At 39.2% G+C, this 69643-nt stretch overlaps 2 protein-coding genes across 8 annotated transcripts in view; both read right to left on the bottom strand.

Moving 5' to 3' along the window:
- The window catches only part of LOC144022265 (14-3-3-like protein), a 15615-nt gene extending 10499 nt beyond the window's left edge, over nt 1–5116 (bottom strand). The window contains exons 1-5 of one of the 3 annotated variants that reach the window (XM_077526932.1): nt 4965–5116; nt 2756–3067; nt 1672–1795; nt 1258–1421; nt 953–1048 (exon numbers count right to left, since the gene is read on the bottom strand). In XM_077526932.1, coding sequence (XP_077383058.1) covers nt 953–1048; nt 1258–1421; nt 1672–1795; nt 2756–3061 — 690 coding nt within the window. In that variant the 5' untranslated portion in view covers nt 3062–3067; nt 4965–5116. Of the gene's footprint in view, nt 1–952; nt 1049–1257; nt 1422–1671; nt 1796–2755; nt 3068–4454; nt 4652–4755; nt 4939–4964 lie in introns of those variants that run through there. The other 2 variants (XM_077526933.1, XM_077526935.1) reach the window with 2 other exon arrangements.
- Nucleotides 5117–9850: 4734 nt separating this feature from the next.
- On the bottom strand, nt 9851–65306 carry ncalda (neurocalcin delta a). 5 transcript variants are annotated; one of them, XM_077527228.1, is made up of 6 exons: nt 65290–65306; nt 63529–63597; nt 23648–24057; nt 16997–17102; nt 11349–11468; nt 9851–11271 (listed from the first exon to the last, which is right to left on the bottom strand). In XM_077527228.1, the coding sequence occupies exons 3-5, from the start codon at nt 24023–24025 to the stop codon at nt 11371–11373; spliced, it is 582 nt and encodes a 193-aa protein (XP_077383354.1). In that variant the 5' UTR covers nt 24026–24057; nt 63529–63597; nt 65290–65306; the 3' UTR covers nt 9851–11271; nt 11349–11370. The 5 variants fall into 5 exon arrangements, with proteins under 5 accessions (XP_077383354.1, XP_077383353.1, XP_077383352.1 ...); XM_077527227.1 differs by lacking the exon at nt 65290–65306 and having other exon boundaries at nt 63529–63767; XM_077527226.1 differs by lacking the exons at nt 63529–63597; nt 65290–65306 and adding an exon at nt 47963–48077.
- Nucleotides 65307–69643: the final 4337 nt, after the last annotated feature.

Here is a 69643-nt window from a genome sequence, read left to right as displayed (position 1 = left end):
ACATACACATATATATACACACATACATATATACACATATATATATATACATATATACCCCCCCCCCCCCCCCCACACACACACACACACACACACACGTTTCAGATGGAAATTTACAGTCCACCCTTATGCTGCGTTCTCACCAAACTAGGTGAAGGCATTTCGGCGGCGCGTTTGCATTGTAGTCAATGGAGTTCGCGCTCAACGGAACAAAAGTGCATGGAGACGCGGAGGACGCGGTGCGCAGCAGCTAAAATCCGCACATTTGTGATGAAAATCCGCACAATCGCATATTCGCCAAAGTTAAAAAAAAATTGAACTTTTTTCGCTTTTCGCCTCGCGGCAGCCAAACATCTTCAAGTACAGGCTACGTCACACACAGCGTCCTCTCTTTTGTCACCCTGAGCGCAACAACACGGCCAGCCGGGACAGAATGGTGAGCAAAGAAGTAGCATTCAACTACTGGTAAGTCTGTTTACTTGAACTGTACCAAGGTAGCAGCAGTGTTTACCATCCATGCCAAAACTATTTTTAGCACAAATGCCAGCCGCCAGATAGCCACTAAAAAAGCCAGAGTGCTATCACGTACCTTAAAAAAGGAGAAAATAGTGCCACGGCTGTTTAGTTCCAGGAAAGAAGTGGAAGTAGTTGGCAGTGCTCACTTTTGGTTGACTCGCTAAAGTGCTCCACTTCCTTGCTCACCAAGGGACACGCCTCCTCCGCTCCGGGGTGCACGAAAGCGCGAATGAGTGGCAATCGCTCCAAAAAATAAAAAATAAAAAATAAAAAATAAAACTACGAGGTGAAACGCTCGCGAAGGAAGTTCGTCTTTCCGGATTTGGTGAGAGCCCAGCATTAGCATGTTGATTTAACATCCATCCATGTGTAAATAAGTGTATTAATTAAATAATATATGCATCTACGGTTCAGCACTGCAAATGGGGAAACTTACCGTCAAGTTGTCTCTCAGTAGCTGCATGATAAGTGTACTGTCTTTGTATGAATCGTCATTCAGTGTTTCCAGCTCTGCAATGGCGTCATCAAAAGCCTGCAAGGAAAACAAGCAGTTTGAAGGGTCCGCAGTTTAAACGCCGATATCTATGTTTGGGGCCAGCTTTTGGCTCATACATTCATTGCATAAGTTGAAATATAGAGAAACAGTCAGGTAAACAGAAATCCAAGGCATCTCAATAAAACATTGGTGGGACTGTTTGAGTCACATTATCAATAACAACAAAACACATCAGGAGTTCTTACTTTTTTTGCCAGTTGGCAGGCCTTTTCAGGAGAGTTTTGGATCTCATAGTAAAACACGGAGAAATTGAGCGCAAGACCAAGACGGATTGGGTTTGTGGGCGGCATGTGAGCTTTGCTGGTTTCAAAAGCCTCTTGGTAGGCTTGTTCGGACTCTTTGATGATGTCTGAAGTTGAATTAAAAAAAAAACAAAAAAAAAAAACACATACATTACAAATCATTGAAGAACCAAATATCAGTTTATCATCAACACATTCAACACCATTCAAACAGTAAGGGATAAATAGCATGAGAAGAGCTTAGTCTTTAATCTCTGTGGTCTTGCCAATGTCGACTTTTGCCTCAACAGCTGAAATATGAATTTTTAAATACAACCACATCCACAGATTATACAAACATGATAAATCCTCACATACCCTGCTTGTCATCCCCTGTCGCCACTTCGGCTTGGTAGCGGTGGTAGTCGCCTTTCATTTTCAAAAAGAAGACTTTGCTCTCTGGCAAAGAGGCTTTTGGAATGAGACAAACTTTCAACAGATCCTGTGCACAAAACAAAAAAAACAAAAAAAAAGGTTGAAAAACAGTACAATTTTTAAATGATCTATTAATAATCTACCGGTACTTCATTTCAGAGTTGAACAAATCTAATATTGGTTTGTACAAACTGAATGCTGTGGTGCTTTATCCCAAAAGGATCACATTACTTGCAGAACTAAATAAGCCAGCTACCTCAAATACTAGGGGTGTTAAAAAAAAATCGATTCGGCGATATATCGCGATACTACGTCGCGCGATTCTCGAATCGATTCAATAATCGGCAGAATCGATTTTTTTTTTTTATTTATTTATTTTTTTTTTTTTTTTTTAGGATTCACACCTTGAGCATGGAAGAATGTTATATGAACGGCACATTAAGCCTTAATATTTTTATTTTAATGCTGTTCAAATGTGAAACAGATTGCAAACTGTTTGTGTACAGTGGCTCACGGTTATAAGCCTCAAGTTTTAGATAAATATATTCATACAAATCTTACAGTGTACATGTACAAATTTACTGATAGTATTTTCTAAATTTGAATGGAAAAAAATCGCAACAATCGACTTATAAATTCGTATCGGGATTAATCGGTATCGAATCGTGACCATTCGTATCGGGATTAATCGGTATCGAATCGAATCGTGACCTGTGAATCGTGATACGAATCGAATCGTCAGGTACTAGGCAATTCACACCCCTATCAAATACTGTATATTGTTTTGTGTAGTGCCTTGCAAAGTAAATTAGCCTTTGCAAGTATTAGACACCTTGAACTTCCTGACCTTTTGCCACATTTCAGGCTTCAACAGATAAAAAATTTAATTATTTTATTCTCCCAGTCTTCCTAATCGATTTTGACAATTTATACTCTGATTTTTTTCCTGGTTTAAAAAGCGCACTGTGCTAGCCATTCATAAACCTCACACAAATGTAATGTATATGTTTTACACAATAAAGCTTACCAGAACATCCTCACAGATTCCCTTGAGCTCTGCCTCAATTTTCTCCTGGTAATCTTTGGCCAATTCCCTATTTCTGTCGCCTTCGGCCTTCGCTGCGATGCTGGCCACAACACGCCAAGAAGAACGACGGGCCCCAACTACATTCTTGTAGGCCACGGAAAGCAGGTTGCGCTCCTCATTGGTCAGTTCGGCGTCATTATTCTCCGTCGCAGACTTCATCGCCGCAGCCATGTCGTCATACCGCTCCGCTTGCTCGGCCAGTTTGGCCTTTTTGATTAAGCAATCCTTGGATTCCCCACTCATCATGGCTTACTGGAAAAAACAAATGTAAATGAAAAGGTTAAAAAAAAAAAAAACACTCTAGGGAATACTGAATCAGACTAACACCCATGAAATGAAATTCCTCACACCTATAGCGCAAACTCTCATAAAACATTTTCACACTTCATAGTCTTGATAAATTTGAGTAAATGGTGAGATTTATTCACCTGTGCCTCTCAAAGACGACTAGCCGAAGCAACGCACTTTCACATAGCAGTTAAAACTGTCACCATAGGCCACCACGCTGCTGCTCTTAAATGGTACAGCTTGCATGTTTGTTGCATCACTTGCAATTACGTCAATAACACTACATTTTAGAATAGTGTATGGCCACATCCGGCTAAGCGGCACCATCTCGACCGTCCCCCAAAGTCTTTATGAAGTCAAGATCAAATGTAAAGTGTGTGGCGCTTTTATGTTAAATATATATTCATTTTAATCTTTAGTGTTGCCAATTTATCAACACTGTATCTTAAGTGACTTCCCCAACCCCCTTTAATGACAAAAATAGCTGCTAGTGAAATACCAAAAGTGATTTTCAAGTATAACAATGTACAAGGCTAATATAATATTTTACTATTTTTTGTTTTTTCAAAAGGTATACAAGTCTTTAAATGCAAACATTTAAAACCAAAGTGAGGGAAATGTGCATATTGAAAGTTTTGAAAGCTATGAAACAACCGAAACAGACAGAAAAGAGTCAAGGTCGATTAATATATTGAAAAAGCTCAGTAAATCATAGGACCGGGATTTGCAAAATAGATTTAAAATAATTTAAAAGACTTTCTTGAGTTATTTAAAAGGTGAAGTCAAAAGTCAACACCCCCAAAAATCTTTACAATATGTTCTATGTAGCCCCACTAGTCTAAACACAGCATCCTGATTAACATTGTGTCTGTGGAATATGAATTAAGCAGCAAAAATCCACACATTTTTATTCATGGCCATTTTGCCACTTGCTGTCAACTGACAATGACATCACAGTTGTCCAGGTAACAACCAATCACAGCTCACCTGTTTTGTAAAGCTAAGCAAGGATGATTGGTTGTTACCTGAGCTATTATGAGGTCAGCAGAATATTGAATATGAAGGAAGGCTGCAAAACCGTGTCCTCTCCAGGTTCCGCATGAAGAGTTCACACATCAAGCATAATCCAAACTTTGATCCCGATACCATATTCGTTTACACTTAAAGGTCATAAATGCCTGTGAAGTATTGTATGAATATAACATGACAGTTTGGATTAATAGCTTACTGGCATGCATGTCATATACATCCACATGCTAGTTCTAGCCTTCCTTACAAACCTGCAGGGCGCAAACAGACCTTCCCCCCACTGTTCTCCCGCATACATACATCACCACACCCATTCCCATACCTGCGTCTCGCCAGTTCAAAGTTGATATCACCAATAGCGTAAAGTACGTGATAATATTAGCCCTCGTGATTAGTTTTCAGTTAGCATATTTGACAACGTTTGACATGGGGCATGAGGTTCCAAACATGGCTTTTATCTAACAAACTATTTCAACTACTGCCAAAGTAAGGTATTGATCAAAGCATAACAAAGGTTCTTCGAACATTTAACCGTCTGTCGGATGGCTCCAAACACAAAGTGAACTACTTTCCTGTTGAATCCAACAAGTTAAAGTTAGTTGGTAAAGGACACATTACATCACCGAGCTTCGACGTGACACGCCTTCCTCGGGTCCAATCTTGTAGTTGAAAGCAGCTAGTAGGCACATGTCATTGTAATGGAGCTAGCCATTGTTCCTGGTCTGGTGATTGTCGGCATTGTCAGCAAACCCAAGGTCAATTACAATTTGTCGCTATATTTGTTACACGACTAAAGTCAAGCTAACGCGACAGCGTTTCTGTCAATTCCTACCTGTGTAATGGTTGATTGCAGCGGCTTTAGCTTTCAACTTCCAGCTGATCCTCTCTACGGTGTTAACGTGAACGTGAAGAGTCGACGGGGTTTCCTACTGGTTAAAGGCGCTGCCAGTGCAAGGATGGATGACGTCACCATCACCTTGGCAACCACTGGCAGACGTCATGGGAGTTGTAGTTTCGAACTAAGGGCCACGTACAGGAAAGATGAGGGGAGCCACTTGCCACTTGACGTTGTTTATGAAACGTGATGAATAAATAAATAAATAAATAAAATATCCTAAATCTCAAGTTGGTGTTAGTGTGGCAGAAAGTGTTTTTAAAAGTTTTTTTTTTGTTTTTTTTTAAGAAATGAATGTGATAACTTGTTATTGAATAAAGAAAGTGTGATGCCCTTTTGCTTTCAAAAGTATTTACAATTATCAATATATATAAAAAAAAGGTGAATTTATTTCATTACATTGGACCCCAGCCTACTCAGCGTTTAGCACACATGGACCGGTTCACGGATTTTTTTTTATTTTTATTTTTTCAATATAATTTTGCTTTTCATGATGATGTGTATGGATTTTAGTCCAGCAATGGCCCATGGGACAGACTTCTGAAACACCTGTATTAGCTGTTAAAGTGTTCTTATTGTTACTACACCCCAATAAAAGAGCTTTTTAAATTCCTAATTTATTTTCAAAAATTCCTAGAATGGCTTGACCTTGATACTGACCTTCCATACAGATCACACAAAGCAAGAGACAGAAAAAAAACTCAACTCAACTTTATTGATAAATAGTGCTGTCAAAGTTAAAGTGTTAACTAATTAATTAATCAATCACAAAAAAATATTGCATTAATCATGTATTAAGGCAGATTAATCGCGCGATTAATTTTGACTACAAATGATCCTTTAGCTTGATAGCGGATGGCTATGTTAAAGGTAGCGCAGGTTGTGTTTGAACAATAAACATAACATGCATTAAAGTGAAGCATTTAATAAATGTGTGTGACATTCAGAATACTTGTTCATGTCAAACTATTGGGGTCATTTTTTTTTTCACTTTAAATTATGCAAGTTATTAACTGATTAGAAAAAGTGGAGGATGAGACGTCGTCTTAACATTAAATGCCGAAAAAATTAACACATAAGAGGTGCATTTTAAATTTTGCGGGCAAAAAATGTTGATAAAAGCCTTTTTAATTAAGCGATTAATCGTGATTAATCAAAATTTTAAGATGTGATTAATCTGATTAAAAAATTGGATCCTTAGACAGCTCTATTCATCCATCCATCCATCCATTTTCTTGACCGCTTATTCCTCACAAGGGTCGCGGGGGGTGCTGGCGCCTATCTCAGCTGGCTCTGGGCAGTAGGCGGGGGACACCCTGGACTGGTTGCCAGCCAATCGCAGGGCACACAGAGACGAAGAACCATCCACGCACTCAAGCACACCTAGGGACAATTCGGACCAGCTCTATTCATAAAGCACTTTAAAACAAGCATTGTTGTATACAAAGTGCTGTACATGAAACCGAAATCGGTCATTAAAGAGTAAAATATGTAAGGATTTTGATTCTGTATAGAGACAACATTGCAGTTGGATTGAGGACATCATAACAAATATTGCTCATCTAAAGATTTATGAAATGATTAGTTCGTAATGTGTCATAATAATAAAATGGAATCAGTTTCTGCAGTGTTTTGTTAGAAATGTTTTGGTATTTCTCTTTGACAATATGAATAATCCTCGTTTTTATAGTTACTGTTATAATGTATATATGATTGCATGAAGTAAGTTTGGCTAATGACAGGGTTTTTAGAATTTTGCCTGCTTACACTACCATGATGGATTGGTAAGACATTAGTATAGATTCTCTCTGCATAGTTTCTTGTAGTAAATTAAATTAATCTGTGGTCTTTGTTGTTAATTAATTTGTGTCCCGTATACGTCTCTGTTTTAGCATAAAAGTAAAGTAAGTTTTTGCTCAAATAAATTCTGGAAGCTTTCGAAAAGAGCACTCTTTTTAATGCATATCCAGGTTGGAAACTCAGAATGTCTATAAGGATTGTAATCTGAGTATTAAGTATTATGTTTTTATTTACAATTAATGGTGTATAAATGTACGTTTACTACTTACTGCACACTGAAAATGAACATCTTCTGCTTAAAGTGGCTGTAAAGCAAATACATAAAATCTCTGTCATCCTCCAAATACTGTCAAGTTACTGAACATGAATTATGTTGAGAAACCAACAAACTCAGTTTTTTTTGTTTTTTTTAGGATGGCATGGAAGAACCCCATCTGTGATTTGGGTTTTGAATTGAAATATTGATACTGAAGATGAAGAAAAAGCATTTTAGCATTATGCCCAACCTGTAAGGAGAATGTGAAGATAGTATTTGCCATATACCATATGTGCCACCCACCTCCCAGGCAAAGATTTAAATGCAGCATCTTAGGTGATGTTTAGTTTTCTTGTCAAGGTGTGGTTCCATTAGAAAGCGAAGGAATTTCAGATACCAGCAAAAGGGTTAAACTCAGGGAATGAGATGTCTAACCAGTTAAACCAGTTACAATTCAGTCCAATAACATAGAGAGACACATCATTTGTATTGCCCATTTTTATTATCAAGTTAAATATACTGATTAATGCATGCATTACATGTATGGATTTAGGAAAATCCGAGTTCGAAACGGTCACTGAAGCACAGCAAGAGAAAGAGAAGGGGTGACATGCAGCAAATAGGTAAAGTTTGAACATCTCAGCTCAACTTTATTTATAAAGCACTGTAGAACAACCATTGCTGCATATTGTTGTACATGGAGTAAAATGGAGTCTGTTGCATTAACAAAATTGTAATCAAAAGCTTCACTTTTTTTGTGTGTCTTTTTGGCCATAAACATTGAAGAAAATTGTCCAGGCCATACCCAATATAGTAAGTTAGTAACTGACACTTGGTAATTTTTTAGGTTATGGTAGTTGCTATACCTTACAGGCTTTAAAAATTCAGTCTGAATTGCACCACTTTTGAAGTTGTGTTTTTTATCCTGTGGTAAGAGGTGTGAGCAAGCAGTATTTGTCTTCAGGGTGAAACACAAAATTGTAGTTGTTCACAAAACCTGTTGGTCCACTTCAGCGATTACACTACCACAGTCACAAGATGAGCTCAAGTTTTTCCTTATCAGCTAAAAGTGTATGTTGGTATACAGAACGACGATGAATGGGGGTGTGATGGTGACAGCATCTGCTTTGTCACTGGTCGCAAACACGAAATGACATTGTTCTGTTGATAGCCCCTGTGTTCAATTACCATCACCGTACAGTCAACATATTTTCACAGGTCCCAAGGAGGATATTTGCAAAAGTATTCATACCCCTTGAGTTATTTAACATTTTGGTACAGTACAACCACAAACATTGATATATTTCATTGAAAGTATATGTGAAAGTTAAAGACAAATTAGTACACAATTGTAAAGTGAGACAAAGTAGATATCATTTCATCATTTTACAACTAAAAAACTAAAAAGTAGGGTGTGCAAAAGTATTCGGCCCCCTTTTCCTTCAGTAGCCACTTGTCTTCAGAAGTTGCCTGGTGATGTCTTAATTGATCACCTGTTCCTAATGTATAATCAAAACTGACAAGGAAGAAGGTACGAGCAGAAGGGAAGAATACAGGGTCGAATTTCATTTGAACATTTGCATTGTTGAAAAAGAACAATTATTTCTTTAAGTCTGGGAGAAAGACCACAAAGAGAATACAAAAATTCCACACAGGAAGGCCAGAGCCAAAATTTAAACTTTAAAAACTATTTCATCATGCTGTCAGCAGCCCTTTGTATAAGCTTGAATTTCAATTTAATTCAATTATCTCCCTTTTAAAGGTTTCTAACTTCACTCCATATTCTTCACTCTAAATTGACACTTCAAGTCAAGTGAATTCTTATGTAGGCTTTATGATGTTAAGTGGCTTATTTGTTAGGTCGACAAAAGGGCCTAACTATTGTCATGGTCTGATAACTTTTTCCCCAAAAGACCAAATTATCAAAAAAAAAGAAAGAAAAAAAAAAAAAGGCCATTACTTCAAGTATTTAGGGTTTGCACACATCTCAACCATTGTTATTTGACTTGTTTATTTTTTCAAATGGAATGTTACAGGTTATTAACATTTTTAAAGGTATGAATAAATTATCTATATCTTATTTTTGGGCTAACTCTCATTGAAATAGGTTGCTCAGTGGCAGGTGCAGTTACGATTGTGATGCTGTCCACCGCCCATCTAGAGGGCGCACTTGCTTTAGATTGCTAGCCTATGAAGCTGTGATGTATTGTCCATGGCTTTATTTGGCAGTATTCACATGTAACGTCAGAGGTAATTGTAATTGTCAGAGTTTTGGGGAGCAAAGATGGGTTTCAAAACAGTATGTGTATGTGTTTTGTTGAAACGAGTTCGAATAAATAAACTTTTTCTCTCTGGGCAACAAGTGAGACCAGCCTGAAATGGTTGTACAGTACATACATAACCAGATATTTTGCCATTCGATTTTCTGTTACCCAGCAACAAGCATTAAAGGGACCCTTCATTGGACTCGACATTGGCACTTATGTAATTGGTCTGTATGTAAAAAAAACGATGTAAGCACTAGAATCCCCTCCATGACAGCTTTCAGCATATCTGCTTGATTGACAGTACTTCAGCCAGTCGTCAGTGATGACGGCAGCATTTAACTAGTGTTTCCTTTCTTGCTTTGTTCGATTTTGAACATTTAAGAAAATATGCCTAATATGCCATACATGTTGCGTGCGTTGACTCAAATTTTGGGAAACAGTTACAAGTATTCCGAGATCAGTCTGTAAACAAAATGACAATAACACCAGACACAAGAGACTACATTAAATTGTAAATTTAATTTTTGACTTTTAAGGCTGACCAAAATCAGAATCCTGTATTTCTCTAACTTTATCCATTTAACACAGGATACCATACAAAACCTACAAAAAAAAATGCAACAACTACAACATTCCATTGAACAAATCACAAATGTACAGTATATGTTTATACAATACTGCTTTTGTTGCTTATTTGGCACTTGACCACTTTTTTTTTTTTTGCATTTTAAAGAAAAGTTACACCTGACGCAGCCCTGAAAAAATAAAATCTCACAAATACAATAAAAGTAACCCATTCGGGGTTATCATTGCAGTAGTTTATGGAGTGATTATGTTTTTATCTGCATGGTATGAAATAAAAACAGCAGTTCTTCAATATAGAACCCAAAGCCTAGCCTTATTAAAGCGGCTTTTCCATAATGAAGGGAGCAAGGGTCACATTTGTCCAAATTCTTTAAAAAAAAAGAAACAAAAAAAACAACAACAGTGGTTTTAATAATACTGACTAGTGGTAGTACTGATCCTGGCAATACAGTACTCGAGAACCGAAGAAAAGAACTGCATGTGTGACTGGCCATTCAGCCATTCATCTTCACACAACGGTCATATAGTAAATACACACAAGCATATAAGCTCCATGCATGTTTTGAGTAGTGATTCCATCTGACATGCGGCATTTAAAAGCATCTAAAATTAAGTCTTTTTTTTTTTTTTTTTTTTTAAACGCTGGAAATCGCACATAAGCAAGAATACAAAGTTGACGGATACTACAATCAGCATGGGCTGGATCTGCTTTACGAATTGCTCAGTTTTTATGTCCCTACGATGTAATCAAATAGTAGAGAGAGATCAGAAATACTCTGGCAATCTGTCTCGTTTGTGAGACCTCGCAACTGCTGGAAATGCAAATAGGAGCATATTGGTTTAGTTTTTTTGCAACCAAACACATTTGTGGAATTCACCATATACATCAATATACATTCTCACACAAAGTAGCAAAGAAGAAATCAAACAATACTTGTTCTCAAGTCTGCTCTGCAGATTAAATTCTCCTGCTTACACTAAGTCACTTTCATCTGCACGTCGTTGTGGTTCTCATTATTGTACACCCTTGTGCAGTCCACAAAGAGCCAAGCAAGGACACTGATACGGAAACACCAGTGTATATACAACCTAGTGGAAATCTTCTCGATGAGCCTGTTGATAGCAACCTCTTTCAAAACCAGTCGAAGTTCTGGCAGTCGGAGTTTGCCTGGAATTAGAACAAAACTGCAAGTGGGTCGAGAGTTGTGCGCAGCTTTTGACATCTTCAGTGCATACTGAAGGCCCGTCGTCTTCATCGTCACGTGCTTGACATTCTTCATCATCGGTCTTCTCCATACTGGAGGGTGAAGGGCATTATGGATCACCCAGAGAAGTTCTAAAAGAGACACAATGACCTGACAGTGTGAATATTTTTATCAAATGAAAATTGGATGGGACTAATGTGATCCTTACAAGTCAAGTGGATAATTCATCTTTAAAACTGTCCAGCACTGCTGGGGTCACATTGCAACAGGCGTACGATGGATGGGTCACTTTTTGCCCCCTTGATGAACTCCTCCAGGGACAGCTTTCCTAAAACACAGCAGGGATATTATAACAGTCAGTTTTAACTAGGAGTGGGAACCTCACGATACGATACGATATGTGATGCAAGGCTCACGATATGACGATACTGCAATTATTGATATATTGGTCAGATAATAGGTGGGTTTCATGTGATGTCATGACAAGCGCCCAACCTCAGATGGGGGACAGGACTTAATTTCCCCATAGCAAAGAGCTGAGAAAATGTTGAAGTTTTGTGCTGTTTAAGGCTGTACCAACAACCGGTATAATGGAGAAAAAAAATAAAAGCTACTTTCGCGCCCCGAAAGTAGTAACCCATAAAGGTGACTTAAAAACAAAAACAAAACAAAACAAAACAAAAAAAAACACGAAAGAAGATGGCAGACTTGTATTATAATCCTTTGTCTGAAATCCGGAGGAGCAAAGTTGGACAACGCTCGTATATGCAGTGATCACTTCGTGAAAGGTAAGGATACAGCAATGAAAGTACTTGCATAGTTGAATAAAACTCAACAGGTCGGTGTAATATTACTGGAAATATGGCTAACCGTGATAATACTATGTGGAGTTTGTTCTACAGCTTGTGTGTCCATGCTAGGTGGCTGTGTCTTTGTTTTTAGCAATGCTATCTACGTTAGCTATCACAACGAGTGGTTCTTAAATTTAGGTCCTTCTTCCAGGAAAGCCACAACATACATTAGATCTCTGAGAATGGTTAACTTAGCAACACGTAGAAAATAGCAGGTAAAGTAACAGTTAGCCAGTTAGCTTGTAGCCTGATGCCAGTGGTACCTTTGAGTACATTTGAGTTGAAACGGAATGATCTTGAATCACATTTACTCACCCGAACAAAAACAAGACGGCAGTCATTTAATGATTCTTTTGATCCGAGTTCGCTGACCCAACCACACATGAAATATTTGTAAGCCTCCAGGCTTTTATAGACCTTCATTTTGGCTAGCGCTGTAGTACGATGGCTGGAGGACGAGGTAGCTCGAGATATCGATAACCTCCACCCTGTCGTGCAAAAAACAGTCCTGCCTCTTCTGTGGCATATATCCCATAAATCCACGATAATCAACGACAAAACTACTCAAGGCATAAACTGATGTTTTTTCAATGAGAAAATAGTTTCTTTTTGTACCATCAATGAAACACAATATTAAAACTGGGGTCTTCTTCACAGTGAGTACTTTAGTGTATTTTTTTTAAACAAATACAAATGATAAATGTCTTACACAAATAAAAGTCAACTCATGAGTCTTCTTCCACTGAAGACTTCCGTACATTTCCCCACCACTCTTATGAGGTGCTCCCCCTAGTGGCCCACCAAGAAATTGCTCAATAAGTAATGGACAATGGAGCCGTTATAGTGGCTGTATATTAACTACAAAAATCGCGATACTTGCATAGGCGTATCAATAATCTATCGTAAGGCAAAGTATCACGATTTATCGCGATATCGATATATCGCCACGCTCCATTTTGAATCCACTCACCAAGTGTGGGCAATCGTTATTCTCTTGGCCTCTTTTGGAACTTCTTTTAAGCTTTTAAGCTTCTTTGATTCCACCAATGTTTCATGTTAGCAAAATTAATGGACAGACTTGTATTACATTGATTGCTCAAAAAAAGCGCAGTGTCCGCTCGGATTCAGATTTGGAATTTGCTTGTGAAACGATCCAGTATTAAATAAAGTATTTGGAAATAAAATCAAATTTCTCGTCTCATATTCATTGTTTGATGTTTTAAAGCCAAATGTTTTTTTTGTTTACAGCAAAAATAAAATAATTTGATTGTTCCAATGATTTTGGTAAAGGGTGGGTTTCCCAATACTCTCAGTGTGAGGTTTACACAGCAGGTCTTCAATGCTCAATTTGGTGATCTTTTGGTGAAATGTGACTTTTTTTTTTTTTTTGCATAATCGGTCACATTACATAATAATTGCGACCTCCCTCTGGGTACTGCTTATGGAAGTAAATATGGTCAAAGCGTGCACAGGGTTGTTTTTATCATCTCACATCTACAGAGGAATGATTCGGTTAGAAATATTTTCAGGAAATGAAGCGAAGCGTTTCGAGACGTCTACTAAAGATGATGTCACATCACTGCTGCACACAATAAATGAACCGTCTGAGTGGCTGATTGACTTTTATTATTACCACAAATGTCCACTTTTTGGTTCATGTTTCAAGTGAGATTCAATTCAAGTCAAATATAAAGTCAACACTGTTGCTCAAAACAACTTTGCAGTTTCATGGCGATTGACAGTGCAGTAGTCTCTCGAGTACTCTCCCCTGCCCACACGGAGCGCATATTCGGCTTTTGATCACTTATAGGTCGCATACATGTGACTTGGCCGTTCAAACGGAGGTCGCATTGCAAAAATTTGGATATGTATCCAATCTAGGACCACATATGAAAGTGACCTAGGTCAGATTTGAAAAGTTCAGGGGGCGGCACGGTGTTCGAGTGGTTAGCACGTCCGCCTCCCAGTTATGAGGACTCCGGTTCGAGTCCAGGCTCCGGCCTTCCTGGGTGGAGTTTGCATGTTCTCCCCGTGCCTGCGTGGGTCTTCTCCAGGTACTCCGGTCTCCTCCCACATTCCAAAGACATGCATGGCAGGTTAATTGGGTGCTCCGAATTGTCCCTAGGTGTGCTTGTGAGTGTGGATGGTTGTTCATCTCTGTGTGCCCTGCGATTGGCTGGCAACCAGTCCAGGGTGTCCCCCGCCTACTGCCCAGAGCCAGCTGAGATAGGCGCCAGCACCCCCCGCGACCCTTGTGAGGAATAAGCGGTCAAGAAAATGGATGGATGAAGAATTGAACCGTTCAGACTGTTGTGGGGGGGGGGGGGGTAAAAAAAAACAAAAACAAAAAAAGATACAGGTCGCATATGGGCATAAAATCCGATTTGGGTCACATTTCTGATATCACATTGTTTACATTAGGGATGTTCGATACCACTTCTGTTTCCAGATTGATATCAGTGCGCGACTACTCAAGTCTAGTAGTCACCGATACAACTTGTACATATGATACATAACCCCCCCCCCCCCAACCAACAAAAAAAAAAAGAAAAGAAAACAATGACTGATAATGGCAACTTTATATTGTTCTAATTTTTAATTATTACTAATTTTTAATTATTAATTTAATTATTACGTTTACCAATACCTTAAAATAAGGCTAGTATCGGTATTCACACATCTCTGGTTTAGATACAATGAAACCTGGAACAACCCACATACGCAGACTCCTAAATTGGATCATCATAGCAATAACAACTATGCAATGTCGACACTTGGGTATGCACAAAAACCAAGTAAAAAAAAGTGCTCCCTTCCCGTTTTTGCTTTAAATGAGTGACCTTAATATTATTGGACACCATCAGCAATAATTGTTCTTTGTTAATGATCTGCACATATTTCATGTTCCAAGTTCAGAGTAGACCATATTTAATGGACTATGCCATTGTCCTAGTTATGATTTACAGCTGTACGTAAAATGTGTTTTTGTGTGTTTTTGATTTACGTCATGCTCACACTGACAGGATGTGCCTAATCTCTCTGTTTACGCTGCGAGCGCACTGGCAAATATCTGCTACAGATCTGATTTTTTTTTTTAATCCACATTTGGAAGAGGCCCGATTCCCATCTGAGCAACTGTGATTTCATGCTTTTTTCCCCCCTCTTTATGCTGCCATAAATCAGAATTGCTTCACTTGAACCCTGTAGGGCAAATCCAGCCTGCCGTGAAAAAGGTCCAGGCATATCAACAGTACACTGCGTGAATGCGAGACGCAATGCAACATCAGGTCTGTGTGAATTCAATTGTCAAAGCTTCCAATTGGAGTATCGCTCGGAAAAGGCAGGCGGCTTTGTGAGAAGACCGCAGCTGACAGCCGGCAAACCAGCTGGCAGTGACATGCTTTGACACACATGCACTTCAAAATACTGTACATGCTTTTCATTCCGCCTAAATTCAACTAGGTTGGATTTACACTATTTGGTTCAAGTGATACAATTCTGTTTTGTTTTACCGGTAATTTCTTTTAGGCCTTCATATAACAACTGGTTCACTGCATAGTATAAATTATTACTATTAATAATGTTTCTTGTAATTGCCATTACAACAACGACATATGTCGTTCACTACTATCTATCTTCGTGTAGCCATGTTGAAATTACACCATATCCGCCCACCACTACTGTTTACTCGGACTTACGTATGAATATTATATGTTTCATATGTACATCCGTGTCTTTACTACTCTTCCACACATATGCCCCGCTTTTATGACATCACATCCGCTCTTCGCAAACTGGTAGGGATAGATCGATAATCGGCGGCGCTGATATTGGGTATTTTGACGAATATTGGTATCAGCCTTTTTAAAAAATCTGACGGCTGATAAAAGGGAAAGCTAAAACCATTTTTTTTTTTTTTTAAGAGAGAGCTCAGAATTGTTCATTCGGTAGTCTTACCGATTCAACGTCATCATTGCTCTCTTTTTTAAAAAAAATTTAAAAAAAAATATTTTTATTTTTTTTACGTGTATGTGTGCGTGGGTGCACGTATGTGTGTGCATGCGCGTGCGTGCTTATACGTGTAAAATTATACTCATTAATTCACCAGTCTCGCCAGAGTCGTGAGGTTCAAACGGTCAGGAGACCAGAGAAAAGGTCAGAAAAGATCAAAAGAAAAGAAAGATAAATTAAAGTGAAATCCAGCACCAACCAAACACTTCCTGCCTTCCCCATGGTTACAAAATCAAAGTCTTGCCAACCCCAGAAGCATCTAAATTCCAACAAATTAAAGAGATCTCAAGAGAACAGAGGAAAAACTAAAGAGAGGAAGGAGGGAAGGATAGATGAGGCAGAGTGAGATCCATAGAAACCAGTACATCCAATCCATCAAAGTGAAATCCAGCACCAACCAAACCCCTCCTGCGTGGTTACAAAATCAAAGTCTTACGCCAACCCCAGAAGCATCTAAATTCCAACTATTTTAAGAGATCTCAAGAGACCAGAGGAAAAACTAAAGAGAGGAAGGAGGGAAGGATAGATGAGGCAGAGTGAGATCCACAGAAACAAGTACATCCAGTCCATCAAAGTGAAATTCAGCACAACCCCCGGACACACCGCGACCCCCCCCCAAAAAAAAAAAAAAAAGCCACCCCCCAACCCCCGCTAAACAATAACATAGTGACAACTAAAAAAAAGGGTAACATTAAATGAGACTCTATTGAAATAATTGTGCAATTATACACAACTGAATATTGTGCATAATTGGGCACATATTGCATGCATCGCATACACTGACTTAATTATCAGGTCTAATTTGGCAGCTGGTGATGAATTGCTTCCACTGCCTTTTTGGGGCCTCGTGTGCGCTTCTCAGTTGCTTTTTTTTTTTTTTTTTTTTTTTTGTGGTTAGAATCTTGATCTTTGGATGTATTTTGGAGGCATGTCAACACCTCAGAACTTTGTCTCATAAAAAAAAAAAAAGAAGCAACACATAAAGCAATTGTACCATCTCTGTTGGTGTCCATTTGCCTGAAGATCTTCTCTGTCCTTTTCTCAGGCGTTGACTCATCCTCAGGCATCTTCATCACGGAGGAGACCATCTTATAAATAGCCTGCATGAAGGCAAACATGATTGGGCGGTCACTAGTTTTCCCAAATCGCTTTGACTGAAGTAAACAGCTTGCTTGTTTATAGTAAATAAGCAATTTATAACACAAATGAAACTTTTACCAACCATTCAACTTCAGGCATTGTGATTACATGGTACAAAATAATAGTTTTGTTTTGTTTGGTTGTTTTTAAGTTAAACTCATTTAATACACAGAGCTGGAGTCAATCTCAGATGACTTCAAGCAAGACATAGAATTAAGTCACTTAAAGAAACAACCACAGCATATTTTAGTTTTTTATTAGGTAGGAATGTTTAATCTCTCTATATATGTACTTTACATAGAGTATGTGCGTTGCGCTTTGAAATCATCTTCTCTATAATTTTAAATTTGTGATGCATCGTCTGTGCAGTATATGTCAGCTTTCCTGTTTATTTCACAAAAGATGGCTGAGGTCACTTCTAATCAGTGTCTGCAATAGATCTCATTTGTATGCAAAATGGACAGCCCTTACTCAAAAGATGTTTTCCTCTACCTCAAGATAATTGCTGATAACACACACAGTACACAAACATACACACAACCACACCGAACTGTCCGCTGTTGTCTGATGCAGGCAGCTCGGTGGTAAACACTGAAATCATGAGAGCTCACTCTTGCTGTCTCTAATAAGGAGGCGGTCTTGAGGGGAACGAGAACTGACGTGAACAGAAGAGGGCTGATTGTGATTACAGTGCTTTAAATAGGTGATGGTTATGCTTCCTATTACAAAGTGTCAGGGCATCTCATCTTCTGTGTCACAAAATAACTGATTGACAGCACATTTTCAGCATCTGTTGTAAACAACTTCTTTTGATATTTATTCAGTAAGACGTATACACCTAGCTGTAATTTTGAGCTACACAAAGTGCCAAGAAAAACTAAGAAACTAACTTAAAAAAAAAAAAAAGGAAAAGTATATTATTCGAGTTAAAATTGTGGTATTGTGACAATGCGGGACAACAATTTTGTCCAGTACTTCAGCATTCTGTTGATTACACATACTTGGCTGCACCCAGTCATGCTATTGAGCTAGCAGGCTGCACAATACACATCCATGGCAGAAACATTTATATTAACTAGTAATTTCTGGAGAAATTGCGTGGGAATGCTGAAAGCGAAATGCTAATAGCTGAATGCTAAGATTTGAATGTATGTGGTATTCTTATGAAGTAAATGGTGAGATAAATTATGAAATTATGACCTCCTACTGGGCAATGCACTTTACCAACTGTGCCACCGAGCAGTATTAGACACCTGGGAATGATGATAATTATTATGTATGGAAAGTGATAGACCTACTTAGAAAAAGTTCAATGCCGGTCCCATTGAAAATGAATGGGGAAAAGTTGAAATAAAATGTTTAAAATTGTGAAAATACTGTAAAGAATTGTGGAATCAGGCGATATACAACCAGGGAGGCGTGAATTTTTTAAGCTAGTTGAAATTTGAACAGGGTAAATTGGAAGTATTGTGTGGGAGTTGTTACGCGGCAAAAATGTGTGGAGAATAAAAATCACAATAAAGTATGTGAAACATTCCCACAACAGCAAATAATATACAACCATGAAGACTATATACATACAAGGTTCCCCTGACTTGGAATATTTGAATGTTAAAGCAGACCTACTTACCTTTCCTGTGTGTTTATTGTTGTCATGGTAACTACTTTGCATTTCCATCTAGTGCTAAAGCTAACACTTTTTTTTTTTTTTTTTTAGCCTGCTACATACTGAAATAAACAATCATCCATCCATTTGTCCTGATACAGTCCAAAATGTCTCTGGCAATTTTATCCATGCTGACCTATAAACAGTACTCCCCAAATTGCACAAGCATATGTGCCAGCGGGGGAGTAAACATTCCGGAAAAATGGCTTCAGAGAACCATCAGTCCGAATGACAAATCTGACCATAGATCATTACAAATAATCCTGGCAACATTATGAGAAAATGATCTTCCGGTCATAAAGAGTAAAAACATGGCCTGAGGAATGAACGCTTTCCACTAAGAGTGCTTCGCAAGACCAATGCGAATACGCTTCCGATATGCGCAATTTGTGTCACTATTGAGAAACTATTCAGAAAGTTATCAGAGTGTATGTACCCCAACCACAAGTTTTTACACCATGGCTGCTGCTACACTAGTTAACTCAGCCAACTTTAAAACACTGACTAGTAGGAACACTGTATGCAAGATTTTATTGTCATTTCTGACTGCCCTTAAAAAAAGCATCTTGCCCATGTTAGTCGAAGAACTCAGCGACTTGGCTTAATTGGATGTTATTTGGGATCATATGACATTCTGCCATCTGATGCAACTTTTCAGCTCAGCTCTCCTCTCACCCCCAAGGCTGTGTGGAGTCTTATTTGTATTCAGCTGCTACTTCTTTTTTGCCTCCTCCATTTTCTATCTTGGTCTGTTTTCACCAAGAATTACAATTCATACAAGGTATGGTATGGAACACAAACCACAAACCATATTCGGTCTTAAACTTAATTCCACTAAAGGGGGTCACAAATAATCGATTAATCAACTAATCAAGATCATCAATGTAATCAACAGCTATTTTGACAACTGATAAATTATTCGGAGCTGTTCTTTAACTTAAAATTGTCCAAACCCTCAGAGTTCAACTTCTCAAAAGCAAATATTGCCAGTTTATGCCGCCCTTCATGAAAGCAGAGTGATTACACTGGTCTGCATAAAAAAAAAAAAAAAGAACCAGATGACAAATATTTTCTGGATAATTTCTTCTCAGTGAAGACAGCGGTACCATTTATATGAGCAAATATGCTCAAGTTTTTCCTGTTACACGCTATGTACTATTTTTTTTTTAAAGATGTTTTGGGAGGCTACTAGGTTGCGCATTGGCCCAGCGACAGCTTAAATGGAACACCGGCACTACTGACTTTTAAACTGGGTTCCAAGGACAACACGAAGGATTCATTGAACATACTGTATCTGTAGAAGACTCTAAAGGGAGATTTCACCTCACTTTGCTGCAAGGATATTTGTAGGTTTTTTTTTGTTTGTTTGTTTTTCAATCACTTTTCCTCGCAGTCAGTGGCTGAGAAATAGGTGAATGTTTATCAGGAGCGTTCAAGGACCAGCTAAAGGTAAGCTTATTCTCTAACTGATTGTAGCCTCCCTCAACAAGTGCACAATCTGTTATATGCGACTTTCTGAAGTTTAGTTGGTAGCTTAAGGTGTATTTTAGTGGGCAGGGATTCTTGGTTTAAATTGTGGCTACTATTGTTTTTAATATAAAACAAATTTTCATTGATACAACTGTACGTACAATTCTTACTGCAAATGGCCCGTGCACAAAAATATTTAGACTTACAAAAGTGTCAAATCTTCCTTTTTATATAGGTCACATGGGAATTGTGCTCAGGTTTCATATCCCCGCCCTTAATCCACCAACACTCAAACTTAAAAGGTCAATGAGAAGCAGCTTATGAATGAAATTCTCACAAATGAGCCTGCTCTTTATAGTGGTCGTTTAGTTTTTGCCAAATAGCCTAGAGTCATACTAGCATTGTGCCAATGTATTTGGACAATTAATGGCAGAAATAAAAGTTTAAATGTTTATGGTAAGCTGAGTGTAATTAATGCACAAAGGTCAAAATTGAGTGAGTACATTTGCCATTAATTATGCTTCTTTCAATGTAAAATGAAACAGCAATGCATGATCATCATGAGGTTTGGTTTCTTGTAAGTACTGTATACCTTTCATCTTGTCAGTAACTTGAGCGCACCAGATGGTAATGGAGTCCAAAATGAGTGGGCCATATTTAAGTAGGCAAGAATATAAATATTTTTCTAATGATTAATTTAATAAGGCCTAGTTAATAACATGAATTTTCTTCTAACTGGAAAACAAAACAACTGCAATAGTTCTTTGTTACGCTTTATTACATTGCTCCCTCTTGGCTGCTTCTGTGTATTGGAAGGCTCAGCAAGTATTTTCAGTTTCTCTACAAAAAAAATGAAAAACATAAATAAATAAAAATATACCTTTGGAATTCATCCCTGTGTGCGTTTGCTGAACCATAAATCATGCTCAATAAATAACGCATCCAAGGTTTGACACAAATGAGTGTAGGCACTCATTTATCAAGTAATTTACCAATAACAAAGTTCGGGGACAGTGTGACATCTTAGCTGTTATGTGTTAGAAACATAAGTAGTAATTTAATCAATTTAATGATCAATTGTAATATATACAAAATAATTAATAATTATGTTGGGAATATTTTTTTCCCAATTTCTTTGTATCTTTAAACTAGTCTGCTTGTTTCTTTATTTCTAATAAAGGTGGTAGTTAGGTAGCAAAAGCGGATGGGTTTGCAGCATGTGTTACAAGCACATGAGCAAGGTGAGTTTCGACCAGACTGGGACAAATGTTTATTATTTGTGATGTAATTCACCATTCATCATCAATCAAGAATCACAGTGCAATGTCTGGAGAAATTGCTTGGGAATGCTGAAAGTTGAATACTAATAGCTGAATGCTAAGCTAAATGGTAATACCTGAATACTAATAGAGGAAATTGAAAGATGAGCTATGAAAATTACAAAGTAATTAACTATTAATTACTACTACTACTACTACTACTACTACTACTACTACTACTACTACTACTACAAGTAGTAGTAGTAGTAACAGTAGTAACAGCAGTAGTAGTAACAGTAATATGATTAGTTAACTACTAATTACTACTACTAGTAGTAGTGTTCCCACAATAATAAAAGTTAGACTGACAACATAATCAACATAACCATCATAACCTCTGATTCTATTTAATTAATAATGTCTCTACATAGCCAGAGAAGAAGGTTTTTGTGTGTGACTATATCACAGAAAGTGCGCAGACCTGAGACGGTTTAATTATATTGGAAAAAGAGCGATATGAATGACATGTTCCGGTGTCACTTTGGTAAAGAGAGACAAACGTAATGTTGAAACTTTGTCCTGTATATATCAGGCATGATGGATTTGAATTTCTTGGAATTGTCTTTTACTTCTCTGGGAATGAATCAGAGAGGTTGGCTTGGTGGCTCAAGTACAAATAAATGTACTGTACATCATCTCAGTGGCGGTTTCTGGCATGTGCAGGGTGGCATTGCTGCGGGGGCAGAAATGAATGCTACATAAAAAGGTTTTCTACTGTGTAATGCCATATCGATCATTGCCATTTGTATGGGAGTATGTGCACTCATTTGTGGAGTCACCCTCTGTAGAAGAGATGCAGATGGCCCTTAGTTAAGTGAGCAGAGTAAATATTAACCTCAGGAATGCGTTATGAACTGAGTGATGAAGTACTGAGCAATGCAGTCTACGAATCATTTCAATTAATTCATCATAGTGATTAAGTACAAAAGAACTGCCCCATTCAAAGAAAATGAAACAAAAACAACAACCTCATAACTAACTAACTACTAGAAATATTAAGCATATTGTTGAACACCATTTCCAAAATGCCGCTAGGCATGCTGGGTTGTCCAGTGCCAACGTCAAGACATTACAGTACACAATAACTTTAAATCGCTGATAACCTCTCATGTCATGTAAAGACAATTTCAAAGGGAATGAGAAGAGCCGCTTTGATTGGCAGCAAATCAATGTGGCTGTGTTCATGCCCAGAATGGCGCACAATGCCCATTTTTAACTGCACCAAGGTGTGTGCATCTGCAAAAAATATATATATATATATATACCAAAACCCTGTCTAGCCTGCCCCTGCACAAAATTACACATCTCATACGAATGAAGCCAAAGTGGACCATTTAGCTCCTGTTACAGTGTGTTTAACCTGCCACAGGGGAGGACCCTCACATGTGATGGTGTTTACATTTGGAACTCAAGTGCAGGAAATGCCATTTAAGCTCTCTCCTTTCCTTCGGTTTCTTGATCAAAGCTGAGTAGACACTGCTTCTTTAAGTTTCTGTATTTAAAAAAAATATATATATAAGGAAACACCATGTAACAATCCTGGAATGTGAAAGAGTCAGTTCTTTGCCAATCAATTCCCCTTTGGGACCCCCAAACCAGTTTAGAGAGATAGTTGGAATATTTTGAACATTCCCTGGACATTTGCCTACAGTATTATTTGAGCAAATACAATTGCTTTTTTAATCCCATATGGGATCAGTTTATAGGAGCCCATATTTGGTTATTTAAGTTTATGACAAAATGGAAGACACTTGCCTCATCATTGCAGTAGAACCATGTGATTTCTCCTAGCCAAATGAATGATTGCTTGTAGTGTGTTAATCGAATGCACTTCCACAGATAAAATAGCCTATTTGTATATTGGAGCACCAGCATTGTTTTTCCTAATCTCATAAGACACTGTGGTTTACTGTTACTAAAACCATTGTTGTGACTAACATGGGTGAACTATGTCTTAGACTACAATGAAATAGGAGTTGGAAATACAAATGCAAATGAAAAAAGTAAATTCTGTATTTTAGCCCTCATACACAACATAAAGACGACTTACCTGTACAATCTCCAGCATTTCAGATTTACTGATGTATCCATTTCCATCCAGGTCATACATACTAAAGGCCCATTTTAGCTTCTGCTCCAGCTTGCCTCGTGACGTCACACTTAGAGCAATAATGAACTCCCGAAAGTCGATTGTCCCATCGCCATTAGCATCAAATGTGCGAAAGACATGCTCCGCAAACTTCGAGGCATCCCCATAAGGGAAAAAGTTGCCATAGATCTTCTTAAACTCCTCCATGGACAGGTTCCCACTGGGGCAATCCCGCAAAAAGCCTTTGTACCACTCCTGGATCTCGTGCTCGGTGAAGTCGGTGCTCTCCAGGAGGTCCTGCATCACCTCAGGACGAAGCTTGCTGTTCTGCTTCCCCATGTCTGGCAGTCCTTAGAGTAGTAGACTCACTGCTGGAGGACAGAGAAAATGAAGAGCTCTAATTTTCTGATGCAAATGATATCAACACAGAGCTTTGACATGTGAATTGATTTCCTTGATCCCAGTTTTATATGAGGCAGACTCATGTGCTGGGAAGTCTTGTTTGCATTTTAAACAACCATGTAAGCAAAGTAAGGTGTGCCAAAAGAGTAAATTTGAATGACATTGCAGAAGAGATATTTGCTAAAATTAAGTTAAGACAGAGAGATGACTAAATGGCACAGGAGAATTGAACCAATCACATGTACTGTATGCATCTATATGTGTATGTATTACTCGCGACTGCATTTAACAGGAAAGATATCACTCCCTCCTTTTTTTATTTGATTTTACAAACCAATGGAGCATTACATGGAAACTAGTTCTGTGTACAGAGTACACTTAGCACCATATGCCCAACATGAGCTTAAACAGCCTATAAAATCTCTTGACACACACTAAACTCGGGCATACATGGAGGTTTAGGTTTACATGAAAAAAGTCAGACAGAAGAAAATTGTATTTTAACATAACACCACTGAGAATTAAGACAATTAATGAGACACTTTCAGAAAATTCGACAGAAGTACGTGTTGTATTTGTCATGCCAATCTTTAATTGGATAGATTTTAGTCATGTAGTTTGCAGTGATGTGTTCAGAACAATGTGAAACATTTACATTTATTAGCAACCATTCATATGTTGTCCAACAGAATTGAAATGAATTATGGCCATCTTACTTTATGACATAAATATGGACGGATCAACCGCTCTAATGCCTTGCAGACATACTATACTACCACATTGGCATTTACAGAGAAAGGCTTTTGCTCTCTGGGTGGGTATAGTGAGTACAGTCTTTAATGACAAGATACGTCCCAAATACTCTTAGACCTTTATACAATCTATAGTAATGGCCTTAAAACTACTACAAAATGCAAATAAACTCTTTTGTAAGAGTAGGCTAACTTTCAAGTGAGCTGCATGCCGAAATGTTTTGCTTATCATATATTGAGTGTTGGAAAGCACCAACTCCACAGTTTTCTTAGGGAGGATGAGTCTGTGTACCTTACAGGCCAGCTGTTTGATGGAGGGAAAAAGAGATTTAATTGGCTCTATATAATCCAAACAAGTCTTCCAGAAGCTACTTTCATCTTGATAATAGCCTTAATACAGTCCTGGGTTGTGTCTTGTTACATTGTATAAATAGTCAAAAAAGATGTTCCCAATTGAGATTACCGGTGATTCATTTGGAATACTTTGTCCAAGAATCCAACCTGTCATCATCAGGAAAAAACTTTTATTTACTTTGCCGACAGGTCTCCCCATCCATTTTCTACACTGCTTATCCTTTCTCTAGCCGATGCCAGTCGATTTGAGTTAAAGGCAGGCTATAAACTGGAGTGCCGGTTTCGATTGATTCTGGAAGTCAGGTTCATAATTCACACAACGACTCATGGGGCTCTGCCTGCAGGCGAGCCTACATCTTCCTTTAACTTGAGTCATATAATTCTCAAGTAACAGTGAGTACAATGTTTGACTACTGTAGCCACCTCTGTACAGAATGCCACAGTAGCTGTGGTATTGAGGCAATGGGACAAAATAAATGTTGGCGCCAGTCCGCAGCATAGTTTCACACGGTCACTGACTAGCATGATCAGCCACTACAAGGGTTACAAATGTGACAGCAAAGGATTCCTGGCACGTTTGAGCTAGCCCTTTTGCACCATTTCCTGATGTTGACTCACAGTAAGAGACACCCATTTGTAGAATGGGGAACTGAAGATTGTGTGTTGAACTGTGAACTTGGGACAAGCTTGCTGTTTGTAAAAGGCAGAAGCCAAATGTTCATGCACAACAGGGAGGATAGTATGGCTGTCAAAGAACATTGAAGTGTTAAAACTTTCTGATGAGGTCATCACCACCTAGTGGAATACACAAGGTTCACCTGGAATATTTCTCCCAATTTGTTAGCCTGAGGCTTACATAGTAGCATGTCGGTCTATTGTGATCTTAATTCAGAAAAACTTACACATAAAATCCAAGCCAATGCACCCAGAGATAGTTGCATATTTGCCAAACACATCTGTTAGTCCTTCTCGAAAGCAACATCAAAAGGGAAATTTACTGTTTGTCGAAGTGCATGCTAAGCAGCCAAACATGGTAATGTTTTTGTTGGTGAAATAGCTTCCAATGTTACAAGGGAAAATGTAATGTCATCGCAGAGCTGATAAAGTACGGGTAGTAGATCAGAACAGGACACTTTTATTTCTTTGACAAATACTTGTTAACAGAAACGTACCTGCTAAATCAATCACGATGCTTCAAATCAAAACGTAAATCAAATTGCCAGTTAGACTGTAATAAAAGAAGGAAGATAGCATGACGTAAGTGCTCACATTTGCAGATTCACCGGTTAATATGATAATTTAAGGATGTGATAATAATGGTAGGTGTTTACTGTTGGCTGAGGATGTTAGAGTCATAGTACATTAATTGGAAAATTGTCGTTCAATTCCTGGACTCACACTAAAATAAAACACAAACAGTTGGGGGTTGAACTGTAAGTATGCATGACATTGAATAATACTACAGTCAAACCCAATAAAAAAAAAATAAAGAAACATTTCACGTTTGGTTTAACCGTAGCATAAAACTTCACCTCACTTCAGCTCAGCCTGCATGAAAGCATGAATAAGGCAAGAGCTGACTCCAGAAATTGGAGGTTGACCAGCACCCTAGAAAAGACTATTGCAATTTTAGGATTCGACTGTAATAAAGTCACACATGCTATGTCATGTTATTTTCACAATGTGGGAAGAAATTAAATGCAACCAAATGAATTTATTGACTGGAAACTTCATTATAGTACACCTCCAAAACAACACAAGAACAAAGTGGAATACATAAGGCCTTTTTTTTTTTTTTTCCCTCGTACCTTTTCCATACACTTTAGCCCCTTTACTGCAACCTACACTCTCTTAGAAATCTTTTTTTTTTTTTTTTTTTTTTTTTTATAAATAGCAGTTACCATAGCAACATACTGTCCACATCACATAACCATTGATGAGCTTTCTGGCTGAATGCACTGACATCCACTGTCCATCCACTTATACATGGATGCACACTTTACTCCCAGTTAAAAGAGGCTGGGACTGCGTGATGTGTGTGTCGGGGTGTGTGCGTGTGTAGGCGATATGTGGGTGCAGGTACGTGAGGTGAGTAGCAGGTAGCCTATTGTGATGAATACAATCCTTGTGACAGCTGAAATGAAAAAAGGCTCTACAATGTGAGAAACATCAAAACTAAATGCTTCAGTGACGAAAAAAAAAAAAGCCATGCTGTGTAGCTACATTACTGTGCTTGCTAAGAACGTTAGCTTTTGCAGCATTAGCAAGCCACGCCAGTGACTGCACACTGAATGCTACGAGAACAGTGAGCTTTAAAACAGCACCATCATTGTACTGTACTTTTTACTTTCAGGGCTAAATTTAGGTACGGACAGTGAATTCATCGATCACATCTCAGCTTTCGCACCACACAATATTGTGTTGTTTTTTTGTTTTTTTTAAGCAAAAGATTTTACATGTTTTTATAGTATAGACAGGGTTAGGGAATCCAGCTCCAGTGAGAACAAACTGAAACAGTTTGACTTTAGCCACAGGTGCTTCTACTCAACAGGTCTCGTTCACCTGCCATTTAAGTAGAAGCAGGGTTTTAACTTTCTGGACCAAAAACCCCCAACCTTGAGTATAGAGGAACTCAAGATGTGCTTGAAATATACAGCAACACTTGCTAATGCCGCTTTTCCATTAGCCCTGCACAGCACGCTATCACACCACACCACACGGAACGACACTACATGGCCGTCATTGCGTTACCATTACAACAAACGCGCCGCGGAATGGGGGCGTGATCATTTGAACTGTCCAAGCTTGCACACCCGCAGTCTGACTCTGCCTTGCGCCAACTTTGAACCGTATTTACAATTTCATATGCATCACCATGGGTTAAATATTGAGATCTTGATTCCACGACCGGCTCGCAAAGCTGGCCGCCTGCGCTATTTCAGAATGGAGAGCTGAGCCTCATTCATGTAACTGCGGCTCGAGCTCTCATTCAAGTGAATGGGAACACTCGACCAAGCAAGCAGTGTACTCGCAATTTTTTTTTATAAACGATAAACATTATAAATCCTTCCACAAGTACCGTTTAAATTGTAAATATAGTTCAGGGTTGTCGTAAAATATTATTATATTTATTGTCTATACTGTATTTTTATGACTTTGACGAAGACCGGCGGGCGCCTCTGCCTCTCTCGTAAAAACAAGGAAATGAGCATGTGCCACGGCGTTGCCTGCTAAGTTGCTGTCGGCCAATCAGATGACAGTGATGACAAGGACCCGCTTGGCCCCAGATGATTGTCGCTGCAGTACCACTGCTTAACTCATTTGCTCCCAATAACGTGTAAATACGTTTTTTTGTTTTGTTTTTAATGTTGTAAGTGTCCCAAAGACGTATTTATACGATTTTTTGTGTTTTTTATGCTAGAGCATACAGAAGGCTTTGATGCAGTCTCTCTCCCGTTCGCAAAGAACGGTTGCAGAAATGGTAGTTATTACACAAACGGCCAGCAGGTGGCAGCAGAACAAAGGAGATCAACCAGGGCCATCTAGGAAAAAAAGCTAAATTACTTACAATTTTAAATAATTTGTGAAAACTGATGAAACTTAGCTCTCTTCTAATGCTAATTGCTGCAAAACGGAAACAGATAGAAACATACTTTTTTTTCCTGATGAAAGAAGAGACTTTAATCTTTCTTTTGGGAGGTTCCATGCTTTTATAGCAATTGAATACAATATTCTGTGGGCCTTGCAAAATCAGCCAAAATCCAGTAAAACAGCCGGGAGCGAACGGAACTGCTTCTGTGAAAATGGCTGGGAGTGAATGAGTTAAAAGGGTTCTTAAAATGGTTACAACGGAAATGCTCAGCCCCGAAAAAGTCCCATGGAGAAGTATGCCTATTCGTTCACACATGCCATAGGGTTGTACAATGTACTATTCTCCAATCTATAAATGCTATATACAGTACATTAAGTGTTTCTTTTGCTGCAATATAATATATCAGATCCCCGCGACCCTTGTGAGGAATAAGCAGCCAAGAAAATGGATGGATGGATAATATATCAGATTTAATGTGAGTGCTGAGCCAAGAAAGGAAGCAGAATGATGCACATCCATAACAAGAGCAGTAAAGAAAAATTCTGAAGACTAAATTGTGACCGTTTTGTCAGACGTAATTCTCGTTGTCTCACTTTTTTGCCCACCGCATGAAAAAAAAATATTGGAAAAAAAAATGGCTAAGAATTCCATACCACAGGGTTTGCACCTATTCACCAAGACTTGGACGATTACGTTTTAGTCACATGTGCTCTGGTGGCTTGGCAATATCTGGACAAAGGGTGAACATACCTTTAAATTGTGTCCCTCCTTCATTAGGTTGTCATAGTAACAGTCAGACCTTGCAAAAGGAAGAGTAGGCGATTAAGCCTCATTGATTCAGGAAACAGAGGGAACCAGCAAGTCGACAAAGTCAATTTTATCACCACTAAAAACAGCGCAAAAGATGATGCAATAGAAAAAAATAACATAAAGTAATACTATAAAAGATGAGTGGTGTTTGTATTTTCTGCACAAATGATGCAATGTGAAAGAAAAAAGCCAGGGTGTGAAGGATACAGTAAGCCTTCCGATGGATTCAGCACCCACTCAGCTGAGTCACACTTGACAACTATTTTGGAGCATTACGGAATCGGCTCAGCTTCCTCACTGCTTTGCATTCCCAATATTGCTAGCGATGAGTTTGTTGTGCATGTCTTTGTGGCTCTGGTCAGCTTGACAGGACAATCGGGTTTGACAAACATTTTGGTCACCGTTTGGAATGATTCAACATTTGCTGTGAAGAGAAGTGTGAGTTTAAACATTCACAAAACAATGTGTCATTGGTTTCTTTGTGAAGATGGGGGGCGGGGGGGGCGGGGGGGTTCCAAGTTGCTGTATATTTCAAGCACATCTTGAGGCCTTCATAAACTATAATGTAGTTAGCCCATCAGTTTAAAATCCTTATTACGATCTTGGTCTGAAATTTACATGCGCTTGTTTTGTTTTTGTTTTTTGTTTTTTTGGTCAAAAGCAGCCACGGGGTCATTAAGAAGATTACAGACGAACAGTTAACAGCCAAAAACAAAAAAACCCAAAAACATTAATTATTTTAATTTCGGCAAACTTTTGTTAGAATCTTACCACAATCATAAAATCCCAGAAATCAGGCAGAACCCCCTACAAACAGATGTGTAAGTCTCCCAATTATCCAAAAGTCGTCACGTTCAAAGTATCCAATAAATGCAAATCACGAGACAAAGACGACCATTTGTGATGAACCTCAGAGTCCTGTGATACACAGTATCCAGGGCATGCAAACTCAGAGACAAGATAATATGCACGTATGAAAACATAGAAATAATCAAACACTGACATAAAAGTAACCCACCTCTTTTTTTGGATTCAAAAGAAAGGTGGGTTTTGTTTCAGAAATAAAACCCCTGTTTCAGTTTCAACCTTTTTTTTTTTTTTTTTTTTAAACCAACTGCTGTATATGACTGAAAGGGAGAGATTCGTCAACCAAAGGCCTATACACCTGTAACATGGTTTACCTGCAGGGGTGTTAAGAAAAATCGATTTGGCAATATATTGCAATATTACAGCGCGCAATTCTCGTATCAATTCTCGTATGCATCCGGATCCGTATTTAAACATCAATTTTTGATGGAAATTTTCAACAAAAAGTCTTACTTATGGTTAGGGTTCACACATTAAGTATGGAAGAATGTTATATTAATGGAACATTAAGCCTTACTATTTTTATTTTAATGCTGTTCAAACATGAAACAGACTGCAACCTGTTTGTTAAAAATATAGTGTTGAAGTTTCAGTTACATACATGATCATGCAAATCTTACAGTGTACTGATTAGTATTTTCTAAATTTGAGTTAAAAAAAAAATTGCAATAATCGACTTAAAGATTCGCATCGGGATTAATCTGTATCAAATTACCTATGAATCGTGATACGGATCGAATCGCTAGATAACCTACTAGGCAATTCACACCCCTCGTTAGCTGTGACATTTGAGAACATCCATCCATCCATTTTCTTGACCGCTTATTCCTCACAAGGGTCGCGGGGGGTGCTGGCGCCTATCTCAGCTGGCTCTGGGCAGTAGGCGGGGGACACCCTGGACTGGTTGCCAGCCAATCGCAGGGCACACAGAGACGAACAACCATCCACACTCACAAGCACACCTAGGGACAATTCGGAGCGCCCAATTAACCTGCCGTGCATGTCGGGAATGTGGGAGGAGACCGGAGTACCCGGAGAAGACCCACGCGGGCACGGGGAGAACATGCAAACTCCACCCAGGAAGGCCGGAGCCTGGACTCGAACCGGAGTCCTCAGAACTGGGAGGCGGACGTGCTAACCACTCCCCCACCGTGCCGCCCCATTTGAGAACATGCTTTTAGTTTAGTCTGCATCTAGCACACATTTTGAATCATAAAAGTTCTTCTAGATGTACAGTACTGTAATTATAATCCAGTTGTAATTGGGCAAATGACAATGCGGTGTCATCAGCATATAACGCTTCGCATTACATTTTTTTTTTGGTCAATGTTATTGATGTACACAATAAATAATAGAGGCTCCAGAACTGACCCCTGAGGCACTCCCTTTCTTACTATATGAAACACAAAGGTATATCCAACTGCCTGCACAATCAGTGTCCTCTGTTAAATAGTAACGCTTCCTGCAGAAAGGCTTCCTCTAGTTAAACTTTGCATTAGCAGCTTGCAGTCCACTTATTTGAACCGTTCTTTTTCCATGAATATACAAAATAGATCATCAATTAATTTGAAAACACATTTGTTTTTTCTCCCATCCAGATTTATGCACACACTATTAAATATATACACAATGAAAGTGCACTAATATTTGGTTAATTTGGTTATTTGTGGTGTGCAAGGTTTACAGTTTGGGTGACCAGGCATGTGCCTATTATGCATTACAACTCATGCTGTGGTCAGGCTGACCGCCACCAACTGCGTTGCCAGGGAAGTGCTGACATTAGTGAAAGGAACACAACTTAAGATGTCAAGAGTGCTTGGTACCATTATTTGAGTGTGCCCTTAACACCTGCTCATACACATAACAATCTGTAGTACGCAAAATGTGCCAAGTTAAAGTCCGAGACTTAACTACAACAACCACAGCAAGTATACACGCATAACTAAAATTGCAAGCCTTGTGGCAGACAGTGAGAGCAGTCTGGAGGCAAAGCCTGAGCTTAGAGATGGTTCTCATTAAGTACGCCCCCAGGGATGGACCAGAGCTCGCGTTGCTTCCTGTGCAGAAAAATATAGAAACAGGATATAGCATCACGGAAAATAACCAACAGAACGGAAGTCCCATCAGGGGAGGTCAGGAGACAGGATGACTCCAAGGAACTAGGACATGTTTGAAAGGTTTTTAAATGAAGTATTTCTGAAAATACAAACAGTTTGACATAGCATTATGAGCTGTTGTGTGTTAACCACATAACGCCATCTTAACAAAGTTTATGGATGCACAAAAGCAGATGTTTACTATAAAATAAGGTAATAATAATCGTAAATTAAATACTAACTCAAAAGCATCAAAGATTATATTAGAGAAAGACACTTTCTAATGAACACAATCTAAACTGCTCAAGCCGGATGGAAATATCCTTGAATTCCAGCTACAACTGAGGCTGCAATATCAACAGATGCGCTACAGATGCTAACATACATGTTTTGAACAACTGTGGGAGGGAGGTATAAGAGAATTCTTAGTATACGACTATAGTTACACCACCTGCCATAAGGAACGGGGGGGGGTGTATGATTAAAATAATCAGTGGCAGCCTAGCACAAGTGCCATTCATTTGCTATGTGGGTGCACAATGGTGAAACACTACATCAATGCCAAAAGGTAAGCAAGGTTACATTGATTTTTGTTGGACGCACAGATTAGCTTTGGCATTTGCTTCTGATAGCGACAAATACTTGATGAAGTTGTGTCAAAGTGCTTAATTTGTGGTTAATGTACAATAATGTACAATATGTTTTTTTTCCTGCAGTGACTTGTTCGCTTTCATTGTTGTTGCCAAGCAGGACGATACCTTGATAAAATTGAATTGAACTAAAATGGAGGATAAATATTAAAGGCTAACATTTTATATGAAATCATACTGACTGGACAGTAAGTCGGACGCACTCAGCCCTCCAACCAGATATGGTATTGTGGTCAATAGAAAATGGGATCAAGGGTGGAGGATTGTAAAGTATTACAAAGTTAGTTATGATGTTATTTTTCCCCAAGATTGATAGCAGAAGTTTACAAGGATATGGAGTAGAAGCCATGAGAAGCTGGGTAACTCAGTAAATCAGTAATATATTTTTATTAAGCCAAACTCAATTTGTAATTAAAATTAAAATTTAAATATATATATATATATATATATATATATATATATATATATATATATATATATATATATATATAATTGGGCTGCAACCAATGATTATTTTAATAATTGATTAAACTGTGACTATTTTGTCAATGGACTGGTGACACAAAAACACAAGTTTTAATTTCCATCGCTTCGGTAAAGAAATCAGGACATTTGAGATTGACAGGCAAGAAAATGCCCAAACTTAAATTGATGACGATCGGTTACTGGTTTGGTCCATAATATGTCAAAAAAGAAGATGTTTGCAGTTGTTTATATTGATTCATTATCAATACAAAGAAAATTTATTACCTTTCATGGAAGACTACAGTAATATGAGTATTTACTGCTGAGAGCCTAAAATCCAGCAGATTTGGATGCTTTTGCTATAAGTTACACAAGGTCTCTAAAGATTAATCCATTATCAAAAAAGTTATCAATTATTAAACGATTAGTTGTTGATTAATCGATGCCTCTCCAATGGTAAGCATAGTATTACTAAAACAGAAAATCTAATGGAAGCCAAATTCATTTGAACAAAAAACACTGACAATATCCTCCTTATCAGTCAGTATACCCATACATTAAAATTATCTAGCTTTATTATTTATTTAGCTTTTACATCAACAAAATGTATACATTATATTGGAGATGGTGATTGGTCTTGAGCTAAAAGTTGGCCATGAGATAAATGGCTGATTACCTTTAATCATGTTTCAGTCTAGAGGTAACTTCCGGGTAGAATTGTCAGGTCATAATTTCATCTTTTGATTATCAGATGGTGATTTGAACAATTTATGTTAAGAACAGGAACAAGGTCAGCTGACTAAATGGTATCACTTTCAAATATAGTCAAGAATGTAGCAAAACAGACACTATGTTCCTTTTTGTGTCCAGCATGACATTTCAGCGCGTGGGAATTCCAGTCTGCGTTTAAAAATAGAACATCTGCTTCCCATAGGTCATGCAAATGCATGAGAGACTATAGGCCAGGCAGGGTTATCCTTTAGAAATGAGCCACGTCAGTGTGTGACACCCTGCATGGAATCTTTTAGCTGCAGGCAACCCCTTTGAGCAGTTTGCACCCACTTGAAATGGGATTTCAGTTAAATGAGCCATGACCCTCTTTATAAAGAACCCAATTGCAACGTGACAAAGAGTCTGTGGCAGGCCAGCTGTCCTTTGCATCCATCATAAACACGTCACTGTGCATGCATAACTCCTCAATTGTAGATTACATGGATGGCCCCTTCGGAAAGCGCAGGAAGAGCGAACACATGCGACACTGCTCTGAAGAACGTGTGTTTAATTAGAAGCGGATGTATCTTATCAATTCTTCCATTGATGACTAAAACCTTGGGTATAGTTTTAATTTTTAAGTATTGTGCCCTGGAAATCGGACATCTTGTCTGTGTGGTAAACACAAAAGTGGCCAAACAATGGTTCTGGGGGTTACAAATTAAAATAATTAATTATAGTTTCCAGGCAGAAATTTTTATGCCATTTTTGTGGACAACATAGCCGAGTTAGTTTTTTTGTTTCTCCCTGTTGGATAGCGGCGCCCACTTTTCCCTATTCACAAAGTAATACTTTTGCAAGAGCCTTTTGGAAAGTTTTGGCATCATTTTCGTCAACACATTCATAACTTTCTATTGGCAGACTAAGTCTCTTCTGCTTACATTGGATTGGAGCATGTAAATATCTGATTACACATTAATGCCACTCACTGATGGAAAGCTCGCAGTTGTTTAAAAATCACTGGTTTATACAAATAAGTGCCTAAATGACCAACATGCCATTTCTTGGACCTCCTTTATTCACCCACTTTTTTTACGACTCACTGTGCCTTAAATAGTTGCTATGTACTAGACTGCAGACTGTAGAAGTGAACTGAATCATGTCCAAGTGGCTAAAAAAAAAAATCTTCAATTGGGGTCTGTATGTCTGTCATCATAAGGCATAAAGATACTTATCACCATTTTGTTTCAATTCACAGTCATGTGTCAGAAATATGTGCCTACTAATAGTGACTAATCATCACAAAATGTTACTGTGTGTATGAATAAAATTCCACGTGCAAAATATAAGGCTATACAGAGAAAAAAAATTGCCACTCTACAAGTTCCACTATTTCGATCAGCATCTTAATATGATAGTGGCCCTAAGTGTTCTTAAAAATGAGGTAGAGGTTTTATTCCTAAAATACACTTATTATTGTAGCTATGCCACTGCAACATTATGCACAGTTCACTTCAAACATTAACACTGTACTTGAATATAGGAAAATAAAAAGTGTACTTAAGTAATGACTACATTCGGATGAATTGACAATATTTAATGAAAATCACACTCCAACATTTCCTGAACATTATACAACCTGTAAAAAAAGCATCTAGAGGTTTTTAGTTTTTTTGGGCGGGTGGGGGTGCGGGTGGGGAATACATTAAATATTTTGATATTTTGCAAGGGAAAAAAAAACATGCAAAGACTGCAAGACTTGGTTTAGTGCAGAATTGCAGAGGTATTTCGGGAAACTTGTTCACCCTCTCAATTGTCCCATTTTTTATTTATTTTTTGCTGTTTTTGTTGTTTTTGTGTGGGCTAAAACGGTGACAAGCTGATGCAACCAAGGAACAATATATAAGTACCCACATGTCTTTCTTCTTTGGCGATTTTGCGCAGTTGCCACTTTTATTAATGGCAACTAATAGCGGCAAACTAGGCGGCACTGCCACCACATAAACATATGATGCCGTGGCTAGCTACACTAAAATGTGGCTAGGAGAGCTTTATACTGTTTAGCCAATTTGGCTAAAAAGTTTCGTGACCCAGCGCCAACCCTGCCTGCCATCCAAGAAGTTGATGTGTAAAAGCTCAGAGGTTGAACAAGACTGCAAGCTTGTGATGCAACTACTGCTTGTCTCAAAAAGTGAACAATAATTTATTATTTGGCAACCTATGGTACATGCCTCAGTGGCTACACTGAGCTCGAAAAGTGCTTAAAGAAAACGATGACCTTGCTGACAAAGGAAGGAAACTACGAAAGGTCAGTGAATTGTGTGGTTAACAAAGAGCAACAGTAAGTAACTCACACAATGGCAGACAAGCAAGTTTTGACATTTGTAGAATGCACTGCAATAGTCTCAATATGAGGGGTGTTGATTGATCAATAATGGATTGTTAAGTACAAGTGATTTTTTTTGTTTTGTTTTTATTTTATTTTTTTGTAATTTCTGACACAACTGAATGGCCATCCCAGATGAGTAAAGACGGTTTTGACTCCACGTTTACTTTTCTTACGTAAAAAAAAAAAAAAAAAAAAAAAAAAAAAAAAAAAAAAAAAAAAAAAAAAAAAAAAGAGAGAGAGAGAGAGAGAAAAAAAAAAAGAGTGGATCACACTACTACACCTGAATGTACATTTATGACTAGCGTCTTGCATTATAGACGTTCAGTTCGGACTCAAATCACCTTCATATTAAACATTTGTCATTGAAGTCTCGAGTGATTTGTTCTTTTTACATAATGACACCAGCGGTTAACTTATAGTGTTATATGGAGTCTGTTCTCTTTAAGTTTCTTTCTTTCTCACACATTTTCTTTCCATCTCTTTCTTCCTGACTGTGCTCATAAATCACTGGTTACATAAACTGCCGCCAAGTTAGTTTCCACTAGTGTTACATGAACCTTCCTAAGTACAAAACGGGATGTTATAGAGACCTTAAGAAGTTCAGATGAACTTGTGGCGTTTTTCTTGATATAATTTCAGGAGTTCAACTTCAGTAAATGTAGCACCAACCAAACCGTATTTACAGTACATGTTGCAGATCTGCATCATGCTACGTCATGTGTCACGAGGTTGCCATTCACTTCCTGTTAGTTAAGTTTCCACGTATAAAATACAGCAGACTCCCAATATTAACAGGGGAAACAGTCTGGGCCAACAAATGAACAGCGAAAATCCACTTACTTATGATGGCCTTTATAAATGCGTTTGGGGGGGTCTAACCCATAAATTATTGGAAAAACTGATAAACCTACAGTAAGCTTTTGTTGTTTTTAAACTAAAAATGTTGGTTGGCTTACACCAACCAAAAAGTGTAGTTTCCTGCGTGAGGGGAGGAGATGAAAGAGGGTGTGCTTGATGAAGCAGAGAGTCTTCTGTCTATCGGAATGATCTTATTCAAATTAATGCAAAGTTTGTTACCGCGGTATCATACACAAACTTCACTATATGACAACTCTGGAATTGTCACAACGGTTGGAGGTGCGAGTGTGTGAGTGGAGTTAGACCCAATGGCGGAGAAACATTACAGGGAGACAAACAGGAAGGGCAATGTGAGGAACTTTATTTACAAAAACCAAGTAACAGACTGGACGGAACGTGAGAGAACCGATTGCCTAGACCAGACTGGACAAGGGGAAGCAGGTAGCCATGACTGGACTGAACGTGGAGCGACTTGGCTGAGATGTGGAAAAAATTGGCTGGAACGTGGAGAGTCTTGGCTGGGACGTGGATACTAGACTTGGCTGGGACGTGGAGCGACTTGGCTGGGACGTGGAGCGACTTGGCTGGGACGTGGAGCGACTTGGCTGGGACGTGGAGCGACTTGGCTGGGACGTGGAGCGACTTGGCTGGGACGTGAAGTGACTTGGCTGGGACGTGAAGTGACTTGGCTGGGACGTGAAGCGACTTGGCTGGGACGTGAAGCGACTTGGCTGGGATGTGGATAGACTTGGCTGGGACGTGGAGCGACTTGGCTGGGATGTGGAGAGACTTGGCTGGGACGTGGAGCGACGGCTGGGATGTGGAAAGACTTGGCTGGGATGTGGAAAGACTTGGCTGGGACGTGGAGCGACTTGGCTGGGATGTGGAGAGACTTGGCTGGGACGTGGAGCGACTTGGCTGGATGTGGAGAGACTTGGCTGGGACGTAGAGCGACTTGGCTGGGATGTGGAGAGACTTGGCGGGGACGTGGAGCGACTTGGCTGGGACATGGAGAGACTTGGCTGGGACGTGGAGAGACTTGGCTGGGACGTAGATAGACTTGGCTGGGACGTAGATAGACTTGGCTGGGACGAAGATAGACTTGGCTGGTACGTGGAGCGACTTGGCTGGGACGTGGAGCGACTTGGCTGGGACGTGGAGCGACTTGGCTGGGATGTGGAGAGACTTGGCTGGGACGTGGAGCGACTTGGCTGGGACATGGAGAGACTTGGCTGGGACGTGGAGAGACTTGTCTGGGACGTAGATAGACTTGGCTGGGACGTAGATAGACTTGGCTGGGACGAAGATAGACTTGGCTGGGACGTGGAGCGACTTGGCTGGGATGTGGAGAGACTTGGCTGGGACGTGGAGCGACGGCTGGGATGTGGAAAGACTTGGCTGGGATGTGGAAAGACTTGGCTGGGACGTGGAGCAACTTGGCTGGGATGTGGAGAGACTTGGCTGGGACGTGGAGCGACTTGGCTGGATGTGGAGAGACTTGGCTGGGACGTAGAGCGACTTGGCTGGGATGTGGAGAGACTTGGCTGGGACGTGGAGCGACTTGGCTGGGACATGGAGAGACTTGGCTGGGACATGGAGAGACTTGGCTGGGACGTGGAGAGACTTGGCTGGGACGTAGATAGACTTGGCTGGGACGTAGATAGACTTGGCTGGGACGAAGATAGACTTGGCTGGTACGTGGAGCGACTTGGCTGGGACGTGGAGCGACTTGGCTGGGACGTGGAGCGACTTGGCTGGGATGTGGATAGACTTGGCTGGGACGTGGAGCGACTTGGCTGGGACGTGGAGCGACTTGGCTGGGATGTGGAGAGACTTGGCTGGGACGTGGAGCGACTTGGCTGGGACATGGAGAGACTTGTCTGGGACGTGGAGAGACTTGTCTGGGACGTAGATAGACTTGTCTGGGACGTAGATAGACTTGGCTGGGACGTAGATAGACTTGGCTGGGACGAAGATAGACTTGGCTGGGACGTGGAGAGAGTTGGCTGGGACGTGGAGAGACTTGGCAAGGCGTGGGCAAGCTTGGCAAGGCGTGGGGAACGACACCAACACAACTCGACAAGACCGTGCGAACAAACACCACTGACTAAATACACTAACACTAACGAAACACTAACGACACACCTGAGAAACACAATAGGCTGAGGGCACTGATTGGTCACACATACTGGGAAGGGAAGACGCGCAGGTGGACAAGGTTAACGATAACGAGACGTGGGGAGAACATAGGAGAAAACACTACAACATCTAAAACTAAACAAAACCCAAACACCCGGAACCAAAACATGACAGGAATTTTGCAGAGCGGTCATAGGTCAGGACTCTGTAGTGAAAACAAGGGGGAGAAGACCATTGCTTAAGGTGATGGAGGAGGAAATGAAGTAGTGGATCCTGACAATCTGTGATCAGTTGGTCAGAAATTCCAAGACCCAGATCCCCAGTGGCAGTGATGGACTCGACCCAAGAAAGCTCAGCTTTTGCACCAGGTTCTCTGGGATGATGGTGTTGAAGGCAGAACAGAAATCCAGGTGGGTGAGTGCTGTGTGGGCCATCTATGAGATGCAAATTATCAGTGGTGAAGGGTCTACAATGTTGATGGCGTTTTTGATCTGCGCCACGATCAGCTTCTTAAAGCACTTCATGACAATTGGAGTGACGGCTACTGACTGATAGTCATTCACACATTTGTGAACTCGCGAGGCAAGTACTGTGTCATCCAACAATCAAATTCTCTATTTCCTCGGAGCAGTGGCTCCCTATACGGTCACTGTTTGTGCAGCAACCTTTGTTGAGCCACCACCCCAATGTTTGTTCCCCGAGCAGGCATCAGAGTCGACTCGAAACAGATGTAGTCCATCAATCTTAAAGGGCGAGTGAGGCATGTTGTCCTGTGGCCACGTTTCCGTCAAACAAAGAGCAGAATAATACGTCATCTCGCTGGAACTACATAACCTCAGGTGAAGTAAGGCTATTTATATTCTCTAGTGAGCGAATGATGGCTCAGAAGAGTGATGGTATAGGCAGAGGTTGTCACGATACTAAAATTTCAAGCTTGATATCAATACCCAGGAAATTACTTGATACTCAATACAATTTTCGATACCACGAAGATAAAAAAAAAGAAATACCTGAAAAAATTCATAGAAAAATATTTTTACTAGCATAACCGCAAATAATCAATTAAATACATTATTAATAATAAAAAAAAATAAGTATCACTTTTTCCACATATAAATAAATAAATAACACAAATAGAATATGTCATACAATTGCCACAATGACAACATTTTTGGTTGTGTAAGGTAAAAACACATAATAATCAGTAATCAGAACTATATTTTGAGGTAGTAAATATACAAAACAAAAATAAACAATCCGTAAAAATGAAAATCAAATGCAGCATTTGCACTCAGCTACACCTTTTTTAAAAGGCTAAAATTGCAAAATGCCAATATCTATTAAGGCATACAAGGGTTTAGAAAGTGCACTTCATTCTATAATGACTGTCTAAGCTTGTCGTATCACTGGTCTGAATTGTCTTTGCTGTTGAATGATTTTTTACACTGTAGACAAGCCATGTCAATGTGCTCCTCTTGCCCTTATTGGGTTGCAAATGAGCACCGTTATAGTAAACACACTCTGAGGCACAATTTGAAGCAGGTACATATTCACTGAGCATAAAGCTAACTGTGAGCCTGTGGCTAATAGCTAATAATGTTCACTGAGCATAACCGCGGTAGCCGGCAAATGGCTAATAACAAAAACACAAGGCATCTTGCTTTCTCTTGTCCATCAAGACTGGCTGCTTTGGCTGACTGAGAGATACGTCAGTACTGACGGAATGCCCACCTCTGGGTACAGGTGACTCGTTAGCCTTTAGCTGAGTTTATGTTTACCCCAATTTTGTTTGTGCGAGCAACACAGCTACAGTCTGTTGAGAGTAGTTTTCAACATTGATTAAATAGTTGTCATTGAACTCTCTTTGAATGATACCAATTTAGGGTACACCAATTTCGGTTTCGAGGTCCGGAGTCCTGCAGGTTTTAGATGGTTCCGCCGACCAACACACCTGATACTAAAGCTCAGGATCGTTATCAGGCATGCTGATGAGCTGATTATATGAATCAGGTGTGCTAGTGGGCGGAAACATCTCAAACCTGCAGGACTCCGGACCCCGAGGACCGGAATTAGTGAATCATGCTGTATTCTCTCCGAGCTATACTATATACACGCACACACAGTTCTATTGTTGAGATGGCATTAAAAATGTCTTTGATGTCATTGCATAAGGGCTTAAGCCTGGGCGCTCGAGGAGCCGCTGCAGGGTGTTACCATCTTGACTCAATTTATATACAATTAGTGTAAAGAGCTAAATTAAGTCAGAAATTATTCTAAAGTAATTTCAACAACTTTTTTTTCTAACTATGTGCTAGACTTTTGGGGGGGGGGGGGGGGGGGGGTTGGACGTTGGCAAAACTTTTGAAAACATTTGAAATTCATCAATAACATATTTTAGCATGGAAGTAAGCGGTACTGAAAATGGATGGCTGGATGGATATAATTTTGGATACAGATTTGTACATACTAGTGTATTAACAGAATTTTTTTTATTTTTCTTAAAGCAAATATCTTAACGTCTCTATACTGAATTACTTGTTGTGACTAATTACAAGAATTTATAAAGAAAATTGTCATTAACTGGATTTTGCATTTACATAAGTCAGCACAAATTACATCATACTGACTCACGCATGCATGCACACCCAAACACACACATGTTGCAGAAGGGTGCAGGATGTCTGATAAAGCTACAGTATGCTGTCGTGGTGGTGGTCTATTCTTGAACACAAATGTATTATTTAAAGCAAACTCCTTCACTACGTTAAGTAGTTTAAATAGAAGCATTTATTCAGTCCATTGTCTTGGTAAGAATACTGACATGAATTGGTGATTCTGAACAACCTGCTACCTGCAATTAAGTGATAAAAACGTTTGCAGCCAAGTGGCTACTATGGGACAAACCCATCCAATTATAAGCCATAAATCTCCTCTAATAGGGAAATGTAAAAATAAATGTAAATCTTCAACAAGACGCAACCTGCTGCATGGTCTGGGCTGGGTGAAAATGAAGGGGGATGAAGAGAAAGAGATTTAAAAAAAAGTCTCACAGCAAAGAAACGAGTGGGGGAGTTTTATAAGAAGATTGCAACCACAAGTTGTCAAATTGTTTCTCCTTGCTTTCCGCCTTCTCTGGGCTAAATGTAGGCTGGCATGCTTTTATTTAAGGCGTGCAGCAAACGGGTAGTTTTGTGTGTGATAATCTAAAAGAGGGAGGAGGGGTCCTTCAGCGTGCAAGACAAATTCAGGGGAACTCTTCCCCTATTAGTTGCCTTTGAAATCTGAAATATTCAAATTGACATCACAATGATGAGAAATGCACTCCATGCCGCTCATGCGTTCCCATTCTCTCCAAGGGGGGCGGGGGGCAGGTGGCAGCTGCTCAGCCCCCCTCCTGGCAGGCAGAAGAAGCAGCTCCGGCCCACGACTGCCACTAACATGAGAATGCTTGGAGAGGAAAAGCCATGCGGCGCAGCCCATCACTTGTGGCGAGAGAGCACATAACACTCTCAGCCCCCGTAATGATCACACTCGCCTTCGCATACGCTCTCCCCCCTCCCCGTAACTTCTGCAGCGGTTTGAAAAAAAGATACGCTGTGTTTGCTGAGACAGAAAGCAACTTGTCTTGTAATCAGGGATTGATCTAAGATCTTTTATAATCCACTATAGGTATTTCATAACATCGTCTCAAATTTACCAAAAGCAGGCAAGGATTACAGCCACTTTTAATGCATTCAAAGCCTTCACCCACCCTCACGTATAGGAAAGTATAAGAATCTTCTTGCTGTGCAACAAAAAGCAGAAATCTTTTCAGTTGTTCTGTTGTGGTTCCAGACGCAACCACTGCTCACTCCAAAAAATGCATCATACAAATACAGATGGCGCTTACCTCACTTTGTAGCGATGTACAAGTTGTTTAGCAGTCCATCACCCAACCCTGTACACTAAAGTTTGGGGAGGGTGAAGAGGAAGCAACAGGCACGAATAGTAACGGGAAAACAAAAAGAGATTTAAGAACGTGGACTAAACGAAAAACGGACGCATCGACTTCCACAGACTCCTAGTTGAAGCAAGAGGGTTTGTAAAACACACTCACACGCACGCACGCACGTACGTACACGCATACACACGAGCTAACTCTCTCTCTTGCATGCCTCTCCAGCTTGACGTCAGCACAGTCACATGACCTCACTCTGGAGTGGAGGGGAAATGCAATGGGAGGGGAAACACTGAGAGAAAAGAGACACAGAAGCCTGCATTGCCATGGCAACAGGGACACTGCTCTGAAATGATTTCAATAGGTCAACACACTCGTGCACGCACGCACACACGCACTGAGTGTAGTTAGATAAGAAGACGTGAATCAAAAAGGGTGCTAAAATGGCCTTTTCTGTATTCAGATTCCAAAATAAATCATTTTAAACTGCCCCTATGAACACAGTAACATATAACGAAGAGCAGGAAATGTAGAGCATATAGTAACTTCTCAAGTGGTAAAATAAACAACAGTGCAAAGAAAGAGTGCATTACATCGGCCATATTCTATTTCTATTACACGAGAAAACTAAAACATCTCATTATCCCATCCTCCACTCAGTCAACAGCTTTGTCAGACGACATTCATCTGAATAGCATCTGCTGGTCAACCGAATGTGGCGAAGGGGGAGGCCAGGCCGGGTAGCGGGTGGGGTAGCGTGGGGTGAGGTCAGCCATGTGAACACTACCCCCCACTGAGAAACTATGTGAAAGACTCATGCAAAAAGACATGAGATGGAATGCCATGCAGGGCAGAGAGAATGGACAGTGAAACATTGAAATGAACCTGCAGCTTGGATAAATAGTATTACTGCCAAGTGTCCTGTTCAATGCTAAAATAAAATCATGGTTAAAAGAATCTGTATAGTATAAGTATTCCGTTTCTATTTTGAATAAAAATATATTATTGCTGAAAATCAATTACGTGTTTCCAAATTATACATTTCGAAGCTTGATGTGGCAATGAAAGTTCATGAAATGCATCAATGAATGCAATTTAGAACTGCATTTTTCTTGCCTGCCTGTGTGTGCGTGTGCAGGCATTCGGAAGGAGAGTAGGTAACAGGCACAAGAGGGAATTCCTCTCTGCTGAAAATTCAGGAAGCAACAGCCTAGCCGGAAGAGAAAACAACTTCTCTCTCCAAAGCAAATCATTTAGTGGTTCCTTTGAAACGGAAACAGTCTCATACGGTGTCTTTGTTAGAAACACACGCCTAAGCAACAACATTATTGTCCGCATACTTGCAACTGAAGTCAGCTGAGTGAAAAAAAAGAAATCAGGAAACTTCATCAAGTGTGAAACCTTGATTGTAATTCAACATATTTTAGGCAGCGAATATAAAGAACGAGACCTAGTGAGAAGTAAGAAAATATTGTGGCTGAGTGGAATGAGGTTATGTAAGACTTTAAGTTGAGTAGTGAAAACTAAAACCTGCATGGTCAAATAAAACCAGATCATCAATATAAAATATGTATTCAATCAAAATAAAATGTGTGTGTGCGTGCGTGTGTGCTGTCTTGCACTGTTGCCTCTGGTTTTCAAAACTGCTATATGAATGTTTTCACAGCTTTAAAAAAAAAAAAAAAAAAAAAAAAAAAAAAACTATTACTAAAAGTAATAGTTTCACAATGACAAAATGAATACATATTGAATATTGAATATTTTTTTTAACCTTGAACCTTCTTGCTGTGTGGTAGCACTCTAAATAATGGCTCACTGTGTATGCTGGCTAAAAGTTTTGAAAACTGCCAAACAACTTCTGCCATGATATCAGCATAAGAACTTTAGCAAGGATGTGGGTGTGCAGGGTTTGGTTATCAGCCAAGGAGGCTTCCTACTCCTACTGCATACTAAAAATGGGCCTAGCAAGCGAAAAATGTTTTACTCCTCAATAAGAATTCTAACTTTGTGTAATTGACTACTGGTATCAAAATGGAGCGCACCACTTGGCTTCAACCACTGGTGGCGCTGTTGATTGAGTCTCAACTCCGCTTTATTTTGCTTTTGCTTTTTTTCCCCTTCTTTTTTCTTGTATATTTTCACCCACTCCCACAAACTCGCACAGAAACAAACATGGTCTCCCAGGAAGGGAAGCGAACCAACTACTCAGTCTCAACTTGTTTGTGACCGGAAGAACATGACATGACGTCAACTTATAGGACTCCATCCCCTCTCTACTATGACCAGTGTTGCCAGAAACATATGTGAAAGTAACACTTAACACATGACATCTCTATATGTAGATATTTGACTACAGTTACTTCTTTACAACGACACATTTGATTACTGCAGAACATTTAACTCTTTGACTGCCAAAAACGTTTAATTACGATTACTAAAACCACAATGTATGCCGCCATAAACGTTAAATGACGTCATCTACGTTTTTTTTTTTTTTTTTTTTAAATCAATGTGAAGTACAACGTCTAAGTGCAGCGCTGCCTAGTCAATGGGGTGTGGAATCAAAAACACTAACTAACTATGGCCAGCGGATGGCATTGTGTCTCTTTTCAATGTGCTGCCGGTGTATGGAATTACAATGAAACATGACAGACTGATGAATGCTCGTAATCGACGAAATCGGCTGGCACTGTAGGGGGTTGTTTTTTTGATAATGTGTGGCAGTAAACGAGTTTTAATAATGTTGGCAAGCAGCTCATAAAACTCTCACTGGCAGAACATTTGACAACACTTGAAAAGGAATCACATATTTTTTTTAAACTCAACAAAAATGGAACGAATCTAATAATTCAGCACAAAACAACCTTTGCAGCAAACAAAGTGCTGTACATGGATTAAAAATTAGTCATACAATCGCAAAGAGTGAAAAACAGTCTCATCTTGAGTCAAAAGGAAAATAACAAAAATGTGTAATTAGACAAGTTTTAAAATAGGCACGTTCTCAAGCTGGAAATCCAGTCACTATTTTGAGTTTGCATCAGCTAAAGAAAATATTAAGGTACATTGCACACTTTGTACTGTTGACAAAGTGATATCTAGCTTCAAATAACTTTAAGTATGTAAAAAATACAACAGCAACATAAGGATCTCAGCACATTCAAGCTTCAAGAGATATATCTATTAGACCTTGTAATCATTATATTTATAAACAACATACATTAGAAATGCTTTTAAAAAAGCATTTATGTTAAGTAAAGTCTAGAAAACGTTTTTTTTTTTTTTTTTTTTTTTTTTTTTAATAAAAACAAGTAGCTGGTTTATGTTAAGTGGAATCCATAGAGACTATTTTTTAAATAAAAATAATTAAACAAAAGGGGAAAAAGGCTGTTTTTAATTTCAATAATCTTTATTTTTAAATGTCGTTAAAAATGCACTTCCAATTAAGTATTGGCAAAACCAGTTGTCAATTTGATGTTAATCGGGGGTGTCAGCATCTTTTGAATGTAACTAATGAAGTAACTTGTAATCTAACTTTGAAACTTTTAGAAGCAAATAAAGTAGCTAATTAAGTTACTTTTCCAACTGCGGCGACACTGTATGACACAACTCCTTCAGATAGCATTATTCTGATGCCAGAAGGAAAACAGGAGCTCAGAACATTCAGAAAGAGCCTCTCATCCCTTCATTACATACTGCATGCCATTTAATCGAAAAGCAAGTTAAATGACTATCCTCACTTAATACTAATATCCATCCATCCATCCATCCATTCCTCACAAGGGTCGCGGGGGCTGCTGGAGCCTATCTCATCTGGCTTTGGGCAGTAGGCGCGGTACACCCTAGACTGGTTGCCAGCCAATCTCAGACTTAATATTAATATCATTTAATATTGCTTTTATACTTTCAAAGTACACGGGCAATTACTTGAGTGTATAAACTGCAAAATCCAGCCGATCCTTCCATTTGGACCTGAAATGTTCCTGTATCTGCGTAGGTTATCACGATATGCTCTGGCTTCCTCCCACAGATAAAACATGCAGCAGAGAGGGTTTAAGATGTTCAAAAATAATAAGTTCTATGCTCTGCCCGAGTTGTTATTCATTTGACATTGAAACCCCTTTCATTTATGAAATCCTATCGTGGTTATTGTAAATTCCCTCCTATGTTCAATCCTTATAATAATTCAAAAAATTATTTTATTTGAAATACTGATTTAAAACTGCATTCCTTTGCAAATTGTGTTCAAAAGAAAACATTTTAAGCTTCCAGGGAGTCCATCCATACAGCGGCTAGAAGAAAGGACACCAACATACTGCATGTCATGCATTGTTCTTCATGTCAGGCTTCATGTTCAGTCAAGCGAGAGGATTCATTGTCCTAGCTATCACAGAGCAGCTGGTTGGAAGACAGAGGCAAGAAAATGACACATCCCATTACAGCCTGATCTACAGTTTTCACTTTCAAATGATACATAATGTTAATATAATATCAGTGTGTGTGCGTGCGCGCAACATTTATAAAAAACAAAACATGTCAACAGAGTGGATACAAAGTTTAGCACCAGCCGCTACCTCGTTTCTTCATTAACTATTCATTATCAGGAACAAATCCCTCAACCATGCAGGAAACACACGAAACAAATCTTACATTACTCTCTATGGTGACACATAGAGAGACTTTTGAAATAACAACTTAGCTTTAAATATAAAAGCAATGATTTAAATGTTTTCATTCGGACTTTTGTGAGGGGCGGTCAGAGACTGTAGACGGGCCAGTTGTGCTGCATAAATAGAAAGGCTACCAAATGTTTTGTCCTCGTGTGTGTATACCTCGCTCATGCAGAATGGAACTTGTTACTTGCTCTGTCTGCCTTCACAGTTGACTAGAACACATCAGAAAATCTTGCAGCCAAAAAAACATACTCGCACGTTACAAGTTTGAGGCCTCTGTGGATTCATAACTAAACTCTCAAGAGAAAAACACAACATCAAGCTAATGATTTCCCGAGGTTACTTTTCAAGAGTATTCTTGACTTCAAGGGCGCTATTTTTGTGGCCAGTGGCAAGTCCAGCGGAAAGCGCATGGGTGGAGTTTTCTCTCTTATGGTATTTTGCTAGAGTAGCGCAGATAGAGAAAAGAGGGTGTTACACCATTGTGCATTTTTGTGGGAGGGAACACAGCCAACTCCTGGCCAATCCAAGCGGCTCCCCTCATTAATTTAAATTCAGTGTAAAGATATTACATTCATTTCTATAATGATTCTTGTACACCACATGCTCTATTTGAACTATTTTCTCTTCCGACAAAAACAGACAGGAACTTGTCATTTTTTGGAACGAACCTCATGCTAGCCCTGATTTATTCAACATTATTCTTGCCGTTTGCCATTGTTTGGAAAAATGCTTTTACTGAGTGAGTATTTAAAAAATAAAAATCAATCTGTGTCAACTTTTTTTTGCACATATCCAATGTGCCACATGGGGACTCGTGGCTAATAAAGCGGCTACTATAGGTCCAATACATGTTTGTTTTTATGGCTAAATTTAGCTGTTACAGGTTTGTCGTCCGGTACTTGTTGAAATATGTTTTTGTTGTTTACTTTGGATTAGATTTGGCTACACGTCATGCTGAGTCTTGTTTTCCTGTATTCACATTGTGAAGTGTCCAACCGATCAGTTCCTGCCAGGCATCTTGTCCAGTGTGTCTCGTCGTCTCGTCAGTTTGCTTGTATTTAGTTCCCAGAGGGGTATTCCAGAAAGTCAGTTACGTGATAACTCGGAGGAAGTAGACCCGAAGTTGATCAATCAGTTGCAAAGGGTTGGGTATGAGAAATTCCGACACAGTCTTCACGGGTAAGAAAAGTCATTAGTCAGGTTTCCATCCAAATGTTTTGCAAATTTTAAGCATTTTTACAAACAAATATTTTTCAACACAATTCTAGTTACCTACTGCATTTTGCGTTAAAATGTGTCTTAATAGTGCACTGTGACTTTCTAAACTCCTTATAATCACACAAATACAGCAAAGATATGGCAGCACTCAAGATTTCACTCAAGGCAAGACTTGCAGCGAAATGGTGAAAACAACACAACCCATAGAATGTGTGCAGATAAGGACACAACAATATTTTGCTTATCTCCTAGGACACCAGCCCATGCAGTGTGGGTGTCTGGACCAGACATGCTTTCTTGTTCATTGGCTCATCCGCTTCATAAAACTAGGCAGCGGCTGCAATGTGTTGTCTCGCTAGCAAATCCACAGTGGTATCCTCCCACATGTAACCCCTTTCGCTTACTCACTCGCAGCAAAACGACAGTCACAGTCACCATCCCACTCGTTGCTGATTCTCCCTCATATAACCATCGCACAGAGAAAGCTTTCAGAAATTCAGCCCACTGCTACTTCAATACAATCTGGGTGGAAAAGAAAATGTTAACAGTAGTTCTGAAGCGTTATTTAAAGCTGTGACTGGCAATGATCAAGCAAGTTTGGTGAACTATCGCCAGGCAGCTTCAGGGATTCAAAATTATGATATTTACATTTAGGTTTGTCCACTCAAGTCAACTGCAAAGCAAACACAGATTAGTGATAATTCAGTACATGACATGACCATGGACACTTGAACAAACAATGTGTGAAGTCAAAGCCTGTCAGTGAAGCTTAACTTACGAGTCTGTCCAACACAACCAACTGCTAGCCTACTGATGCTACTACTTCTGACAAGTTGGGGTGTCATTGTGTATCTTTTCAGGTGGAGTTAGCATGGTTAATTGAAATCTATCATCGGCCTTATATTCGTAAGGTTTCCATCCATTTTATGTGAACCGAAGAATGCATTTGATAACGTTGGACTTAACAGAAAGAGCAAATGTCAGTCACACAGAAATGCCACAGCTGCTGCCTATTAACCAAGTCCATCCTGTAAATGGGTGCCCAATGGTGTGTTGTCCACTGGGGTGATGTTCCAAATAGAGTTTGAGCACATGGGTGATGTTGACATATGTCTAGGAATGGTTCCACAAAGCCTGCTTGCATTAGGGAATGGAGTCATTGACTTAACATCTGAATTAGCACAAGACTGAATAAAATGTGGTTGAAACTCCATCTATCCATTTTCTATACTCACTGTCCTCATTGGGGTCAAGGATAACTGGAGCCTATTTCTCAATAAGATACATTAATAATTGTTGTTCTATAAAATAGCTACATTGTTACTAAAAATCAAGTTATGCTCATTTGTTAATAAACGCTTTTTTTTTTTTTTTTGTAAATCGTGTGCTCCCTTGTGTCTCACGCCTTGTTGGAAGGGTCAGTTAAGGGAATGAGTGCCATCTGTCGGTCGTTTAGGGTAGTGCGAAAAGACAGTCAGCATTAGCTCATTTTTGATCTCACAATTTATCAAAGTTAAATAAATGCTCCACTGATACAGCACTTTGTATACAGCAATGCCTGTTTCTAATGCGCTTTATAAATAAAGTTGAGTTGAGTTGAGTTATGTCTATTTTCTTTGTATATTTTTGCGCAAATGAGCTACTTTTCCTTCTGCACGCATATAACCAGTGCACCGGCGTCTGCACCAGCCCACTCTTACGTTCCAAACCAGTGTCATGCATGCTTTTCCTTCGCCTTTCTCACCAGCACAAACAAACATTTGGAAGCAAGGCAGCGGAATCGTCGGCATCACTTGATGATGGTGAGTGCAGGTTGACTGTAAAATCACATCACTATATGTTGTTAAGTTTTGTTTTTCTTTTCTTCTCTCTCCCCCCCCCTCGAATGTTTTTAAATATCAGGGTAAAGGCCAAGGCGCACTGTTGACAAGGTGACATGGAACTGGTAATAGTTTGAGGTAGTTTGGTTCAACTGAAGATGTGTGTGCCCCCATTGGCGTCCTTTATTGGCCATTTAAAAAAAAAAGTAATCCGTAAAAGGAAGTGGGATTTAATGCAATGCTATTCAGAGAAGCTCTTCTACACATATCAGTGAGAATGAGTGAATTTCTTATCAGTGTATTTCACTAGTGTGCTCCAAAGAAAATGTCCCAAATGTTTGAGCAGCCATTTTAAAGAACTAGATAAAGCAAGGTATTCTATATGTGCTACCATATCATTTCAATGTTTTTACAAATTCAATTATTATTTTTTTTTAATCTGAGTAGGCTTTTAATGTTAATTTAAAAAAAAAAAAAAAAACATTTACTACACTTTACTGTTTACTATAATTCAATATTTACATGAAATTGACGTTGTATATAAGCTACTGTAAAGCTTAAGTATAATTTTGTATCGTGAATTTCTTTGAATTTCATGTAATTTCAATTGTACTTCATGCAATTCAAATTTCAAGTGCAATTTTGCTTCTTGTTTGCCACCTCAATTCAAATTCTAATCCAAGAATTGAATTGGAATTTAGTGGTCATTCTCAATTCAATTTTGAATTTCATACAGCCCTGCTCCTTGTAAGATCACTCTTCCTCCTCCAGCTCACTTACACACATATATTGTCTTTTAGTTTATCTTCATTTGTCTTCCTTCTAGCACCTTTCTAAACGTTCCTCCGCCTGCTCATCTGCGATCATCATGGTCAATGGATTCCAGTCTAAACTATCATTATTGCAGAGGAAAGGGCTTAGAGTTTATACATCTGTGAGGACCCTGAAATATTATTATTTAGCTACTGTATAGCACATATTTTCTCAGAAGCTACACTGATCAATCAGTTTCTGAGAAGTTGAAAACTATATGATATAAGAAGAAAACCATAAACTAAAATTTCCAATTTCATTGGAAAATATTAAGTGTTTTCAAACATTTTTCTGTTGATGTTCTGGTATTTATGGTAAATTTATGTAGATCAATGTTTATATAGATGATTTTTTTTTTTTCAGGAATAGAGAGGAATTTGATAACAGGAAAAAAAGACCACTAGGTGGGGATAAAAGCTAGAGTATGAAACATTAAGATGAAACACCAGCGAAATGTCTCCATAAATTTATGTTCAGCCGATTAAGGAGAAAGGCTTTCAACATTAAGTGATTTAAGATGGACATAAATCCTGGAGAAAGAGGACGTGGGCTATTTGAAAGTTAAGAAGGCAGAGACTCATCCCAATTTAGTTACAAATCTATCATTTAAACTGACCTCTCAACCATCACCATCAAACAGACTTATTTGGAACAAAAAACATGTGCAGTATTTGTACACAGTTATTGACAATTTAAAGAAACAGAAAGCCATGTGTACATTAGTGAGAATGGCCCTTTGAACAATATCCTCAATAAACCCACGTTTCCCTATTGTTTTGTGGATTTTTTTTTAATTAGCTTTATTTGTGCTGTCTGCATTGTCTAAACTAAATTTGTCTATTTCTTGTTAGGAATCTTAATTGCTCAAAACTAATATTAACTGACCAGTAAAATAATCAATGAATATATAATTTAGGACCAAACGTCATCCTAAGCTTTAACAAAACCCAGAGAATCAAGCAAATAATTCTATTATAAGTGAAGCTTAGGGATGAAAGCAAAGCATGAAAATAGTGTAAAAGACAAAAGAACATGTCCATAGGGGGGATTACAATTATCAAGGCAGCAGACAGTGACGTGATCAGAGAGGGATAACTAACAGAAAGCAAGCTTAGTGAAATCGGATAGAATTTGAACAATAAAAAGGAAATGCTTTCAATGAAGCTAAAAATAATAATAATGGAACATGCTAATTATGTCAGCCATAACAAATCTATTAAATCGTTATCTCCCCCCCAAAAAAATAAGATTTACTGCAGGCTTTAATGGTGTGCAGCTTTTTTAAAATGAATTAATTAGGCAGAGTAATTACTGTTTATATTGTCTTTAATGAGCCCAAAGGCAACAAACTGCACTCAACCAAATTACACCCAAAAGGCAAAAAGCCAACTTGTGGACCAGGAAGTCCTTGAACACACATAATTGAAAATGAAATCAAACAGATTTGACATTTTCATGTGAAAATTGCTCATTCTAAGCAGCAGACTAATATGCATCAACCCAGGACGCCGCATCACAAATAGGCTCCTGTTTACCAAGGTGTGTCTGTCAAATTGATCTGACATTTACCGCTGATATCTTGTCATATTCATCATGCAATGGGCTCAAGGCACAATAGTGCTTCATTAATACGCTAAAGGTCTAAAAGTCCATCAGGAAATTCAATCAGATGTGCTTGAGTAATATGCAAAAGTATTTCTTTCCTTCCTTGCTCCCTTCCCATTATACTTTAATTTGGGTCACTATTTTTAATTCCGACGCCTCGCCCATGCATGATTCATACTTCTCCATAAATCATGGTATATTTGAAATTTGTATTGATCGTTGACATACACCAACAGCACAACATTATGATCACTCGCACAGCTAAAGAAACCCTTGCAAATCGACAAAAGGCTTTAGAAATGATGACGACAGCAGGCGTACGCAGTTCTGTGCACGGAACTGCGTAGTTTGCCTCCAATGTTTCCAAGTGACGCGTGCAAGTGCAAGCGCCCGCGGTTTTTAACCATCTTGTTAGCACATCTCACACTCGAGCTGTAGATTGTCTCCTGAGAGACCACTGTTGCAAAGAAATTCAATTTGTAGCTGGAATTCTTATTTTGCCACCTTGTTCTTTCTTTTACCCGTAACACATAATGAATACACAAAATATATATATATTTTTTTTAAGTCGGAGAACAATGTGATAATATGAAATGTCATTTATTTATTTATTTATTTATGTAAATAAAATAGCACATTTGAAAATTATTGAATACAGACAGAGACAGAAAAAATAGTGTAATTATATTTGAACATTGAAAATATCCTATCCTTTAAGGAGCATCTACATATGGCAACTATTACAGACACATAAATAATTATTTTGGTATTGGTGATTACTAAGATAGGACAGCTGTGGTTTAAACCTTATTTTGGATGGTGGTCTTGTGAAATTTGTTCCCTCGATGAAACCCAGACGTTAGTTACTGTAAATGTAAAATATTGTCCCCTTCAAAAGAACAGCTTCATTCGCATACACTGCACAATAATATGTCTTTGTGTTTGAATTATTATGTTTTAATATAATATTAAATATTGAATTTGATATGTTTTATTATAAAATGTGTTTATGTATAAATTGCGCATTTTTGTTTTCATATTGGCTATTCTCTCTCTCTCTCTCTCTCAGACATTGATCTAAATAGACGCCCTCTAATTAATGTGTCTGGCGGCCTTATTATTCTTTGAGGGTGATATTTTCCTGTGATGAAAGGCAGAGAAGGTCAATTTTAACAGAGACCCTTGGGAGAAAACAGGACAAGTAGAAGTGCATGTGAGGATGCATGCATGTGTGTGTCTCGTGTGCAAATTACCGCTATGTGCTCTACTTGCTAATAAAAACAATTAGGAATACATGATTTTGACTGTCAATTGTGTTGAGATGGGGTATCATAACCTACTTCCCCTACGTTGGAACTGAGACTGCTCACTTGACTTGATTAGACAGTACTGAGTGGCTGGATCTGGCTGATTGTGAATATTGTACATTCTGTTTGTGTAATGAATGAAAGATGACTTAGTATTTTTTTCTTCTGTTGTCTTTATTCATTTCTTTTTTCCGTGCAAGGCTAATGATATAATAGAGTGGTTTTAATGGTCTTATGAACATATGTCTCGTACTCCAACTGCTGTTGTCTTGCTTGGATAGCAAGCAAAGTTCCAAAGTAAAAACGAGAGCCTGAAGAGGCCTTGACATTTGACCTCTGAATTCCCTTTGCTTAAGGCAAAGAAGGCCAAATCTCATTTTAATTTTAGACCTTCACAAATAAATTGGTGTGACAATATTTGACAAGTATGCGCTATAACATATTTCTCGTGTATTAAATAATCAGTATATGCTGTATATTCATCGGCATGATTGTATCTGAACTCAGCAAGTGAGGACGTTGGCTGCCTGAAACCTGCAGTAATCAGACTCGCATTTAGCACTGACCAATCTATGTTGTAATTGCAGAGCGACACTGATGGACTTGTTTTCTGGTTCCATATCGATTTCCCTTTGATCAATTAGTTACTTTCTTCCACGTTAGGATGGTGGTCCAAAGCCACCTGCCTCTGTAATGCTGAGATGAATGTGTGTACAGTACTTCTGTTTAATGTATACATGCAGTGAAGAAATATGCATTCCCAGCAATAGCACGCGATACGCCGATGACATGGGCCATTATCACAATGACGACATTTTGTTGCCATATTGTGCAGCCCTTTTTTTATTTTAATAATTCAACAGGCTTCTGGTATTGATTTAATTAAAGACTTATTTGCGAGATTTATTTTTCCATTGATCTGTAAGTAACCATAAAAGAGCCGTATACTGTAACCCCGGGTTTTCACCGGTTGCGGTTGCGGTGCGGTCCGGCGACGCAAGCAATTAGATTCCATTCATTCGAATGGTGCAGTTTACACTGCTTGCGGGTGCGTTGCGTGTCAACTGCGTCTCAGCTGCGGCCTGCCGCAGGCCTTCCGCAAGGATAGCCTATTTTCTATTTTTGCCGGACGCCGCAGCGGTAGGCCTCCGGCAAATGGCAAGCTAGCACAAAACACATCGAGCGGGACAGGAAGACCGAGGCAGTTTCAAAATAAATTTCCGGTTACCTTTCAGAATAAAACACTCGCCAGCTCCTATTTCGCAAGTTTTTCAGCAAAACGTGACGTGGGCGTCGCCGGGCCATGTGCTCATTCACGGTTTAGACACCAGCGAACATGGACGAGGAGAGGTTTATATTGGAGGTGGAAAACCACAAAATAATATATGACACGGCACATCCTTTTTATAAGGACTGTAATGTATTGTGAGTTTGATGTTCGCGATTGCTTGTTGTGCCCGTCTCGCTTGCCGTACTGAGCGGCAGCCGGACGCGGAAGACAGAAATAAAGAGTGGACCCGCACTGACCCGACTCTCGTTATTAATATACTTTACAAGGACAACCAAAAAAAGGATGCTGCATGGAATCTCATAGCAGAAGAAGAAGAAAAGGTTAAATCAAAAGAAGTCCACCTCTCGTTGTGAAATGCCACATGATCGCGCGCGCGCGGTCCCGCGAAACACGTTGGGAAGTGGGCGGCGACCGAACTGCCGGACCGCAGCTGTGCGGAGCCGGTGTGGATTGACAAAAAAATTGACCCGTCCGGAGCACGCAGTCAAGACGCACCGCACCGCAACCGCATCCGGTGAAAACCCGGGGTAAGCCTCCTAAAGTGAGGCCATTCATTAATGCAATGTGTCCACCCAACCTCAATAATGGAGCCACTTGAGATCAATGTACTTCTTGTCCTACAAACCATAATCACCACAACGATCAAATGCATTACTAATTTAAATGACCTTCCCTAAAAAGGAGCGAAAAATGGCAACACTGCCCACGTTTATGAGTCATATCAGCTTGACTTTATGTTTGCTACATCATTATATTGGGCACTTGGATAGTCATAGCTAGACAGAAATATGCTCTGTCACTTTACAATAAAGGTTCAATTTTGAGAATTGCAAAAAGATTTCAGGAATGGGTGATTAATTAGATTCTAATCTTTTTAAATCTCTATCAAGAATTTGTAAATAACTTGCATTCAGTGTTGATTCAATACTTGCCAGGGGCGCACCAATGTGGCCGGGGGTGGCCACTGCCCACCACACTGGCCACCCCCCACGGCTAGAGGATGATTTTGAAAAAAAATATTTTTTTTTCGTTTTGTTTTTCGACAACCTCTGCGTCAAGCTCGTGCATGGTGCGCATGTGAGTACGTGCACTCGAATAAAGTCTCTTTTTTTTTTTCTTTCAGTTTCCTTTGTCATGTGCTGAAGGCTGGATCCCAAAGCGCAGACACACATAATGTTTGAACTATTTATTCACATCGAGAGGCGTAGAACAAACTTGACTAGACGAGAAACAAAGAGAGTTGCACAGAGAGACAGTGGTAACACTTCTCAGGAGGATTATATAGACAAGGAATCGATCTGATTGGTTGTGGCTAGATATGTGGGGAACAGGACTGACATTATCTGATTGGCTGTTGACCAGGTAAAGGGATTAAAGATTCTTGACATCACATAGCCCTTGACATCACATAACATCACATAGCCTAAAACCAGTTGAAACTAGATGCTAGTTACATCAGTATATAAGACACTTGACCTCACGGTCATGAACCCAACTTAACAGGTCATGAACTCAAACTTAACCCTGTCGTGACCCCAGATATGACATTCTTGGAGTCTGAGCTGGAGTTTGGGCAGTGCTCGAAGCCAACCTCTTGTTTTGTTTTTTAATTTTTCAGTTTCCACCCAACACTAAATGTCTGCGGGGAGGAGCATGTCCCCCCCCCCCCCCCCCCCCCCCTGGAATGGGGGGCCTACTGTAATAGATTTTAATCTATTGTTCTCTGCATTCATTTTCCTAAGACTAACAATGTGACGCACACACAGTCGACTGTGGGCTATATTCATATTCATCATTCATTCTCATTCCTGCACCCCCCTCGAAACTATCACATTGAGGTGCTACTAAGAAGAAGGGAAAAAAAAAGTGTTTCTTCAAGCGCTCTTCCCTTTCCTTTACTATATTCAACAAAGCCATTTTATTAATCCAAAGGGGAAAGTGAGGTAAAAGAATCATAGAAAGTGAGTAAGAAAGAAAAGTAGTGGGTAGCGGGCTGAAGGAAAAAAGCCTGTCAAAGCAGTTTTGAGCTTCATCTCATTTTTCCCTGAGAACTACCGGGCAGAAAAAAAAAGAAATCAATTATAGAGCACACCTGAATATTATTTCGAGCACCCAGCCAGCCACTCTTGTCCCTGCCTGTCCCCTAGAAAACCAAATTACTCAGCAAACTTATCGCTTGCTGTAGCAGGTCTGGTATTAAAGAAAACAATCAAGCAGGACTGGATTAATCTCTGACAAGCACCTTATCTTTAACTTGCACCTTTGTTATTTTCTGATGAGCTGCTCTTTTTCCCCACCGTCACATTGTACCATACCTCACTGCCCCTTTTCATTTTCTCTATGGGCCACAGTAGAGGACCTTTCAGTTTATTAAAAAAAAAAAAAAGCCTTTATTTGTGAGGAACAAAAAGGGGGCGATGGCAAACAATAAGGTCAGGCAATCTCTCTCCTGCCAGCAGTCACTCACCTGATATTTGGAGTGTTATCAGCGCTGGGAAAGGATTTGCTGTAGGTGAGAGAGGTGGACAGTATGGCAGACGCTGAAGCTGCAGTGTGCGGGGTGAAAAAAATAAATAAAAGGTTGATTGACATATATCAACGTCCAAGCGAGTGATCTTTGGATGTCTCTACATATTAAACGAAAAGAGGCTTCAGGTCACAGCACACATTGGCTGAGTTAGGATAAGAGAAGTTAATGTTGCAGTTTAAAAATTGTTTTATATGCCGGCAGATTTATCTACAAGTCTCCTTCACAAGCTTTGAACATTGCTTATTTGAACTGGGCCGTTCTAATGTTGTACTGTGTGCTGTCATTTATCGACCACCCATGTACAACAAGGATTTTATAAGTGACTTTTCAGAGTTCTTGGCCGAAATTCTGCCAAAATATGACCGTGTTCTTATTCTTGGGGATTTTAATATTCATATTTGTTGTCCTGATGAGTCAATCTCCAGGGGATTTTTAAATATTGACTCTTTTAGTTTTGTGCAGCACGTAACTGGACCAACCCATGAACTTGGACACACACTGGACTTAGTGCTCTCGTATGGCTTGTGTGTTTCCAATATGGATATTTGTGAAGCTGTCTTCTCTGATCACGCGCCGATTTTATTTAATATTCCTACTCAGCGTAAGGCTGAACTATGCGCTCCTCCTAAGCTCTGTCGTACGTTTAACTCCTCCTCCGCAGTTCTTTTCTCCTCTACTTTTTTGGATCTCTGCGAGGATGACTTTGACTGCTTTGCGTGTTCAAGTATCGACGAGCTGCTTGTCGGTTTTAACTCTGTTTGTTTACAAACACTGGACATGATTGCTCCTTTGAAAATCCGGCGCACCAAATCTGCACTCGAGCCATGGTTAAATGACACTACTCGTGCTGCCAAACGAGAATGCAGGAGAGCTGAGCGTCGTTGGAAAAAAGACAGGCTCCAAGTTTCTCTTAGTATTTTTAAAGAGAGCCTGTTAAAATTAGGGATAGACCGATAATCGGCCGGGCCGATTATCGGCGCCGATATTTGGCATTTTGACAAATATCGGCATCGGCCATTTTTTGAATCTGAAGGCCGATAAAGCTCACTGAGCAGGGAATACTTGCGAACGTAGCGAATTTGGGGTTTTCATCAGGATTTGTAAGATGTTCGCAGTCAGTTTTTATTTGTTGAATACACATTTGGAACATATTCACACAATTTTTCACGGCGAAAATCTTTTTGAAACGTTTTTACGAACCCTAACAAAAACCCCAAATGAGCTACATTCACATGAATTTGTTACTCAGTGAGAAATTATATATAGTTTGAAAGAATTCCCCCCCATTTTACTGCAAATGAATATCGGCTTGAAATATCGGTTATCGGCCGACTTGACTACAAATAATCTGTATCGGTATCGGCCTTGAAAAAACCATATCGGTCTATCACTAGTTAAAATATCAAAAGACTGTGAAATCAGAAAAGCATAAATATTTTTCTGAAATAATTGCTTCCAATTGTAACAATCCCAGGGCTCTGTTCAAAACCATTAACAGTGTTCTTAATGTTCCTATTTCTGGTGGTTTTGATGCCTCCGTTGATCTTTGTGAAAGATTTCTTAAGTTCTTCACTGACAAAATTGTGTCAACCAGAGCCTGTATTGCCCAGCCTTCATTTGATCTAACTACTCCTATGTACTATTCATCTACTTTTGTTCAATTTGAGCCAGTGTCAGTCTTATTATTGAAGAATATAGTCAGTAATTTGAAGCCCTCAGGTTCCCCTACTGATGCCATCCCTCCTCGTTTGTTTAAGGAGGTTTTTGACACTCTTGGACCACATGTCCTTGAGATAATTAATTATAGCCTTTTTACTGGTATAGTACCAGGTGATTTTAAACATGCAGTCGTACGACCTCTACTTAAAAAAACAGGCCTTGACCCCCTCATTTGTGCTAATTTCAGGCCCATTTCTAACCTCCCATTTATTTCTAAAATATTGGAGAAGGTTGTTTACTCTCAGTTGTTACCGTTTTTAGAGAAAAATGGTGTCACTGAATTATTTCAGTCTGGTTTTAAAGCGCTTTATAGAACAGAGTCTGCTCTTTTGAGGGTATCAAATGATATATTTTTATCAACAGACTCTGGAAAGTTTGTTGTTTTGGTTCTCCTTGATTTGTCTGCTGCGTTTGATACCGTAGATCATGACATTTTAATTTCTCGTCTTGAGCATTATGTGGGCATTCAAGGGGTCGCCCTCGAATGGTTTAGGTCATACTTAAAAGATAGGAGCTTTTGTGTAAAAATTGACGATTTTGTGTCCTCTCAAGCTCCTCTTCCACATGGGGTTCCACAGGGGTCAATTCTTGGCCCTCTTTTATTTGCTCTCTATTTATTACCTCTTGGTTCTGTTTTTAGAAAACATGGTATTTTATTTCATTTTTATGCTGATGACTGTCAGATCTATTTTCCCCTGGCCCAGAACAGTACAAAACAACAACTCACTGACTGTCTAAATGATATTAAATCCTGGCTTTCTTTTAATTTTTTGAGTCTGAATGACGAAAAGACTGAAGTGATGTTGTTTGGACCAAGTAGCTCTTCCTCTGCTAGTGTGGATCTTGGTCCACTAGCACCTTATCTCAGGGACTGTGTCATGAATTTGGGTGTTAAGTTTGACCCTGATTTTAAATTTGAGAAGCAGATTAGTTCTGTTGTACAGAAAAGTTTTGAAAAACCAATTTTATCAAGACTGGACTTGGAAAGATTGATTCATGCTTTTATTACAACTCGTCTTGATTATTGTAATTCTTTGTATGTAGGCATTAGCAAGACTGCTCTTGCCCGTCTGCAACTTATACAAAACTCTGCTGCTCGTCTGCTTACTCAGACACGTAGACGTGAGCATATTACTCCTATCTTAGCATCACTGCATTGGCTCCCTGTGCACTATCGAATTAATTTTAAGCTTCTGTTGTTTGTTTTTAAATGTTTGAATAATCTTGCACCTCCCTATTTATCTGAGTTGCTTCACCCTTATAGCCCACCCCGATTACTAAGATTAGCTGACCAGTTGCTTCTGGTAGTTCCGAAAACAAGGCGGAAGCTTAGGGGTGACAGAGCGTTCGCGACTGCTGCTCCCAGGTTGTGGAATCAATTACCACTGTATGTTAGACAGGCCACTTCACTCCTGGTTTTTAAATCACGTTTAAAAGCATATTATTTTTCCCTGGCCTTCAGCACATAGTATTACTGATATTTACAAGCAGTAGACTGGCATGAATTTGTTTATATTATTTTATGCGTTTTGTGATTTCTAAGTATGTTTTTATATTTTATCTGGTTTTATTATCTTATTTTATGTGCAGCACTTTGGTTCCCTTGTGGATTTTTAAATGTGCTATACAAATAAAGTTGATTGATTGATTGATTGCAGACACACACAGAAATGTACAAAAACAATATCACACAATACTCCAAATGGCCACTACGTTTGTCTTGGTCTCATCAGACCACAGTGCACAACTTAGAGTGGAGCATTGCTAATTCCCCATTTTCACTTTTACACTTTTATCTGTCCCTCTCCACCTCTCAACTCCCCCCCACCACACACACACAGCCAGAGTGTGATTGTAGCCACGTGTGAGTATTGTTTGATGTTGTTCTAGAGGTAAATAGACGTGGCAAACACTTGACACAGTTGTTAGACAGAGAGCGTTTAAATGTCTCCGAACTCGACATCAAACACTATGCTAATGTCTGTTGCATTAGTGATAGCGGGCGCAGCAGAGAGGAGGAAGTGTACATAACCAACTAGGGCGACAAGGCACAGCTCAACATCGTGCAAAAAAAATATATAATTAAATAAATAATAATCCATCCGTGCACACAAAGGGGTTGCATAAAGTGCATAAAATAATATAATAAAATAATCCTTGCAAATCAAGTATTTTTTTTATTTACAATAAATAATATGTTGTATGTGTCCCTACAAGGGGTGGGGTAAAATTTAGTTACTAGTTGTTAAAAATGTCATTTTTGTAACATGATCTAAGTCCCACAATATTAAAGTAATGTAACATGAATACTTTTAGATTGTCCTGTAACAGTGCACATATACGGAAAAAAAAATAAAAAATTCAATACGACACATATGTTTACATATTTGTCTGGTATTATCACTTTGATTGTTGTTTAATATGCCTGGTTCTGGAATGCCAGAGGAAGCCTGCGCACCTGCAATGCAAACCACAAGAACTGCAAGGCAGACACGCTAAACACTTACCACCATGCATGCTGCAGACAGACAGACAGACAGACAGACAGACAAACAGACACATAGAAACTTCATCCAATGAGGGAAGTTAGTTTTGTGAGCCTTTTTCAAACCTTTCAATTTGACCAGTGTTTGTCAAAATAAGTGAAATGTAAAAACGAATTAGCTTTACCCTTTACAACAACTCGTCTCATACATACATTTTGATAGGATATGTGATGTTAACCTTGATTTTTTTTTTTTTTTTTTTAATTCCCGGTAACATATTTAACAGATGATCTTGCTTACATATTAAATAGTAAAGCTGTGAGTGATTTGTGACAGGAAGTAGAGAAGGTTTACTTACAAGTTGCCGCTGTGGAGCTTGCCAGCTTGCTTCATTTGGTTACCGGCAGTCCAGATGAGCCACACGATTCTTTGTAATGGATTAATTAAATGAATGAAGAAATCTTCCAATGACAAAGATCCAAAACAGGCACCATCACAATCACATCTTTGGGCAATTGAAATGTTTCGGGTTGTGATAGTTGTAGAGAACCTCTCTGGTGCAAGGCTCACCCAAAAACAACAATTTGCCTGGTTATGAGTGGGAAATGATCGTTCCTTCATCTTTGCTATTTATTTTTCTGACTTCCTGTCGTACTATCTGGTTAGTTAGACGCCTTTTTTTTTTTTTTTTTTTTTTTGTGCTTTCCTAGCAGCCGTCCTTACTCCACATTCCAAATGCTGTCACGGCGAGGAGAGGTAGGACCCAGACGCAGGATAAGGTAAGCCACCAAGGCAGCAGGTTTATTTCCGGCCAACCAGCGTCTCCTCTCAAGCTGAGAGGAGAACGGGGAAGCAAAAAGGTGGAGAACAAAAAACGCTCCACTGGGGAGGAAAAAACAGGCAAAAGGTATAGGGGACAACAAAAGGCGCTCCGCTAGGGAGGAAAAAGGCTCAAGGCAAAAAGGGGTAACTCAAGGCGCTCCGCTGGGGAGGACAAGGCACAAAAACAAGACAAGGCACAAAAACAAGGCAAGACAAGACAATAAGGTACCGGGAACAAGGACTCGAGGACTGTGGGACGCTTCCATGCACTGACTGTGTGTGACACTTCGGCAACGGAGGGGAGAATGCAGGTGGCTTTTATTGTCTTGGTTGATTGGTGGCAGGTGGACATGATCATGGGCGGGGACCGGTAATTAGTGAACTGCAGGAAGGGCAAGTGACCTGGGGTGCGAAGGGAATCAGAAATTCAAAATAAAACAGGAAACATGACTATGACAATAAAGGCCTGTCACGCAGGTGGCGGCGTGACAAATGCCTTGAATCATACAGTAGGTCTGAAAGGCATGTCCTCAAGGGCCGCGGTCTTGTATGTAAAGGTTTCCCTCCATCAATACACCTGAATCTAATCATCAGGATCATTAACAGGTTTTTGCAGAGCTTGCTGATGAGCTGATCCTTTGAATCAGGTGTGTTGTAGGAGGTAAACTTATATGCAGCCCTTGATGGCTGTAGATCGACCTGTGCTTTAGATCATTTTTCATAACCTTTTTGTTGCGACACTTTCGTGTTGTCACAACGGTGGATTTTGGTTATTCCGTTCTGTTAGTTTAATGGTATTTTTGTTTGTTTGTTTTTTTTTACCCTTTTTCATACTCATCAGTAGCTGTTTTTGTTGGGAACATCTAATTTATTCTACCTGCATTTCCTATAGGTTTTCTTTCGAAATGTTTTCATTTTTTACTTTGTATAATAAAGTTCGGTATCTGCTTTGTTGTCTGATCAATTACAAATTGTTACAGTACCTACAGACCATTATATCATATATTTTTTAATTCAATACCCACTCCTCTCGCTTAATAAGCTGTACAAAAAGAGAGATAGACAGAATGAGTGTGAATGACAAGTGGAGAACGATATAAGGGAAAGTGAATGTTTCAAAACTACATTATATACATTTCAACAGCTGACAAGCAGCCAGATGGAAAGAGCAGAGGTGAGAAAACTGGACAAAGCAGCGAGTGTAAAGTAGAAAGACAGCTGGTAGAAGGAGCCAGTCAGACACTGAAAGGCGACGGGGAGACTTCGAACAGCCGCATCCTAATTACAATGCACTCACCACACTACAGCACTAAAAGGCACACGTCTTGCTCACAACACCCACACCTGAGACATGCCATTTTCCCCCAAAAAATTGGCTCATTTGAGCCAACGGGAGGTCTGCAGCGATCATTTAAAACATAACAATGTCCCTTGACTCAGACATGTGCACCTGCACCAATTAACGAGTTACTAATTGCCCAATCCGAAGGTAACACTTGTATACTATCTATCTATCTATCTATCTATCTATCTATCTTTTAAATTGCATATATTTATACCATCCTTGTTGCTACCTTTTGCTCACCATACCAAATTCCCTCTCTCTGCCTCCCTCTCCTCCTCTCTCACCCTTGTCTTTCTCTTTGCAGCTGCACACTTAAAGACCCTTGCCGTATTATCCTTTTAATAAAGGCCCAGGCAGGAAGCAGAGAGGTAAAGGACAGAGGGAGGAAAAAAAGATGAGGCTGCCGCTGCCACAGCAGCCTTCAAACCTCATTAACTTTTGTCTTGTTGCAGCGCGCTCGCTTTCTCTTGCGCACACCCACCCACACACGCACGCAGCACGCTCACATGCGCAAGCACACCCACTCACAAACATACTCTGTGACCCACACCTAGATGTACTGAACATGTATCCATTTTGTTTTTTTGCAAGCACACGTAACTTGGAGCTGTCTATCTTGTGCGCTGAAGGTTTTTTCAGCAGATGTCTGCTTTGATTACCATATTAATACTGCAGCAAAATAACAAAATAAAAATACATCTATACAAATATTACAACCTTATGTAAGATCGTAAATGGTTTGACTTGACTATCAATGGTGAGGTTGGCCTTTTGTTAATGTCTGTTATACGCCCACCTTGGTAAAAGATCACTGTAAAGGGTCCTTCATGATGTTATGAAAGTGCATCTTCGCTGATTGCCGCCTTGGAAGATCTCGACATAGAGGCTGCAGTTGCACTTGAGGCCAGAGGTGGCAGTTGTGAGTAAAAAAGTGACAACTTCCGCAATGCAACTTTAAGCATTGATACAAATAGCTAGTTTTAATATAATTCTTTTTAATTACTACCCTAATGAAGATAAGTAGTCCAGTAAATTTAAATTTGACAGAAAAATTATCAAGATACAGAAGCGTAGAACTGCCAATGTGGAGTAAATATTTTTGACTGGCAAATACGTTTGAATGTACTTATAGCCTAAATATTAAAAAAACAAAAACAAAAGGTTTTTCCCATAATCAGACGTCATTAAGGGAAAAATGCATTTAGTTTTTAGCATTTAGTCTACAATAGTGGCGGCTGCTGGTCATTCAAATGAGGGGAAGCCCCCCCCCCCTTAAAAAAAAAAAAAAAAGTATTTATTTTTATTTTATTTCTTTTTTAACCCACTCTACGAAGCAGCATCCGACTGTGTAAATAAATAAATAAAAGCGCCGTATGTTATGTTCTGTGGTTGGATCCCATTGCACAGACACAAAAAAAGAGTTTTAACACTTTATAACATCAAAAAGCGTGGAACTAACTTGACTTGACCAGAAACAACAAGAATGCATCGGGAACCACGAGATGCCACGCCCCCTTGGGCTGCGGAGATGCACAGAGGAACAGTGGTAATAATCCGACATACACACACTTCTCGGTTTGGCTTAAAGAGACAGTGAAATGATCGGATTGGCTGTGGCTAGACATGTGGATAACAGGACTGACATGGAATTATCTGATTGGCTGTTGACCAGAAAAAAAGATTAAAGATTCTTGACATCACATAGCTTATGACATCACATAGCTTAAAACCAGTTGAAACTGATTACATCAGTTAAAAACATCAGTTCAAAACAGACACTTGACCTCACGGTCATGACCCAAACTTAACGCTGGCGTGACCCAGTCATGACATCATGGAACTGCAGGGATGAATTAGAAGGAAGTTGTGTTAGGTATTTGTGGTAAGTAGCTGATTCTGAACAAAAGATGAAGGTATTATAGCTCATAATTTGTACACAGAAGTGCATATTTCCTCACTTTAATTTTTTTCAGGGGGAGGGGCATTTAGAGGTAGCTGAGCTACCGTTGCAGTCTTAGAGCAATCGCCACTGGTCTACAAGTAAGTTCGAACATTTTTCCATGTAGGTATTTGCAAATATGTTAGAATGTACTTGCAATTACGTTTAAGTGTATTGCTAATCAAAAATGTTTACTCCACGTTGAAATACCACACTACCATGAAAAGAATAAAGTTCATGCATCCATTTTATATACTCTTGAGGGGAGATGGAGCCTATCCCAGCTGACCTTTGGAAAATGCAAGTTTTGCCTCTTCACATTTGAACCTGCATTTTCAAGATGGTGTGCCATTTGTTTCTGAATAGTCATAAAATTATTAATTTGAGATTTGTAATTTTATGTCTTTATACTTCATCAGTGATTGTGTAGCGGGAGTGTGGGTAAAGGTCACTCTAGTAGGAGAATTAAAAACCATAACCAACAACAAAAATGAAGCTGTCATATTTTAACAAGTTGTGCAGTGTGAGCACAGCAGCTGTTTGGATAATCACTTCAAAGTTGTGATGAAAATCTGATGTCAATATGGCCTTGGTCTTGGTTGACGGAATAAATTATATTTTATTCAATGTTGTGCGTTTTGCAATGTAAAACAGGCACCAATTTCAATTCAAATCGAAATTATAACAAAGATGAATTTCTTTTGGGTGAATAATTGAATGTTACACTACTCATGACTAACATTTGACTGACAATATTATCAGAGCCAACTGCATCGCAATGTAAAGGACAGTAAGGCACACTACAGTTACAAATTTAAATAATACATGCACACATGCACACGTACATTGGAAGGTGTCAAGGTGGTTCGTGCCACTCAGTCACCTGCTAATGAGTAATCAACTTTCACAGCTTGAATGTTGGGGTGCTAATTCGCATCGCACACCATGTCCCTGAATCATGGAGTAGTAATTCATTATCATGGAGATGTGTATAATCAAACAATTAGTGAATTTCTTCTCATGAACAAGGCTTGCTCAGTGTCTGATGTGCTTGTTTGTGATGAGTTTGTGGCTGAGGAGGATCTCATGCACGTCACTGGTTGGCTCTGCGAGGTTTCCTGGCTGCTTTCCAGTTTGGGGAATTGTAAGAATGAAAAAGCTCTTGATGAATGCTCACACAATCGACGGATGTGCCAGACGGAGGAGGAAAACCACTAAAAATAAAAGAGGCAAATGTGTTGGTTTCCTAGCTTGTACGCACATCTAAGTAGACTGGAAGAATTAATTCATGCGTGATTTATTTCTTCTACGGAATGGCTCTGTAAGGTGCATGCATCCAATGAGAAGCTGAGCTGGCTGCGTGTATACTGCGCTAGACTGGCACAAAAAAAATTGGCCGTGGCATTTTGATTTAGACATGTGCATGCTTATGATCATTTAAGTTCATCTAAATAAAAACTAAAAACAATGGCAAAGAAGAAACTGATTTTTATTTATTTACTAAACAACCATTTTAGACCCCATAAAAATCACTATTTATTTTTCAGATTAATATGAAACATTTGTTGTAATTTGGTAACATTAATGGTTAAAATAACAAACTAACTTCAATAAAATAAATAAATAAATGAAATTAAAAGTAAAAAATAATGTCTTAAATTACTCTGTACGCAGTGGTGCACTTTACTTTATGTGGCAAATGCAATTGGCGCACCAACAGCAGAAAAAAACTAACCATATGATGCCATTTTTATTGGTTTTGCATGATAAGATTATCAATCCTGCTTGTGAATAATTCACAGCCCCAAATCAAATTTGTCTCAGATTTGATGAATAGCATTTCATAAAGTCAACAAGCCGCTGCCATTAACCAACCGGCATTATTCTGTGTATTACTTATCTTGCTTAGACATTATGCATATCATAAATAATGCAGTGTCACAATATTAGGGGAAGTTATATGCAGGATTGCACGAGCGTATGTTTGCGTGTGTGTGTGTGTGTGTGTTGTCATAGCTTCAGTTGATTATTAACACAAAACTGCCTTGTTCGGTAGGCAATCTTTCAATCTGACAACTAGTTGTTGGAAAGATGCTAGTCAACCCATCCAACAGTTGAAGAGGTGCAGCAGCAGTGTACATTTTATTTCCGTAACAAATGATAATTAATACAATAAATATCCAAACTTGTTGTTATGAATAGAACGTAGGGGTCTGCATCTCTCCAATAAATGTCAATTCAACGCGTATCTCGCTATGTTTTAAAGTGGAAAGGATTCGATTTGGTTTGACTTCATGTACTCACATTCTCTAAATCAAAGATTCAAGTCATTTTATGTTGCCAAGAAAGGCTGTGTATGTGCTTCAC

This window comes from Festucalex cinctus, chromosome 7, assembly GCF_051991245.1.
Source record: "Festucalex cinctus isolate MCC-2025b chromosome 7, RoL_Fcin_1.0, whole genome shotgun sequence".
NCBI classification, from domain to species: Eukaryota; Metazoa; Chordata; class Actinopteri; order Syngnathiformes; family Syngnathidae; genus Festucalex; species Festucalex cinctus.
The sequence above is the reverse complement of the archived record's forward strand: the minus strand, read 5'-3'. Positions and strand labels throughout refer to the sequence as shown.

Bases quoted from the DNA above. Each gene is read 5' to 3' on its own strand.
- ncalda (XM_077527228.1), bottom strand. From the start codon at position 24,025: ATGGGGAAGCAGAACAGCAAGCTTCGTCCTGAGGTGATGCAGGACCTC. The intron at 17,103-23,647 runs GTAAGTCGTCTT...GCCTTCATGCAG, and splicing joins AAATGCTGGAGATTGTACAG to GCTATTTATAAGATGGTCTC. The intron at 11,469-16,996 runs GTACAATTGCTT...GCTGTGTTTTAG, and splicing joins AATGGACACCAACAGAGATG to GAAAGCTGTCCCTGGAGGAG.